This window comes from Notechis scutatus, unplaced genomic scaffold, assembly GCF_049901735.1.
Source record: "Notechis scutatus isolate UNSWTSFEM ecotype Mainland unplaced genomic scaffold, rNotScu1.2 NSCUSCF20, whole genome shotgun sequence".
Classification (NCBI taxonomy): domain Eukaryota; kingdom Metazoa; phylum Chordata; class Lepidosauria; order Squamata; family Elapidae; genus Notechis; species Notechis scutatus.
In genome coordinates, this window is record NW_028263147.1 from 75,649 (window position 1) to 146,333 (window position 70,685).

The 70,685-nt window shown below is 45.8% G+C and overlaps 1 protein-coding gene and 1 long non-coding RNA gene across 4 annotated transcripts; one reads left to right on the forward strand and one right to left on the reverse strand.

The window, feature by feature from the left end:
- Positions 1-17,393: 17,393 nt before the first annotated feature.
- On the forward strand, positions 17,394-45,359 carry LOC148128574 (acidic leucine-rich nuclear phosphoprotein 32 family member D-like). 3 transcript variants are annotated; one of them, XM_087948799.1, is made up of 7 exons: positions 17,394-17,492; positions 37,441-37,590; positions 38,018-38,140; positions 38,850-39,039; positions 39,461-39,561; positions 42,011-42,065; positions 43,801-45,359. In XM_087948799.1, exons 1-7 carry the CDS (start codon positions 17,439-17,441, stop codon positions 43,875-43,877), a joined length of 750 nt encoding a protein of 249 aa, XP_087804925.1. In that variant the 5' UTR covers positions 17,394-17,438; the 3' UTR covers positions 43,878-45,359. The 3 variants fall into 3 exon arrangements, with proteins under 3 accessions (XP_087804925.1, XP_087804926.1, XP_087804927.1); XM_087948800.1 differs by having other exon boundaries at positions 39,464-39,561; XM_087948801.1 differs by lacking the exon at positions 17,394-17,492 and adding an exon at positions 26,630-26,804.
- A 3,332-nt stretch (positions 45,360-48,691) lies between these two features.
- Positions 48,692-52,966, reverse strand: LOC148128575 (uncharacterized). The gene is made up of 2 exons (XR_015746265.1): positions 52,770-52,966; positions 48,692-49,077 (listed from the first exon to the last, which is right to left on the reverse strand). It is a non-coding gene; the product is annotated as an uncharacterized LOC148128575 (long non-coding RNA).
- Between the last annotated feature and the right edge of the window lie 17,719 nt (positions 52,967-70,685).

A 70,685-nucleotide genomic window follows, 5' to 3' on the forward strand; every position in this document is an offset into this window, starting at 1 on the left:
GAGCAGAGGAGAAGAGAAGAGAGACTAGAATATAGAGGAGAGGAGAGGAAGAAGAGCAGAGCAGAGGAGAAGAAAAGAGAGACTAGAATATAGAAGAGAGGAGAGGAAGAAGAGCAGAGCAGAGCAGAGGAGAAGAAAAGAGAGACTAGAATATAGAGGAGAGGAGAGGAAGAAGAGCAGAGCAGAGCAGAGGAGAAGAAAAGAGAGACTAGAATATAGAAGAGAGGAGAGGAAGAAGAGCAGAGCAGAGCAGAAGAGACTAGAATGTAGAAGAGAGGAGAGGACAACAGAGGAGAAAAGAGAGAATAGAATATGCTGGAGAAGAGAGACTAGCATATAGAAGAGAGGAGAGGAGAGGAAGAAGAGGAGAGCAGAGCAGAGGAGAAGAGAAGAGAGACTAGAATATAGAAGAGAAGAGAGAAGAGAGGAGAGAATAGAATATGCTAGAGATGAGAGACTAGAATATAGAAGAGAGGAGAGGAGAGGAAGAAGAGGAGACCAGAGCAGAGGAGAAGAGATACTAGAATATAGAAGAGAGGAGAGGAGAAGAAGAAGAAGAAGAGAAGAGCAGAAGAGAAGAGAGACTAGAATATAGAAGAGAAGAGAGGAGAGGAGAGAATAGAATATGCTAGAGATGAGAGACTAGAATATAGAAGAGAGGAGAGGAAGAAGAGGAGAGCAGAGCAGAAGAGAAGAGAGACTAGAATATAGAAGAGAGGAGGACAAGAGAGGAGAAAAGAGAGAATAGAATATGCTGGAGAAGAGAGACTAGCATATAGAAGAGAGGAGAGGAAGAAGAGCAGAGCAGAGCAGAAGAGAGACTAGAATATAGAAGAGAGGAGAGAAGAGAGGAGAGGAGAGAATAGAATATGCTAGAGATGAGAGACTAGAATATAGAAGAGAGGAGAGGAAGAAGAGGAGAGCAGAGCAGAGGAGAAGAGAGACTAGAATATAGAAGAGAGGAGAGGAGAAGAAGAAGAGCAGAGCAGAGGAGAAGAGAGACTAGAATATAGAAGAGAGGAGAGAAGAGAGGAGAGGAGAGAATAGAATATGCTAGAGATGAGAGACTAGAATATAGAAGAGAGGAGAGGAAGAAGAGGAGAGCAGAGCAGAGGAGAAGAGAGACTAGAATATAGAAGAGAGGAGAGGACAAGAGTGGAGAAAAGAGAGAATAGAATATGCTGGAGAAGAGAGACTAGCATATAGAAGAGAGGAGAGGAAGAAGAGCAGAGCAGAGCAGAGCAGAAGAGAAGAGAGACTAGAATATAGAAGAGAAGAGAGAAGAGAGGAGAGGAGAGAATAGAATATGCTAGAGAAGAGAGACTAGAATATAGAAGAGAGGAGAGGAAGAAGAGCAGAGCAGAGGAGAAGAGAGACTAGAATGTAAAAGAGAGAAGAGGAGGAAGAGAGAGAGAGAGGAGAGGAGAGAGAATTATATGCTAACGAAGAGAGACTAGAATATAGAAGAGAGGAGAACAGAGGAGAGGAGAGAAAGAGGGGGAAAGGGGCTTGTCATCTGTCCCCTGCTTCACTTCCTTTCACCACAACACACACACAAACACACACGCATGCACAGTGTGACTCTCCAACATCAACCTTACTTTTCGGTTTAGCCGGTTTCTTGCATCAGAGGCAGGGAGCCAGCACTCTAAAAAAAGTCGGTGCCAGGGGGAATGCAAAAGGCCAGTGGTCACCATCGCCCGGCAAGTCCTGATTTTAGGCATGGCTGCAGCCGTGCCCCTGAGCATGTGCAGAGATCAGAAAAGAGGGAGGGAAAAACCAACAACCACAACCTTCCAGCCCGAGCAGGAATGTCTCCTTCTTCCTACCTGTCTCGGAGGAGTCTCTGCTTTCTCCCCACCTTGGCGCCTTGTCCCCTGCTGTGCCGGCAGGTGTTCAGGCACCTCTCCTTCCAACCTGTTTTGCCACCTGCGGATGGAAGGAACTGGCCCCGAGGAGGTCAAAGGGGAAACTGAGGCAGCAGAGAGCAGAGCCCTGGCTGTCAATACCAACGCTGGCTGTTTCAGCAGCTGACCGCCTCTTGAAGAAAAGATTTAAATAAATCCGCCTCGGAGTGCGAGGAAAGGGGGGGAGCCAGGTGGCCCTCATCACAGGTGGGGGGGTGGCAGGAGGGCCGCCCACCCCCTGAAACAGCATCTTTCCACCCGCTGAGGTAGCGATTCCTTCAGACGGGACTCCGAGCACCCCGACCCGTTTGGGGAGTTTCATTTCGTCACGCCGACCTGAATCTCCTTGGTTGCCCTGAAGCTACGAAGGGCTACGAAGGGCTGCGTGGCAGCCGGAGCTTTGCAGCAGATGGCAGCTGGCTCACCTTCTTTCAGGCAGAAAGGCAGCCGGTCCTCAACTTACGGCCGTTCGTTTAGGGACCGTTCAAAGGGACCACGGCACCAGTGGTGGTATTCTACTGGTTCGGCCTGGCTCGGCCGAGCCGGTAGTGCCGATGAGCAGCGGAGAACGAACCGATTCTTTCCACTGCTCTGCTGTTGGGCCCACCCGCCCGCCTGGACTCCCGTACTCCCCTTCATCCTCTGCTGTTGAAGCGAGTGCCGTGTGGAAGCTGCTAAAGCGACCGAGAGAGAGTGCAGGCTTGCAGGAGGCGAGTGGGAACGCCTCTGCGCCTGTGCAAAGTGCGCTTTGTTTGCACGCGCATGCACGCAAAGTGCGCCCACCAAGCCACACCCACCAAACTGGTGGTAAAACATTTTGAATCCCAACAGTTATACGGCACACTGGCCCACTGTTGCAGCCTTCCCTGCCCTTGCGGGAATAAAAATCGGGCGCTCGCCAACCCGACTCATATTTATGATGGTCACAGAGTCCCTGGGGAGGGGAGGTCGGTCATGGGGTCCCCGTTTGGTGAGCTCCTGGCAAGCAAGCTCTATGGGGGAAGCCAGATTTGCTTAACGACGGTGTTATTCGCTTAACCGCCATGACGAAAAAAGACGTAATACCGGGGGTGGGGCAAAACTCACCAAACAGCTCTTTGGCTTAAATTTTGGCCTCTGTTTTGGCTGCCTCCCACAGGCCGTTTCTCAACTTACATTCACCGCTGTCAACCATTGGGAAGCAATGGGGGGGGGTGTCGTTGGGCGAGTCGCCCTCCGTTTTACAACTATTTTGCCACAGTCATTAAATGAGTTGCAGGGCTGTTGAAAGGAACCTGATTTGGCTTCTGGGAAGGTCCCCAAGTGAGGATGGCCGTACACCGGAAGGCTTGCCACCGTCGTAACTATGGGCCAAATAAATAAAGCGTACATTCAGGGTGACAATAAAGTTATTTGTAAGTCTTCTATGTATATTGAACAATTAAAACTCAGACCACCACATTTTCTGAACAGTTTTTTTTATCCCAGGACTATAATTGCACTTAACAATGAACTTAAGGACCACCATCAGTGAGCTGTTGGACCGTAGATAACAAATAACAGATAATCAGAGTTGGAAGGGTCTTCGTAGGTCATCTAGTCCAACCCCCCCAGCCACCCAAGCGGGAGACCCTACACCATTTCTAACAAATGGCAGTCCAAGTATTACTTGGTCTGTTGTGTGGATGCTTGGGTGTTTTATGGCAGGGGTCTCCAACCCTGGCAACTTTAAGCCTGGCGGACTTCAACTCCCAGAATTCCCCAGCCAGCTGGCTGGGGAATTCTGGGAGTTGAAGTCCGCCAGGCTTAAAGTTGCTAAGGTTGGAGACCCCTGTTTTAGGGGGAGGGGAATTTTGGTGGGTGGGGTGTGTGTTTGGGGATTGTCATGTGTGTGTGCGTGTTGGGCCTGGTCTCTGGGTGTTATGTGAATTTTGTTGTATGTGTGTACTGTATATACTTACAATGACAATACAGTATTATTATTATTGTTGTTGTTGCTTATTATTATTATTATTATTATTATTATTATTATTATTATTATTATTATTATTATTATTATTATCTTTAGTGAGATTCACAGCCTTTGGGGCTGGTTGGTAGCTCAACACTCGAATCCTAACCAAGGACCTAGGAACTGTTCAGGCAGAGTCGAAGGATATAAGCTGTTCCAAGAAGGGTGGGGTTTTTTTGTAAAATCAGGGTATTCAAGTCTGATAAATTTGGGATTTCCAAATTGCGAGGCAGCCCTTTAGGTGTTGCTCCAAGGGCTCCAATCACAATTGGGATAACACTTTTCCAAAGTCGCTCAACTTCAATTTGTAAGTCCCGATACTTTGCGGCATGTTGTGGGCCAAATGCCTGTTATTTTTATTATTGCATGTCTCTATGGATGTGATGCATTTTTTTTTTAATTTTATTGGTTTTTAAAAACAAACAAAAACAAACAAAACATAAAAACATCAAGTTATCTTCCATAGGTGTACATACAGTGTGCCAATTGGTTTACAAATAGTTTTGTGCTTCCATTTCGTAGTCTTCAATTACAATTACATTGCATATAATCTCATATTGTCAATCAAAAATTAAATACCTTAGTATCATTATTAATCAATCATTTGACTATACTTTTATTCATTCATGTTTTACAAGATAATCATAATTTACTTAGTTTATTTTATAACAGTTCGTATTATCATCCCAAATCTATCCTAAAATCATTTTGTAGATATAATAAGAAAGAAGTACATCTTCGTATATTTATTATTTTCTAAAAGTCTACATATTTCATTACTGTATTTTATTGTCTAACCATTGATAGAAAAGATCCCAACTTTTATAAAATTGTTTATCCTCTTGTTCTCTAATTTAAAATGTCAATCTACTCATTTCAGCACATTCCAATATTTTCTTAATGATTTCCTCCTGTGATGGTATCTTCTCATTTTTCCAGTTTTTAGCAAATACAATCCTAGCCGCTGTTAATACATTTACAATCAGGTATTTCAATTCTTTACTATATATTTCAGGTAAAATTCCCAATAAAAATATCTCTGGTTTCAAATCTATATGCTTTTTTGTCATTTTTTTCCAATTACGTGTGGATTTTAGTCCAATATTTTTTAGCATCCGCACAAGTCCACCACATATGGTAATATGAGCCAGGTGTCTGATGACATTTCCAACATTTTTCAGATTTATTCTTGAACATTCTTGCTATTCTTGTTGGGGGAAAATGCCACCTGTAAAACATCTTATACAAATTTTCTTTATATGCTGTTGACATTGTCATTTTATAATTTGCGACCACAATTTTTGCCATTTCTCTAAATCGATCCCATATCCAAAATTCTTCCCCCAAGCAATCATAGTTTCTTTAACTTGTTCTTCTTCTAGTTTAATTTCTAATAAATATCCATACAATTTTTAATCACCTTTTCATCAGTACCTGTCAAAATCTTATCTAAGTCAGTCACTTTATCATAGAAACCTTCTGTTTTAGAATCTTTATCATACCTTGAATGTATTTGCGCATATGAAAACCAATTCATCTTCATACCTTGTTCCTCTAGTTTTTGCATAGATTTAAGTTCACCCTTTTCATTCAATATTTCACCATATCTAACTGTTTGTTCCTTTTTGTATATTATAGGATACAAAAATGCTTCAATAGTCGATAACCAGGCTGGAATTTTCAAATAACATTGTCTTTTAATATTCTCCCAGTTTAACCACAGAGACTCCCGTATATAATGTCTTCTAAAATACCCGTGTTTTAGTTCCTTTATACCATAAAAAAGCATGCCACCCCAACAACAAATCATGTCTTTCTAATGTCAACAATCTAGTATTTCTTAGTGTTATCCATTCCTTAACCCACATCAGATTTGTAGCTTGGTAGTACAACTCCCAATTAGGCAAACCAAATCCTCCTCTAATTCTAGCATCTTCCAAAAGTTTCATTCTTGCTTTCTTACCTTGCCATATATATTTCAACACAATTTTATTTAAATCTTCAAAATAGTCTTTTCCAAGCCTAATTGGAATTGTTTGAAACAAATATAAAATTCTGGGTAATATATTCATCTTGATTGTTGAAATTCTCCCTATTAGTGACAGCTGTAAATTTTCCCATTTCACCAGATCTAGCGCTATCTGCTGTTTAAGTTTAATATAATTATTCTCTTTTAATGTACTAGATCTTGCTGTCAAATATATCCCCAAGTACTTAATCTTATTCGTGACCTGAATTTTCAATAGGTCTGCCAGTTCTTCCTTTTGTCTTAATAGCATATTCTTTGTCAAAATCTTTGTCTTATCTTTATTTATTTTCAAACCAGCCACCTTTCCATATGTCTCTATCTTTTCTATCAATTTTGATGCTGTTTCTAAAGGGTCTTCTAAGATGAAAACCAGATCATCTGCAAATGCTTGCAGCTTAAATTCTTCCTTTTTGACTTTCATTCCTTTTATATTCTTTTCATCTCTAATATTTCTGTTTAGCACTTCCAAAGTTAACACAAACAACAAAGGTGATAGTGGGCACCCTTGTCTTGTTCCTGTTCTTATATTGATAGAATCTTTCAGTTCTCCCTCTATCATTACCTTTGCCGTTTGCTTATAGTATATAGCTTCTATTGCTTGAATAAATTTTCTAGCAAAACCCATCTGTTCCAACAGTAATGTTATATATTTTTGAGAGCAGACAGCAGAATTTCACTTTTAATGTGTGCCAATGTGCCCATGGGGGGTGGGGGGAAATGACAATAAAGGTTACCTTATCTGATTAAGGTTATTCCTGAAATTATCTGCAGTGGGCAGCGGCCTTCAAAAAAGATTTCCATCTTGATCACAGCCTTTTGCACAATTTGCCTTCATCAATCGATCAACGGAGAGTACAGAGTCCTTGACTTACACTTATTTAGTGACTGTTCGAAGGTATAATGCCACTGAAAAGAAGTGACAAGAGCAATTCTTCACACTTATGACCGCCGTACCATCCCCGTGGTCGTGTGGTCAAGATTCAGATGCTTCACACCTGGTTCATACCTATGACGGTTGTGGAGTCCCAAGGGGGGGTGTCATATGATGAGCTTCGGCGAACTTCTGACAAGCAAAGTTAACCAGATTCACTTAGCAACCGTATCAGTAACTTAACGACTTCAGTGATCCCTTCAACAGTTGTGGCAAGAAAGGTTGTAAAATTAAAACAGGGCAAAACTCAATGAACACCTGTCTCGCTTAGCGATGGAAATGTTGGGTGGGGCTCAGTTGTAGTTGAGTTGTACTGAGTTGTGTTGTGTTGAGTTGTGTTGAGTTGAGTGGTATTGAGTTGTCTTGTTGTGTTGAGTTGAGTTGTATTGAGTTGAGTTGTATTGAGTTGAGTTGTATTATGTTGAGTTGAGTTGTATTGTGTTGAGTTGTATTGAGTAGAGTTGTATTGAGTTGTATTGAATTGAGTTGTGTTGAGCTGTATTGAGTTGAATTGTATTGAGTTGTGTTGAGTTGTATTGAGTAGAGTTGAGTTGTGTTGAGTTGTATTGAGTTGAGTTGTATTGAGTTGTCTTGTTGAGTTGAGTTGAATTGAATTGATTCAAACAGCCCCCAAAGTCTGACTTAGCCTAGGTTTTCATCCCTTCCCTAACACCGACTGGCAAGCAGGTCAAGAGTTAGTTGAAACCCTCTGCCCTCCCAATCCCCCCAGGATTGATGGCTGCTGATCCCACTCCCTCCCAAGAATGGGACCCCTCCCCTTCCAAAGGGAAGGCTCGACAACCTGTCTTTCCCCCTTCCCCCATGGATCCTGAGTCTGAACCCCTCCCTCTCCCTTTGATTTGATTGGAAATGAGGGGGGTGGGCTTGGGCTCAGCACGGAACAAACATCAGAGGGGGCAAACCCAGCCCAGGAGAATAATCTGCCTTTGAACCCACAGCCTTTTGCTGCTTCCTTCCTCCATCCCTGGAGGCAAGGAGTGGGAATTGGGGCTGGCCAGCTGTACAACTGCCCCACCTCTGGATATGGGGTCCCCTAGGGCTTCTTTCAGTTGGGGGCTGGGGGAGAAGATCCAGCACGCTGGCTGGGGGAATGGCGGGAGATTGAAGTCCACACGTTTTAATAATGCTGAGATTGGGGAAATTCTGCCTTTAACCCATCAGTACTTTTTCCCATGATTCAACAGACTTTTCCTCAACTGGGATGCTACATTATCAACCAGGAGTTGATATAATGGACATTCCTACTTGTTGGAACAGTTACTTTAATTATTTTCTTATTTAGAATAGAATAGAATTCTTTCTTGGCCAAGTGTGATTGGACACCCAAGGAATTTGTCTTGGTGCAAATGCTCTCAGTGCACATCAAAGAAAAGAGACATTCATCAAGAATCAAGAATCACCAGGTACAACACTTAATGATAGTCGTAGGGTAAAACAAGCAATCAAATCAGATGATAGAATAGAATAGAATAGAATAGAATAGAATAGAATAGAATAGAATAGAATAGAATAGAATAGAATAGAATAGAATAGTAGAATAGAATAGAATAGAATAGAATAGAATAGAATAGAATAGAATAGAATTCTTTATTGGCCAAGTGTGATTGGACACACAAGGAATTTATCTTGTGCAAATGCTCTCAGTGTACATAAAAGAAAAGATACATTCATCAAGAGTCAAGAATCATCAGGTACAACACTTAATAATGATAGTCATAGGGTACAATCAAATCATACTAAGAAACAGTCCATATAAATCGTAAGGATACAAGCGACAAAGTTAGTCATACAGTCCTAAGTGGGAGGGGATGGGCGATAAGGAGGGATGAGAAGGTTAACAGTAATAGTAGTGCAGACTTTGTAAATAGTTGGACAGCATTGAGGGAATTATTTGTTTAGCGGAGTGATGGCGTTGGGGAAAAAACTTTTTAAAAATTTGATAAAAATTTTTTATCAAGGGATATCCCTGGAAGCTTTCAAGAAGATAGGGGACTGCCATCGGTCAAAAAAAGTGTAGGGTCTGCTTGGCCGGGTGGTGTTGGTGTTGAGCTAGATGACCTCCAAGGGCCCTTCTGACTCTGTTTGTCTGTATCTGTAAGAGGCCGTGGGCAGCCCCCTCGGGAGACAAACCGGCAGGCCAAATTTAAGTGGGGGAGGGGGGGAGGGGAAGGGAAGGTGAGCAGAGCAAGAGGCGCTGCCTCTCCGGCACATCCAGATTAGCCACGGGTGAGAAGTGCCGGCTGTCTGGCAGGCGGTTCCCACTGATCTGCTGCGCAGGCAGCCGTCTGCCAGGGCAAGACACCAGCCCACACTGTGGAAGGAGAATCGCTGGCAGGCAGAAAGGGAAATGAGGCGGATCAGACGTCCGTGGGAAGTGGCTGCTCAGCCATCCTGGCTCCAGAGGGCGGCCTAACCCCCCCTCCCTCACCTGCCAGAGTCTGGTGCCCTCGCAATGGCTGCTGGAAATCCCCCCCCCTCCCCCACCAGTCAATGCCTGGCTGGCAGAAATCTCTGCAGCCCCAACACTACCATGGAGAGAGAGCCAGGTGTTACACCTGGGCAGGAAAAAGCCCAAAGGACAGGTACAGATGACAGCCAGGGGTGCCCAAACTTGGCAACTTTTAAGACTTGTGGAGGAAATGTTGGGTTTTAAATTAGATCATCTACCAGAATGTTTTCTATTAGGAATTATGTCCAAAAAAAAAAAAAAAATACAAGAAGGATGAGCTTTATTTGATTATACACATTATTACTGCAGCAAGGAGAACATTTGCCCAGAACTGGAAAGAGACAGACATACCAAGTGAAGAAGAAGTAAAAAAAACAAAATATTGATAGGCGCTGAAATGGACAAGCTGACTTTAGCAATGAAAAACAAAGAGGGATCGGCTTATTGTGCCTTTTGGGATAGATTCTATCACTGGTGGGAGCAGAGAGGAAGGTGTTAAGTTGGGAAATGGGTTGCTGAAAATGATTGGATGAGATGAAAAGAGGATGAATGATGTTGGAAATGTAACATATGAACAACGAAATGTATATATATATATATATATATATATATATATATATATATATATATATATATATATATGTTTTCTTAAGTTTTGCGGTACTTACATGTATGGTGTTCGGCTTGGTTGGGTATTTTCACGTCATTGTAGTTCTTTTAAAGTTGTAGCAACGTTTCAGCAGAATCTCATCTGCCATCATCAGGCTTCATCATCAGAAGCCTGATGATGGCAGATGAGATTCTGCTGAAACGTTGCTACAACTTTAAAAGAACTACAATGCAAAAACTCCAACTAAGTCACACTACTTATATATATATATATATATATATATATATATATATATATATGTATGTATGTATGTATGTATGTATGTATGTATGTATGTATGTATGTATGTATGTTATTCAGCTTTGTTCGGGTATTTTCCCACGTCATTATAGTTGTGCATTTAACTATAATGACGTGGGAAACCGAACAAAGCTGAATAACTATACATATACACAGACGAACACAATACAGAAGCCTGAAGATGGCAGATGAGATTCTGCCGAAATGTTGCTACAACTTTAAAAGCACAGCTATAATGACGTGGGAAAATACCCAAACAAAGCTGATATATATATATATATTTGAATACTTGTTTGTAGGAAAACCAGTGTACCGGGGCCCCTATGACAACAACTACTCACAGGAATAAAAATGTCGATCGAACCATACATATATTTGCACGTTAGTATTAATTTTAAAAAGTGCAGTAAAATGTAACAAATAGGTTGCTGTATTTACAGATACAGATAATCAGAGTTGGAAGGGACCTTGTAGGTCATCTATTCCAACCCCACACCCACCCAAGCAGGAGAACCTACACTATTTAACAGATTAGCAGCGTTGGGAGCAGAGGTGGGTCTTCAGCAGGTTCTGACCAGTTCTGGAGAACCGGTAGCGGAAGCTTTGAGTAGTTCAGAGAACCGGCAAATGCCACCTCTGGCTGGAGATTTTACAGTATCCTTCTCCTGCCATGCCCACCAAGCCACACCCACAGAACCTGTAGTAAAAAAATTCGAATCCCACCACTGGTTGGGAGGGGTCTTGGGGGTCATCTAGTCCAACCCCCTGCTTAAGCAGGAGACCCTACAGCATTTCTGACAAAGGGCAGTCCAATCTCTTCTTGAAAGTCTCAGGTGATTTATTTATATGATACAAGGTGCATTGAAGGGTTAACGTACACAGAATGGGGCCCCTATGCTCCTTCCTTCCTGCGTCAAGACAGCCCTAGAGCCAGCTGTGTGTGGCAGAAACCAAAAAAGCTAAGACCATCCTGGGTTGTATAAACAGAGGGCATAGAGTCAAGACCACGTGGAGTGTTACTGCCGCTTTGTAAAGCCTTAGTAAGGCCACACCTGGAATAATCCAGCTTTGGACACCATGTCGCAAAAACAAAGATGTTGTGACTTTGGCAAAAGTGCAAAGAAGAGCAATTTAAGATGATCGAAGGCCTGGAGACTAAAACATACAAAGAATGGTCGCAGGATTTGAATTTGGCCAGTCTAGCTAAAAGAAGGACCAGAGGGGGACATGATAGCATTCTTCCAATATTTGAGGGGCTGCCCCAAAGAGGAGGGGGTCAACTTGTTCTCCAAAGCACCAAGAAGGCAAGACAAGAAACAAGGGATGGAAACTCATCCAGGAGAGAAGCAACTTGGAACTCAGGAGAAACTTCCTAACAGTTTGGACAATTAACCAGTGGAACCGCTTGCCACCAGAAGTAATCCAACACTGGAGACTTTTAAGAAGAGACAAATGGACAGTCACTCATCTGAAATGGTAGCCAGTGTCTTCTCTGAGCAGGGGGTTGGACTAGAAGACCTCCAAGGTCCCTTCCAATTCTGTTATTCTGTTTTCGGATGGTTGCTCTTAGAGGTCTTCAGGGACCCTACGCCAGGCCCAAGGCCTCTCCCCATGGATGCAACCTCTTCCAGAGCTCATAGATTTCCTCCCCCCATTTCCACCCAAGGTGCATTCAACTCAAACAATGTCCAGGTCAAGATGGCAGCCACCGGGCTGTGACCGAATCCCCACCCTGATGAGTTGAATGTAAAAAAACAACAGACGAAGGTTGCGTCAAATTCCTGCGGCTGCCATCTTGACTTTTTCGACCCCACCCTGCAGGCCCCATCCCTGCTCTTCCTCATCTTTCCAAGCCCTCCTCCCAAAGCATCTTTTCTTCACCCCCCCATGGTAAAGGGTCTCCTGCTTGAGCCAGGGCTGGGGTGGGCGGGCTGGACTAGAAGACCTCCAAGGTCCCTTCCAGCTCGATTCTGATTCTGATGAACTGGAATGTGCCCTTGGGCCTGGCTGATAGAGGATGGCCATGGTGCCAACAGTCAAGAGACTCAAGGACTACGTTGACCCCGAGGGGTTAACCCTCAGTTGGAAGACCAGACCTTGTTGAAGATGGCTCATGGGTCCTTTTGAAGATAGTTTGGGAAGAGATGCTGGCTTGCTGCCTTTTAATCCCTGGTGTCCTCTCTAAACAAGATGTTTCCTTCTTCTTTCCTTCCTTCTTTGGTGATCTCTTCCCTCATCCCTGATCTATTTTGTTCCTCCTTTCCTTCTTTCCCTCCCCCTATCCCATCTGCACCATGCCTTCTTGCCTCCATCTTTTCTTTTTCCTTCTTCTCCATCTTCTATTCCTTCTTCTTCTCCGTTTTGTCCATCTTCTCCTGCTCCTTGAGCTCCTCCATCTTCTCCATCCACATCATCTTCTCCATCTCCTTTTCCTTTTTCCCCATCTCCACTTTCCTCATCTTTTCCTCCACCTCCTCCTTGATCTTCTCCATCTCCAACTCCTTTACCTTTTTCCTCATCTTCTCCGTCTTTTTAGTCTTCTCATCTCCTCCTCCCTCCATCTCCTTCTTTTACTCCCTCTCCATCTTTTCCTTCTCCTTCTCCTCCATCTCCATCTCCTTCTCCTCCTTCAGAAATGGTCACAAAAGGGATCTCCACATTTTCCTGCATGCAAGGGAATGCTTGGAAAATGCAGATCCAGAGCAATAATTTTGCAAACTTATGTGTAAAAGCAATTAACTTTAATCCTTAGTTATTAATCTTTTCCCCCTGACTCTACACTTTCTAGCTACCACTTGCGATATATGAATATATATATATACATGCATATATGCATCCACTTATGGAGACACCTTCTGTGCATATATTGACAGTGGAAGGGAAAACGTCTGGCATCACTTTTAGCTGGAGAGGGCAAGTGGGAAACTCATGCAATGCTAGGTGTATCTCTGCTTGCAATTGTTTTAATCTACTCTTCCTTTTGCTTAATTTTTCTCCCTCCCCCCTTTTTTTCTTTTTCTCACTCCTTCCTTTTCTTCTGTCATTCTTCCTTCCTGCCTTCCCCCTTTCTGTTCCTTCCAGGTTCCTCCCTCCCTCCTTTCATCCCTCTGTTCCTCCCTTCTTTTTCTGTCCTTCCTTTCACTCTCATTTTTCCCCTCCTTCCTTTCCTTCTCTTATCATATTCCTTGTTTTTCCTTCCTTCCTTCTTCCCTCCCTCCCCGCCTCTTTTCCTCTCTCCCTCCCTTCCTTCCTTTTCCTTGCTTCCTCTCCCTTCTTCCTCCCTCTGTTCTCCCCTTCTTTTTACTCTCAATCCTCCCCTTTACTCTCATTTATTTGTCTATCCTTCCCTTCCTTACCACTTCATCCTTCTTTTCCTTCCCTCCCTCCCTCTCTCTCTTCCTCTCCTTCCCTCCCTCCCTTCTTTTCCTTCCTTGCTTCACCTCCCTCCCTCCGTTTGTACCTCCCTTTTTTCTCTCAATCCTTTCTTTTGCTCTCTCATTTCTTTTTCTCTCTTCTTTCTCTTTTCAAGCCTTCCTTGCTCCCTCCCCCTCCCTCCCCCCCCTTCCTCCCTCCCTTCCCTCTCTCCCCTTCCTTCTTCCCCCCTCCCTCCCTCTCTTCCTCCTCCCTCCCCCACCCTCCTCCCTCCTTCCCCTTCCTTCTTCCCTCCCTCCCCATCCTCCCTCCCCCCACCCTTCCTCCCTCCCCCTCCCCTCCCTCTCTCCTCTTCCTTCTTCTTCTTCCCTCCCTCCCCATCCTCCCTCCCCCATCCTTCCTCCCCCTCCCTCCCTCCCTCCCCTCCCCCCCCTCCTCCCTCCTTCCCCTTCCTTCTTCCCCTCCCTCCCCATCCTCCCTCCCCACCCTTCCTCCCTCCCCTCCCTCTCTCCTCTTCCTTCTTCCCTCCCTCCCCATCCTTCCTCCCCCTCCTCCTTCCCCTCCCTCCCTCCCCACCCTCCTCCCTCCTTCCCCTTCCTTCTTCCCTCCCTCCCCATCCTCCCTCCCCACCCTTCCTCCCTCCCCTCCCTCCCCTCTCCTCCCTCTTCCTTCTTCTCCCCTCCTCCCCATCCTCCCTCCCTCCCTCCCTCCCCAGTCCCCCACATGCCCCATTTCAGCCGGGAAGGCCTCCTGCAGCACCAGAGGCACCATGGGCTGGCCCTTGGCTCTTTTCAGGCAGTCCCCGTGGGCTGATTTAAGCCCACCGCAGGCCCACGAGCCTTGAGTTTGACAGCCCCGCTTTATCGAGTGATTCAAGCACGTGGAAGTGAATCTCTGTTTGTTCAGGGTTACCTGAGTAGCGCTCCTGGTTCCTGTGGTCTGCATTTTTTCCCCCCTCTGGGAATCCATTCCGTTGCCAGCTTTGTCTGCAAGGGGTATGAATCCTTCCTTTCCCCACCATCCAGTCAGAGCTGAAGAAGCTTCTCGGGTGAGAAGCGAAACTTCCTCAAAAGAAAAAAAAACAAGAAAGTCCAGTTTGCCTCCTGGGAAAAAAACAAAGCAGCTTTGGACATTCTGGTTTTTCTTTCGAAGGGGTTTCGCCTCTCCTCCGAGAAGCTTCTTCGCTTCTGAAGTGAAGCTGAATGGCAGAACTGAAGAAGTTTCTTGGATGAGAAGGGAAACATCTTCAGAAGAAAAACCAGAAAGTCCAGTTTGCCTCCTGAAAAGAAAAAAAAGGGGCACCTTTGGGACTTGCCGCCAGATCTTCTGCGCAATCAAATGGGGAAAACCAGCTCCAGGAAGGTGAGGATGAAACTCGGCTGCCTCCCTCTGGCGTCTGGGGGTCTCTGCTGGTGGAATTGATGCCTGCATGGAGCCCAGAAGCTGAGAGGAGGCAGGGAAAAAGGCATCGCCCACAAGTTCTGCCAAACTGGAATGGTCAGATCTGATCAGATAATCAGAGTTGGAAGGGACCTTGTAGGTCATCTAGTCCAACCCCCCTCTGCCCAAGCGGGAGACCCTACACCATTTCTGACCGAGGGCAGTCCAGTCTCTTCTTGAAAGTCTCCAGGGATGAAGCTCCCACAACTTCTGAAGACAACTCCTGTTCCATGGGTTGATTGTTCTCACAGTCAGAAAGTTTCTCCTTATTTCCAGGTTGAATCTCTCCTTGTTCAGTTTCCATCCATTGTTCCTTGTCTGGCCTTCAGATGCCTTGGAAAATAGCTTGACCCCTTCCTCCTCCTCCTCTCTAGGGCAGCCCCTCAAATATTGGAAGGCTGCTCTCCTGTCTCCCCTGGTCCTTCTCTTTCCGAGACTAGCCAGGCCCAGTTTCTGCAACTGTTCTTTGTATGTTTTAGTCTCCAGTCCCCTTTTTAGTAACCTAGGACTATCACTAAGTGTTGTATCTTACGATTCTTGATGAATATATTTTATTTTTCCTTTATGTACACTGAGAGCTTATGCACCAAAGACAAATTCCTTGTCCAATAAGTAATTCACACTTGGCCAATAAGGAATTCTATTCTATATTCTACAGTATATTCTGTATTCTACATTCTACTCTACCCTGCCCTACTCTACTCTACTCTATTCTCCAATATTATTCTCTATTCTATTCTTTATTTTGATATTCTGTTCTGTTCTGTTGTTGCCACCGTCGTTAGGCGAATCGCTGCGGTTGTTAAGTGAACCAGGCTTCCCCCGTGGACTTCCCTTGTCAGAAGGTCGCAAAAGGGGATGGCGTAACTCTGGGGACACTGCGACCGTCGTAAATAGGAGACAGTGTCCCAGCTTGTGAATTTGGAGAGGGATGCTGTATCGGTGGTAAGTGTGAACAATGGTCAAAGGTCCCTTTTTTCAGTGCCGTTGTAACTGCAAACGGTCACTAAATGAACCATCGTAAGTCAGGGACTGTCGGTAAACGAGTTCCAACCACTCTTCAGGAGAAAAACCTGCAGGGAGATCCTTCAGTTTGGGGGTTGCCTCAGTGGAGGTTTAGTGTCAAGGTCACCAGAATCAGAATCAGAATAGAGCTGGAAGGGACCTTGGAGGTCTTCTAGTCCAGCCCCCTACTCAGAGAAGAAACCTGATCCCATTACAGACAAATAGCTGTTCAATCTCTTCTTAAACGCCTCCAGTGATGAAGCCCCCACAACTTCTGGTGGCAAGCAGTTCCCCTGGTGAATTGTCCTCCCTGCTAAGGAAGTTTCTCCTTCGTTCTACTTTGCTTCTCTCCTTGATGAGTTTCCATCCATTGCTCCTTGTCTTGCCTTCTTGGTGCTTCTTGGACAACAAGTCGACCCTTTAGAATAGACTCTGGAAGGGGCCTTGGAGGTCTTCTAGTCCAGCCCGCTGCTCAAGCAGGAGAACCTATACTATTTCAGATAAGTGGCTGTCTAGTCTCTTCTTAAAAACCTCCAGTGATGGAGCACCCATGATTTCTAGTGGCAGGCTGTTCCACTGGTCAATTGTCCTCCCTGTTAGAAAGTTTCTCCTTAATTCCAGGTTGCTTCTCTCCTGGATTAGTTTCCATCAGCTGCTTGTTGTCCTGCCCTCAGGTGTTTTGGGCTGGAATGCTGCTATCATGTCCCCCTTTCTTTTCTCTAGACTAGCCAAGCCCAAATCTTTGCAACCGTTCTTTCTATGTTCTTCATAACCGTTCTTCCTATACCTAGAGGTGCAGCTCCCGCCTCACAATCAGGGGGTGTGAGTTCGATCCTAGGTAGAGGCTAATATTTGGAATAGACTCTCCTGCTCGAGCAGTGGGTTGGACTAGATGACCTCCAAGGTCCCTTCCAATTCTGTTGTTCTATGACAGAGGTCTCCAAACTTGGCAAGTTTAAAGACTCGTGGACTTCAAACTCCCAGAATTCTCCAGCCAGCATAGCTGATTGGCTGAGGATAGCTTGGCGGAGGAATTCTGGGAGTTGAAGTCCACGAGTCTTAAAGTTGCCAAGTTTGGGTACCCCTGTTCTATGTTCTATGACAAGGGTCTTCAGGCTCGGCAACTTTCAGGCTTGGGGACTTCAACTCCCAGGATTCCTGAGCTAACATGACTGGAGGAGGAATTCTGGGAGTTGAAGTCCCCAAGTCTGTCAAGTTGTTTTATCCCCCTCTTCCGGCTCCTCCGCCAGCCCCGCCCCGCCCTTTGCTTCCGGCACTATATAAAGGGCGGCGTCGGCGGCGCCAGGCTCCACTTGACTCCACAGCGGGGTCGAGGCAAGCTGTGGCACGCTTGGCTGGCTGCGGGGGGGAGCGGCGCCGCGCCATGGAGAGGAAGAAGCGGCTGACCCTGGAGCTGCGCAACAAGAAGCCCGCCGAGGTGAGACCCCCCCACCCCCGGCGGCGGGGTATTGGGGGGGGGCGTCGCCTTCTCTTCCCCCCCTCCCCACGCTTGCACACGGACACGTTGGAGGCTCGCGCGGGAAGCCTCCGGGGGCGGGAGATGGGGAGGCTGCCCTCTTCTCCCCCCAGGAGGGTCTCACCCCGGACCCCTCATCCCCCAAAAGACCCCCGGTGAAATGCGCCCGCCTTCCCCGACCGTTTCCTTTCACCACCCTCCCCGCGCAATTGGGGATCGGGCTCCACGTTGGGCCTGGGCGGGGAGGGGGCTTGGGGGTCCCTCCAGGTCCAGAGAGGGGAGGGAGGGAGGGTCAGCTTCCACCCGCTCCATCCCGTTTCGCACGACAGGCGCCCCTCCCAGCTCTCGCCCCCTCCCCCGCGAGAGGGAAGGAAGGGCGCCCTGAAAAAATAAGCCTTAAGGAAAAAAGGCCGGGACGGTTTTCGGGGGGGGGAGAGAAGTTTGGAGAGATCTCGCGGTGGGGAGAAAGGGGGGTGTTGGAAAAGGACCTGGCGGGCTGCGTGTCTCGTGCACGTGGGCCTGTTTTTTGGGGGGGAACAAAATGGAGGGGCGGGGGAAGGGAAAGACATGGGATGCTGTTGGGAAGGGACCATCCGGCTTTGTTCGGGGGGTCGCTGAAGCATGGCATTGGGGAAGGGGGACACACCCCCGCAGAAGGAGTCCGAATTGACGAGCAAACTTAATGCCGCCGCCTGGGTGGGTGGGGTGAGAACGTGGGGGATACGCATGATGGGGTCCGAGTCTTTACAGGTGTCCGGGCGTTTTGCATGAAGCAAATGCCCCTCCCCTTTTTTTTCCCACCTCCCCACCCCCAAAAAAGGGATCTGGGGTTTTGCAAGGGTTCGCCCCTCGCGTGACTTTGGCAGAGGATGTAGTGGATTGGTGAGCGCTGCCTCCTGCTTGAGGCAATCTGCGCCGTGATTGGGTGCTGTGGGTGAGAAGGGGGAGTTTCCCTTTTTTCCCGCCCTTTTGCTTCGGTTTGCTCTGCATGCTGTTGAGATTTACCTCACGTCGTTCCTGACTATCTTGTCTGCTCAGGCATGAGGCAATCTGCGCTGTGATTGGTTGCTGTCTGAGTAAAGGGGGAGTTTTCCTTTTTCCCGCCTTTTTGCTTCTGTTTGCTCCTATCTTGTCTGCTCAGGCATGAGGCAATATGCGCTGTGATTGGTTGCTGTGGTGAAAAGGAGTTTCCCTTTTTCCTGCCTTTTTCTTCTGTGGGCTCTTTCATTTACAATTTGTTAGCAGTAAAGCCCGTTATGTTTTCCCCGAGGTCACATATGTCCCAGGGAAGAGATGTGACTGCTGTGGGCCTTGGGGGTGGGAAAACACCAGACCCCTCCCCCGACACCTCTGAATCAGGGCACTTTCTCCCCTCCACGTTGCAGAAAAGGCTTCTCCACCTGCATGATCTCAACCTCTACAAGTGTGAGGTAATGATGCTGATCAACTACAGCAAGAGCATCTTCACTCTTCTGCCTCAGCTGATCTTTATCGATTGGTTTGACGCCAATGACAAAGAAAGCCCCGACTCGGACCCGGAAGCTGAGGGGCTGGACGATGAGAATGGAGACTGAGTAGTCCGGCCCGGGAGTGGGGCTTCGATTGGTTGCCGTCTCGACTTTTCTCACTTTCCGTCAACTCTCAGAGAGCGGGTTGGAATGTGTTAGAAAATGGTGGACTCCTTCGATGCTTGGAGGTCGATCCAGCAACTATTTTCAAAACCTTTAGACCAGGGGTGTCCAACCTTGGCAACTTTAAGACTTGTGGACTTCAACTCCCAGAATTCCTCAGCCAGCAAAGCTGGCTGAGGAATTCTGGGAGTTGAAGTCCACAAGTCTTAAAGTTGCCAAGGTTGGACACTCTTGCTTTAGACGTCTATGCTGTTGTGGTTATTTGGGGAGGCAGACTCACGGAAAAGACAGATATGTCAGATGAAGGGGAGAGAGATACACGGGGGAGACATAGAGAAGGGTTTTGTGGCTGGGTAGGCATGGCTAGGGGGTCATGTGACTGGGTGGGAGTGAGTGACATCAAGTTGGCCACGCCCAGCCACGTTTTGTGGCTCCTGGTGGTTTTTTTCCTGTGGGGAATAGGTCTAAAAGGTTCCAGATGCCTGGACTAGACATACCCAATTCCTGCAACCGTTCTTCGTATGTTTTTGTCTCTGGGACTTTAATCATCTTAGTTGCTCTTCTCTGCAATTTTTCCAAAGTCCCAACATCTTTTTTTGTTATTGTGGGGACCAAAACTGGATGTAGTTATTCTAGGTGTGGCCTTACTAAAGTTTTATAAACTGGTACTAATATTCATATGATCTTGTCTATGCCTCTATTTAGACAACCCAGGATTGTCTTAGCTTTTTTGACTGCTGTCGCACACGGCTGGTTCATTCAAGTGATGGTCCACTAGGACTCCAAGGTCCCTCTCACTGTGACTATTTTTGGAGGAAAGGGAATGACTTAGTGTTGTGCCCTGTCTGGCGAAGGCCTGAGATTTCATCTGACCTTTGACCTCCAGATTAATTGGGAGTTTAATTCACAGATTCTTCCTGTAGCATAGGAACCTGATTCTAGGAATCGCCTGTGCTCTCAATTCGTGGAGATGTGCCTTCCAACTCTTATTATTCTGTTATTGTTATTCTGACTTATGACCACAATTGAGCCCAAAATGTCTGTGGCTGAAATATTGGTTAAGTGAGTTTTGCCCCATTTTGCGACAGCACCAAGGTTAAATGTCGTCTGAATGTTGACCATGTGACTGGGGAATCCTGCAAGGGTCATGTGAAAAATAGACATTTTACCTTTTTCAGTGGTGTAACTTTGTTGAATTGCTGTTTGTAAGTCAGTGACTGGCCAGGAATTGTGAACCAGTCTCTGATGCCGGGGGTGGTCTTTTCCTTGTAGAAGATGAAGAATTAGATGACAAAGATGACCTGGACGCCGAGGATCAATAGAAAGGGGGTGGTGATGAGGTGAGTTCTAACATCCCATCTTCTGCACAATTGTCTCCATGGTGACAGGTTGCTTTGTACACCAAGATTGTCAGGCCAAGGCAACTGCCAAGATTTGTTCTTTCATAGCAACAAATCTTGCTAAAAACAACTCTGTGAATCTCAGCTGAGTTCTTTTTAACAAGATTTGTTGTGATGAAAGAATCCGTGGTCCAAGAAATACGCCAGGTGAACCACAAGTAATCCTAATTTGTCCCCCCTTCAGGACGAAGATGAGGAAGCTGGTGGGTATATTGTTCTAACTTCCATGGGTGAGAATCACATCTTGGATTGGGTGGGGAGGAGATCCCTTGGAGATCCATCTTCTAGGCCAGCGTTTTTCAACCTTGGCAGGTTCAAGGTGGGTGGACTCTGACTCCTAGAATTCCCCAGCCAACTAATGCTTGCCACCAGGTTGCACTTACCCCTGCTGCCAGGGTAATTCTGGGAAGTGAACTCCACTAGAGCCCCTTCTGGTGGAGACTAACGACTGGAGGAAGGTCTTGCCTTCTTTATATAGAAGAGTTGATCGCTGTCCCTCACCTTATTTCCGTAGGCCTTCCTTTCGGCCCACAGACACGGGGTTTGACACCCCTCAACCCCAGGGGGTGTACGCCCACAGCCAAGACCAACAGATCCAGGTTCAGAGGCAGAAATAGACAATACTTTTTAGGCAAGTGATTATTTCGTGGCACAGGCAGTCGCCTCTTTTGCCGCTCCCAAGTGGAGACAGGTCCAACCCTCCCATTGGAGGTCGCTTAAGCCTATTTGCCAATCAATGGGAAGCAACCACAACGGACACCTGGATCTTGAATACAGTGAGACTAGGTCTCACCCTCGAATTGCTTTCTGCTTCCCTTCCTTCTGTTGATTTGCCTCTAGTATGTCGTCCTCTGTATTACGATCCTGTGTATAATATTGCTTCTGCGTTCCTGATTTTGTATGCTGATTTCTACTGTATGGTATTGTATATAAAGAGGTGTCTCATAGATGAATCCTGCAGAATTGCTTTCTTGTGTGTTAGTTGGATCTGCTGCAGACTGTGACATTTTTGCCCCCTTGCCACCAGATGTCTCTAGAGGTTCTCAGTCCTCCAGGTCATGGTTGTCCCAAAGATGCTTTTTTTCAGGAGGCTGCTGGACTTTTCTTGTGTTTTCTTTTGAAGACGTTTCGCTTTTGGATGCCAGGATTGCATTGGCACAATATTGGAACAACGAGAATGATTATGTAATTTGGAAAATACTAGACTGCAGAGATGGATAGATTGACATTAAAAATAGAGGAAGACACAGAATATTACCTAATATGGAACAGATTTTGCGAGTGGTTAGAGATAAGAGGTAGAAATTAGTTGAAGAAAAAATGTTATGTAAGAATTAAATACAAAGAGTTAAATACAATTATAAATATGTTGATATAATTAGAACTATAAATAAGCTAATACAAAGAAATTCAGTATTTTGTTACACTATCATTAGTATATGTGTTGATATTTCTGTTTGTTTTTTCTCTTTGCTTTCTTGTAAATGGTATGCCCTGACATACACTGTATTCAAAATGTATGAATAAAAATAAAACATATACTAAAAAAAGAAGTTTCTCCTTAATTCCAGGTTGCTTCTCTCCTTGATTAGTTTCCATCCATTTTTCCTTGTTAAAGTTGCCAAGATTGGAGAGCCCTGCTTTAAGGAACACTTAATGTGTAGTCCTTAATGGGACTACATGTACGTGGGAGGGGAATGAGCAGTGGGGTACCACAAGGTTCTGTCATAGGCCCAGGACTCTTCAATATAGAATAGAATAACAGTTGGAAGGGATCTTGGAGGTCTTCTAGTCCAACCCCTTGCCTTGGCAGGACACCACCCTATACCACTTCAGACAAATGGTTATCCAACTCCTTTTTAAAAACTTTCAGTGTTGGAACATTCACAACTTCTGGAAGCAAGTTGTTCCACTGATTAATTGTTCTCACTGTCAGGAAATTCCTCCTTAGTTCTCGGTTGCTTTTCTCGTTGATTAATTTCCATCTGTTGCTTCTTATGCTGCCTATAGGTCAGGGATCCCCAACCTTTTCGACGCCGCGGCCCGGTTCCGACATCAGCTGGGCGCGCGACCCGGTGCCAAGCGTCAACTGGGCGCCATCTTTTTACGAAAAGGCGCTTCCGGTGGCGTCACGAGGCGCTGTTGTCATAAAAGATGGCGGCATCGCGCTTCTGGTGAGCTTTTCGGGTAGAAATGGCTTTCTACCCGGAAAAGCTCATCGGCGCTGGCGCGCCATCTTTATGACGAAACAGCACTCCGTGAGCTTTCTACCCGGAAAAGCTCACCAGAAGCGCTTTTTACCAAAAAAAAGATGGCGGCGCCCAGCAACCAGCGGCCCAGTAAGGGTTGTTCCGCGCCCGGTACCGGTCCGCGGACCGGCGTTGGGGACCCCTGCTATAGGTGCTTTGCAGCATATCCTGACTCCCTTCTTTGGGGCAGCCCCTGAGATACTGGAACACTACCATCATGTCTCCCCTAGTCCTTTTCATTGAACTAAACATACCCAGTTCTTGCAACCGTTCTTTATATGTTTTGGCCTCCAGTCCCCTCATCATCCTGGTTGCTCTTCTCTGCACTCAGAGTCTCAACATTTTTTTTTTTTACATCGTGGCGACCAGAACTGAATGCAGTATTCCAAGTGTGGCCTTATAAAGTGGTATTAACCCTTCATGTGATCTTGATTATATCTCTCTATGCAGCCTAGAACTGTCGGATTTTTTTTTTTTTTTTTTTTGCAGCAGCTGCTGCACATTGCTGGCTCATATTTAAATGGTTGTCCACTAAGACTCTGAGATCCCTCTCACAGTTACTACTTGTGATGACCCAAAGGCAACACAGTCAAATAAGCAACTCTCTTTAATACCTCCAAGTTTGCCCCCAATGTCCTTCGGCTGGAGAAAAACTCCCAGGAACAGCCTTTGACTCCAAAAAATTCAGTCCAAGGTACGTACAGACTAAAAGTCCAAACAAACCAAGCTGCAGTAATTGACAGGACAGGAGAAAGAATTTTAGACTTGAAAGCATGGCAAGACACCAGGAACACAGATAAGCCACAACTATACCAGGTAAGTTCACGATTTGCTCCCAACAATTTGCTGCGTGCAGCTTCCCTTTTTAAACACTTCCCAGCTGCAGCTAATTAAGGGAATCAGGGCCCTTTCCTCCACGTAAGCCATGTAGCAACCCACATTGCTCCCTTCTCCATTCCTCCCTGTGTGCCCTAGGATGAAGAAGTGGGCCTGGGTCTTCCTCTGAATTCGCTCTCCCTTGTTCTACCTCTTCCCTGCTCTGCCCAGCCGGACTTTGCCCTTCCCCAGTTTCTTCCACAGTGTGGCTTCCAGTGGAGCCACATTCCCACTCCCTGTCAGCTGTTCGACCTCCCCCTCCGAATCAGATTCCATCGGGCATGACACTACTATTGAGCAAGGTACCACCTATACTGTACCTGTGCATTTGTTTTTTTTTGCCTAAATGTAGAGCCTTTTTTCACCATTGAATTTCATTTTGTTAGATAGCACCCAATGTTCAAGTGTCAAGGTCCTTCTGGATCTTAAGCTCATCTTCTGGAGTGTTGGCTATTCCTGCCAGCTTGGTGTCATCTGCAAATTGGATGAGTTCCCCATTTATCCCTGTCCAAATCGTTGATGAAGATGTCCTGGGCCTAAAACAGAGCCTTGGGGTACTCCCTGCATACTTCCCTCCATACAGACGCAGTTCCATTGAGAACTACACGTTGAGTGTGGTTGGTCAGCCAGTTATGAATTCATCTGGTGGTGATGCTGTCTAACCCACATTTTTCTACTTAGTTATGGTCCAATTTATCAAATGCCTTACTGAAGTCCAAGTAAGTTATATCAACAGCATTCCTCTGGTCAACCAATTTTGTCACTAAAGAATGCAATAAGATTAGTCTGGCATGACCTGTTTTTAACAAACTCACGTTGGCTTTTTGTTACTACTTTGTTTGCTTCTAGGTGTTGCTTGATTATATTTTCCAGAATCTTGCCTAGTACTGAGGTCAGGCTGATAGTTTCCTGAATCTATTCCCCCCTTTTAAAGATGGAAACTACATCAGCTCTTTTCCAGTACTCTGGCAGTTCCCCAGCTGTGCAGGATCTTTGAAAGGGTGCAGGACAGAAAGGTTCTGTTATCAATTAATTCTCTGTCCCAGCTGTTCAGTTTAAATGTTTATCCAGAAAGTCTGTGAATTTAATGCCAAGTAACTCAGTCCCTTTCTTTGATGGATGCAAACCATCTCTTTTGCAGTTTTTCTTTTTAATTTGTTCCTTTTCACATTTTACAAATCTTAACGCTGTGGTAACATTATAACACAATCTCATACCTACTGTATATACTCGAGTATAAGCCTAGTTTTTCAGCCCATTTTGTGCTGAAAAAATCCCCCGGCTTATACTCGAGGTCAGATTCCCCTCTGAAAAAATGGTGTGGAGTCGCGGCCTCCGGCGGCAGCGACTCCCAACAACCCCAGCCGGGAAGGGAAAGGCAAAAAGCGCTTTGCCTTTCCCTTCCCGAGCGGCGGGACTGGGGCCACGCCGGCGGTAGTGACTCCTGACTCAGGGGCCTCCGAGGGAGGGGAAGAGAGTGACTCCTGCCTCCGCTGTCATCATCATCATCTACTTTTGGGTTAGTGAATCAATTAAACCTTTCATGATAGTGAGATCGTTTCCCAAATTAATTATTTTTATTTTTGAAATTTACCAGTAGCTGCTGCATTTCCCACCTCGGCTTATACTCGAGTCAATAAGTTTTCCCAGTTTTTTGTGTAAAATTAGGTGCCTCGGCTTATATTCGGTCGACTTATAGTCGAGTATATCTGGTATATACCTTTGTATACATTCATACACATTTATAGTTTTCTTATATTTTTTATTTATTTTTTTAATTTATTTTTGTCAATAGCTTACAAGATAATAGGTATAAGTAAAAACATAGGTACGAATACATGGATACATATAAGAAAAATAAAAGAAACAGTAGGACAGGGACGGTAGGCACTACAGACCTCTTAGGAAAGGGGTGAGGTCAATAGTAGACAGTCTAAGGTTAAAGTTTTTGGGGTTTGGGGAAGAAACCACAGTCAGGTAGAGGATTCCAGACACTGAGCAGTCTGTTATTGCTGAAGTCGTATTTCTCTGTTCTTATTTCTATTATTCAACCATTTATACCAAATATCCCAAACTTCATAATACTCTGACTCTTCTTTATCCTTTAATTTTAACGCAAATTTATCCATTTCAGCACAATGTAGAATTTTTTGGATTACTAATTCCTCTGAGGGCATGTTATTTTGCTTCCAGCGTTGACTTTTATAGTTTTTCCTTGGACCAGCTGCAGGCATCATGACTAATAAAAAACCGAGCCTTCCCTTTGACACCACTCCTTTAGCCACACTTTAAAGCTGGCCTTTCCCCCTTTTTTGTTCCTTGTACACTGGTAAAACCTCTGAAAAGATAAAAAGCCTACAACCCACATGCTACTAACTTCACACCCCAAGTTCATACTCCTATCTCTATAAATTACTCAGATGAAAGGCAACTCCTCAAAATCAAGTGGGAGTCTTAGCACCGCTTTGCAAAGCCTTAGTAAGGCTACACCTGGAATGTTGCATCCAGCTTTGGTCACCATATTACAAAAAAAAATGTGATGATGGGACTGGAGGCTAAAACAAAGTTGCAGGAATTACATATATCTAGTCCAGAGGTCCTCAAACGTGGCCCCTGTAAGGCTTGTGGACTTCAACTCCCAGAATTCCTCAGCCACGTTTGGGGATCTCTGATGTAGTCTAAAGAAAAGAAGGGCCACTTAGAGAATGGGGGAAAGGATCTCCTCAGGCGGCGGATCCCGCGCGGGAGATTCCCCCGGCGACGACGAAGCTCCGCCTCCTCAGCTCGAGCCGAGCCACCAGGCCGGGCTCGAGTGAATGGAAGGGTGGGATATTTTCCTCACGGCGACGCCCCGCCTCTTCCGGCGTCGCCATCGACCCGCCGCCGCGACGAGACTCCTCCTCTTCCGGCTCCTCCGCCACCCCCGCCCCGCCCTTTGTTTCCGGCACTATATAAGGGGCGGCGTCGGCGGCGCCGGCCTCCACTTCGCTCCCGAGCAGGGACGCGGTAGGCCGTTGTGCGTTTGGCTGGCTGGCTGCGGGCGCGGGGGGAGCCCGGTAGGAGAGCGTCGCTGAGCCATGGAGGACCCTGGAGCTGCGCAACAAGATGCCCGCCGAGGTGAAGAAGGCCGGCTTTGAGGGATTGGGTGGGGGGGTCGCCTTCTCCTTCCCCCTCCCCACGCTTGCACACACGTGTGCCCGGCAGACATGTTGGAGGCTCGCGCGGGAGGCCTCCCCTCCTGGGGGTTGGGAGATGGAGGGGCTGCCCTAGCCCCTCTTTACACCCAGGAGGGTCTCCCTCCCCCGATCTCCCCAAAGACCCTGGAAGGCCCCCCCCCCGTCCAGACGCCCCCATGGCCAGACCCGGGACCCCGCGCACATGGCTGGTGAAATGCGCCCCCACCCTTCCCCCGATCGTTTCCTTCCACCCCCGCAATAAAGGCGGGGGAGTCGCGCACGTGGGCATCGGGCTCCACGTTGGGCCTGGGGGTCGGGAAGGGGGTGGGTGGGGGTCAATTTCCACCCCCGTCCTTTTTGCACTCGTCCCTCCCCGCGAGAGAGAAGAAAGGGACGACCCCCACCCCGCCAAAAAAAAAGGGAAAAAGGCCGGGAAGGTGGTGTGGGGAAGTTTGGAGAGATCTCGTCGTGGGGAGGGAGAGAAAAGGGGGTGTTGGAAAAGGACCGTGTTGGCTGCGTGTCTCGTCCACGTGGGTGTTTTTTTGGGGGTTTACCAAAATGGAGAGAACAGTGGGGGAAGGCGATATGCATGGTGGGATCCGAGTCTTTGCAGTGCCCCCTCCCCCAAAAAAGGGAATCTGGGGTTTTGCAAAGGTTCGCCCCTCGCGTGGCTTTTGCAGAGGATGCTGCCTGAGGAGGGGATCCCCCTTTGCATTGCACATCCACCCCACTTTGGATTCTGGGGGGCGGCCTCGCTGCAAGGGGAAATCCTCACCTCCTTTCCCCCCACCGGGCCCGGCTTGGGATTCCGCCCGCGGGCGCCTCCTTGCAAGCGGCCTTCTGCCCTGGAAAGCCGGTGGGGGGGGGGGTGGAGAAGGAAGGTTGCATGGGGTGCGGCTTGTGTGTGGGGCTCCCGAGCTCCAGATGAACCTGAAAGGGCTTGTAAAGGAGCCCCGGGCGGGCCTCGCTGCTGCAGAAGCCGCCTAGCCGGGCGGCCATCACCCTCGCTCTCTCTCTCTCTCTCTCCCTCCCGCGAGGAATTCTGGGGCTTGTAGTCTATGGAGGATTCTCAGCCATCCAGGTCCCTTTTCTCCCCCCCTCCCCCGAAAAAAAGGACAAACTGGACTTTTTGTTTTGAAGGCGTTTTGCTTTTCCTCCAAGAAGCTTCTTCAGCTCTGGGTTGAATGGTGAGGAAGGGTTGAGATTCCTTTACTCTTTGCAAGGCTGGGTTGGGAGAAGAAAAATGGGGGGGGGGGCTTCCAGCATGGCCGCATTTGAATGATAATGGGGGGAGGGGGGCGTCCCCAGGGCACCATCAGCGAAGCAGCAGGGGGATGGAATCCAACCTTTTATTTCCGGTGCGTGATGTGAGGCCTTGGTCTCCCTTGGGCAGGAAATCCTATGCTTAACTGCCACAATCGAGGCCAAGATTCCTGTTAAGTGAGGCATTTATTAAATGGGGTCGTCCCTTCCCCCCCCTGTTGTGAGTCACTGCAGTTGATGGGTTAGTAACATCTCTTTAAAGCAGAGGTCCCCAAACCTGGCCACTTTAGGACTTGTGGACTTCAACTCCCAGAATCCTCCAGCCAGCTGGAGTGGCCAGGTTTGGGGACCCCTGTGTTAAACGAATCCCCAGCTTCTCTCTCTCCTCCTCCAACTCTGCAACCGTGGTAACTAGGAACCAATTGTCAAGCCCCTGAATGCAGGTCAACATGACCACAGGGTATTTGGTGGGGGGGGGGGGGGAATATGCTGCCCAAGTACCAAGGGTGGAAAAACTTGTCATAAGTCACTTTTTTTTTTTTTTTTTTTGGAGTCCCGCTGTAATGGTTGGTCACCAAAGAAACTACAGGACTACCTGTGCTTTCAAAGCAGCCGAATAAAAATACCAATAAAAGGGAGAGGTTGTGGGGGGGAGAAAAAGATAACTAAAAGCTTAAATATGGTTTGGCTTTTCCTGAAAGATCCTCTTTGCCAAAGGAGAGAGGGGAGATGAGAAAGAAGGAGATAAGAGAGAGAGAAAGACAAGGAGAGAGAAAGATAGAGAGTGAGATGAGAGAAAGCAGAGAGGAGGGACGGATGGAGGGAGAGAGGAGAGGGAAGGAAAGGGAGAAAGATAGGAGAGGGAAATATTTCAGTACAATTTTGGATCAAAGTAAGATTTGATTCAAGGATTGCTTTTCCCCGGGATAGGTGGAGAATGGAGTCAGTTACCTTTGCAAATTTGGGGGGTGGCAGGGGCTCAGTTCAGAAAACATGCCCCCCTCCCCATCAAGAGCCAGCCGGGGAACGGAGAAAAATGCTGCCAAATTGGGGGAGGGAGGGAAATGAGCCCCCCCTGTGTTTTGCCAAAAGGGTGGCTCTGCTTTCCCACCCAACTTTTGTGTGTGTGTGTATGTATCTATGTGTATGTATATATATATGTGTGTGTGTGTGTAGATATATATATGTGTATGTATGTCATGTGTGTTTTCCCATGTAAGATTAAGAGTATCTTGGCCAGAAAGAGACAAAATCTTACACGGGAAATCTTAGGGTAATCTTATGTATCTCACTGCCGTTCCTGTGTGATGCTTTTTATCCCGTGGTCAGTTAACCCAGAATTTGGGGTGGGGTGGGGGAAGAGAGGAAAGGGGGGTCCTTTTGTCTTTTAGAAAAAGAGCAGGACCCAGCCACCTTATTTCCCCTGGTGGCTTTCTTCCTAAAGGGGCCCAGACAAAGTCTCCCAACTCAGAGGTGGTGACCAAGACCTATTTTTTTTTTTGGGGGGGGGGGGGGCTTAAAGCCAACAAATTGTAAGTTTGGTGCCGCAGGTGTTGACATTCCTTAAAGCAAAAGGATCATCCATTTTGCAGCCCGGTTGGGGACATTTTTGTGTGTGTTGCAAAGTTTTTTCTTCCTTTTGCTTGAACACCATTCTAGTCCACAGTTGACCCTCAACTGTAGCAAATTTCAACGCCCATCTGAGAGTTGTCCCTTTTTTTGCAGAAAAAAACCCAAGGTCCCTTGCTTCGGTACTCTGCAACCGTAGAAATCCAAGTTTGTAGACCTTATGGAACTCCGTTTGGTGGCTTGCACAAAATGTTCGTTTAGGGAAGTTGTTATGTTCAGAAAAGCGCAGGCTAAACGGAGGCTACAGAAGAAATTATTGATCCTTCCATACAGCATTGTACCTGATGAGTGATTTAAGCCTTTGCACTTTGGATTTTGTCTCTAAAAATAAATTGTTTTTAGATCTCTGGGATTTCCCTGTAAAACAGAAGTGGTTTTGCTTGTGCGATATGCTGCACCAAATTGCTGTAAAAGCCCAGATATTTTCAGATTATTATTATTATTATTATTATTATTATTATTATTATTATTATTATTATTATTATTATTATTATTATTATTATTATTATTTTGATAACACGGTATGCCCCTCCCCTTGGGTATATCAGCCCTTTACACCTCTGGGACTCAAGATTCTAGTCCTCTTGATGGGACAACATGTACCCCACCCAGAGTCGTGTTATGAGAAAAACGGGAGGGCTTCAAATCAGAGAGAAAATTGGGCAGAACCAAACTTTTCTCCAAAGTCTTACGTTGCTGAAAATCTGCAAACCTTTCACCACTGGGAAATGTGCTTGAAATTAGTGGAAATGTACCTAGAATGTACTCTAAACAACTCAGTCCTGATATTTGGGTTAGGGTTCCTGGTGTTTATTATTTTGAAGGATTTTGGTGTTGCGAAATCGTCATCCGAGTTGGAAGGGACCTTGGAGGTCTTCTAGTCCAGCCCCCTGCTCAAGCAGCAGACCTTAGACCCACTTCAGACAAGTGACTGCCCAGTCTCTTCTTACAAGCCTCCAGCGATGGAGCACACCCACAACTTCTGGTGGCAGGCAGTTCCACTGGTGAATTATCCTCACTTGTTAGGAAGTTTCTCCAGATTGCTTCTCTCCCTGGATTAGTCTCCATCCATTGTTGTCTTGCCTTCAAATACTGGAATATTTCTATCGTATCACCCCTCGTCCTTCTTTTCTCTAGACAGACCCAAATCCTGCAACCGTTCTTGTATATTTTAGCCTCCAGCTGCCTAATCCTCTTAGTTGCTTTTCTCTGCACTTTTTCCAAAGTTTCAACATCTTTTTTTATAGAGTGTTGACCAAAACTGGATGCCCTATTCCAAACATGCTCTTACCAAGGCCTTACAGAGCTTATTGTTCTGTGTAGGAATTTAGCATCCGATTAAGGAATGGTGTATAAACCAGTACTTTATATCGAGCAGTAAAACGCAGTGAGGTAAAGATGGTGAGAGGTGTAGTATTTGTGTGTCTTTTTTCGTTTGGCGCACCACTGGTGCATGCAAAGGTGGGCCTGTCCAGGCAAGTGGTAAGGCCAGCAGGCTAAGAGGTAGATTATTGGAAGAGCCTCAATTCAACCTGAAGTTTAGAACTTGATTGGAAAGAGGAGAGTTACCTTAGTCTGTGCTAGCAAAAAAAAAGGTGTTTGCTTGCTTTGTAACAACATTTGAGAGTCGGAAAAGGTACCACCAGATGCCTCCTGATTTTTTTTTAACCTAGGCATAGATCAATGATGGCTAACCTTTTCCACGTTGCGTGCCAAAAGTGTGCGCATGTGCGCTCTCTCTGCATGCCTGCACCCATGATGCAATGCATGTGCAACTCCCCGCCCCCATGCACATATGACCCCCCTGCACGCCTCTGTGCATGCAACCCCCACATGCCTCTGCGCATGTGCGTATGTCTCCCATTTGCGTGTCTCCCCCACGCATGCGCGGCAGATAACCAGCAATCAGTTGGCTGGCGGGGGGGGGCGTGCATGCCCAGTGAAGCTCTTCCGGGCGACCTCTCGCATGCCAGCAGAAGTGCCATAAGTTCACCATCAGGTATGGATAGTCCTCGACTTAACCACAGAGCCCAAAATTCCTGTTGCTAAGTGAGATCAGTTGAATTTCACTCCATTTTACTAAACTTCCTTGCCGCAAGTTCTTGAGGGCATCCTGCATGTAGTTTAGTTAGTAAGATGGTTGTTAACGTGAGTCTGGCTTCCCGATTGTCAGGAGTTGGCAAAAAGTGGATTCCGGCACACCACGACCGGCATAAATATGAACTGGTGTTACACCAAGTGGTCTGGATCTTGAATGATGCGACCATGGGGGATACTGCAGAGGTCATAAACGTGAGAAATGGCCATGGGTCACTTTTTCCGGCGCCGTTGTAACTTCGATCACAAAATGAGCTGTTCGTAAGTTGAGGGCTACCTTGAATATGTTCGGCCTGCTGGGATTTTGCTGGGAGTGAAAACGTCGTTTCTGTGCTTCGTGTGGCCCCTCAATGAAGGGTGGATCAAATATTCCCCAGGAATCACATCCACTTGCTTTCCCATCACGAGACCCTTCCCCGTCTGGGGTTGCCCAGCTCTGGGGGGGCAGCCCATCCATCCAGCCCTGCTGGGCACATGCCACAATCCTTCTGCTTGCTGGCATTCATCCATGCATGCCCCCGGAGAGCCTGCCTCGGCCTGCGCAGAGAGAAGAAAAACTGCAGGGTCAGGCATGGCGAAAGAATGCGGTTTGCTGGCCTTGCCGGTTGGGCTGCATTGCTGTTGCGCTGCCAGACGCATGAGATCAGGCTGGGCTTGTGTGCCACGCAGCTGCTCTGAGCCAGCGCCAAGCTCGGGCACTTTCAGGAAGACGGGCCTGCGTGGAGCCAGTCCCGAGGCCTCCAGGTCAGGCAGCTTGAAAAGCCGGTTGTGGCAGGGCGTGGGCGTGTGTGTGTGTAAGCAAGCCTTTTATATATTTCATATATTTTTTTAAAGGCGTATCGCTTTCTCATCCAGGAAGCTTCTTCAGCTCTGACAGAATTGTGGGGATGGAAGGATTTGTACTCCTTGCTGATCGTTTGTGTCCTTTTACGAGCAAGGGGGTTTTAAACTCATGTGGTCATGTGAAGTACCACCACTTTTTTACACACCCCCCTTTGCTAAAGTGGGTGTGGCCAGCGTGTGACACACCCAAGGCCACGAGTTTGCCACCCCTGGTTTAGAGGATTGTCTTCAACAACCCTCTAAAAGGATGCAAATGACCAGATGTCTGCAAGGAATACAAATCCCTTCCCGTGCCATCCAGTCAGAACTGAAGAAGCTTCTTGGATGAGAAGCGAAACTTCTCGAAAGTCCAGCTGCCTCTTGAAAAAAAAAGCACCTTTGGGTCTAGTCCTCATGGTTCCTCCGAATATTGATGAATCAAAGGGATTTCCAAGGGCAGCACTGGAAAAACCCTGCCTTTCTAACTCTGGGGTCCCCTTTGGGACTCAGTCTGCGCACGGTTAGGGGTTTATTCCTGTTTCTCGCTTCGTCCAAGCCCTGGAACTACAAGTACTTCCTGACTTAACTGCCACAATTGAGGAGCCCAGAATTTCTGTTGCTCAGCAGGCTCGTTTTTAAGCGTGTTTTGCCCCATTTTATGACCTTCCTTGCCACAGTTGTTAAATGAGTCACTGCAGTTTTTGAGTCAAGGAAACGGTTGTTCAGTGAAACTGGCTTCCTGCGTTGATTTTGCTTGTCAGAGGGTCACAAAAGAGGATCAGAAGACAATTGCAACTTGTCCATAAATACGAACCAGTGGCCGAGCGTCTGAATTTGGATCATGCGACGGTTGGAGTGCAGCAATGGTCATCAGTGTGAAAAATTGTCACAAGTCACTTATTTCAGGGCTTGCTATAACTTTGAATATGGTCACTACGCTAAATGAACAGTTGGAAGCCGAGAACTATACTTGCGGTCACTAACTTGACAGGAGGGGAAATTTTTAACCATGGTTCAAACTTAGCATGTTGATTGCCAATCTTGCACACTCCAAAATATTTGCTACACGGCTGTAGAAAGAAGGGCTGGTTTTTTTTTTTTTAAAAAAAAAACAACTTTTCATGCTTCCCAGAATGGATGTCTATTTCCTTTGCAAAAGCAGGCGGCTATTTGGAGCCAGTTGCTTGTCTCGGCAAAGGCCTCACAACAAGCTTGCAGAGTAGGCTCCTTTGTAAAAGGCTTATCTGAGGCTACTCAGTGAGGCAGCTCATCTCATCTGGTAAGGCTATTTAATTTACTAGCCAGAACGGTAAAGTGTACAATGGACCAGAACACACCGTTACTACTTGATTAGTTAATGCTGACTCATGCATGAGGCAATCTGCGCTGTGATTGGTTGCTGTGGATGTAAAGTGTTTCCCCCCCTTTTTTTCCTGCTTTTTTCTTCTGTGTGTTCTGTATACTATTTAGATTGACCTCATGATGTTCCTGACTATCTTGTCTGCTCATGCATGAGGCAATCTGTGTTGTGATTGGTTGCTGTGGTGAAAAGTGGGAGTTTCCCTTTTTTCCCGCCTTTTCCTTTTGTGTGTTCTGTATACAGTTTAGATTTACCTCATGATGTTCCTGACTATCTTGTCTGCTCATGCATGAGGCAATCTGTGTTGTGATTGGTTGCTGTGGTGAAAAGGGGGAGTTTCCCTTTTTTCCCGCCTTTTCCTTTTGTGTGTTCTGTATACAGTTTAGATCAGAGGTCTCCAAACTTGGCAACTTTCAGACTTGTGGACTTTCTCCTTCCAGAATTCCTCCTCCAGTCATGTTAGCTCAGGAATTCTGGAGTTGAAGTTTACAAGTCTTAAAGTTGCCAAGTTTGGGGGACCTCTGTTTAGGTTTCCTCATGATGTTCTTGTGTTCCCGACTATCTTGTCTGCTCATGCATGAGGCAATCTGTGCTGTCATTGGTTGCTGTGGGTGAAAAGGGGTAGTTTCCTTCCCCCCCCCCCTTTTCCTTCTGTGTGTTCTGTATACAGTTTAGATTTACCTCATGATGTTCCTGACTATCTTGTCTGCTGTGGATATAGATGTTAAATCTATTCAAAGAAAACTATTAAATTGTATCAGCATCTCTGTCCTCATTTTATTATTTTAATTAGAAACTTTTAATAAAATGATACATTCATATAGTTTTTGCCCAATGCAGGCGGAGGTATTTCCAACTACCATGTCATTCTGTGCATATTGGTACCAGAGGACGCACTGTAAAAGATGGATGGTTGTGTGAATAGTGTCACATTTGTGGTAAATAGTGACACATTTGCGAGTGGGCTAAAGCGAGAGGCTACCTCGTCCTGACTGGATCTTAAAGAATTGGGGGAAGTGGGGCCGGAGAGGTCTCAGGCATTGCCCCTGATTTTGCGACCTTCTTTGCCATGGTTAAGCGAATCACTGCCATTGTTAAGTAGCTCAGGTGGTCATTAAAGTGAACCTGGCTTCCCACATGGACTTGGCTTGTGGAAAGGTTTCAAATGGTGGTCCAGTGACGACTCTGAGGTGCTGAAACTGTTGTAAATATACGCTGATTGTGCCAAGTGCCTGAATTTTCATTGCATGGCCACGGGGGTGCTGCCATAACTACTTTTTTTTTTCAGTGACCCCCCAGCTTAATTTTTACCCATGGAGTGGGTGGAGTCTTAATTAGGGCTTATTTTGTGGATAGGGCTTATATTGGGTGCACGTGTAAAAATCAAGCTAGGACTTACTTTTGGAGTAGGTTGTATTTTCGGGAAACCAGTCCTTAACTTATGACCACAACGGAGCCCAACATTTCTGTTGCAAGACAGTGGTTAAGTGAACTTTGCACCATTTTAATGACCTTTTTTGCCACTGTTAAGTAACTCACTGCAGTTAACACAGTTAATCTGGCTTCCCCCATTGACTTTTAATTGTTGGAAGGTCGCAAAAAGGGATCGCGTGACCTTGAGATACTGCAACCGTCATAAGCGCATGCCAGTCGCTGGAACGCTGACACATCAAACATCTGAATTTTTTTTTAAAAAAAAATTATTTGGGTTTTCACAAAAAAAAAACAATACAAATAAAACATATTTTTTTTGAAAATAACATGGTCCTGGGTTACACTTCTTAATACAGACAAACTCAATTTCATGCTCACTTTTATGTTCTATTCCATATCTTATTGCTGTTTTACATTTTCTACATAATTATTTCTATTTCTAATCTATTTCTCCTCTTAATTTTCTCAATTTTATTTTAATTATCTCATCTTAATTCAAATCATTATATTTATACTTTTGTCCTGTTTCAATTTCATATTTTATTTTCTCATTAAACGAATTTTCTCCTGTAGTTATTAATTGGAGTATGACACTTTTATATATTTTAATTTTATACATTCAACTCTTATTTAAGCTTCAATATACCTTGAGGTTATAACATTCAATATAATAACTTCCAATCGAATTCTGCTTGGTACATTTTTAAAATATGCACTATATTCTTAAAAAGTGATTCTAAATATATGTAATTAAAACACTCATTCCATTCCAATTCAGTTCTATCATTCATATTCATTAGAGTCTTAACAACTTTAACATTTCTTTTCAATTAAATATACTCCTTGAGAACACTTATAAGCTTTCCGTAATTAATTTTTTTTAATTAAAATGTTCCCATCCTTTCCTAATTCAATTCTCTCATTCATTTTATTTCATTTATTAACAAACATTTCACTAGATTACAATAACTATTTTATCCATCATTTTAATCATACCTTGTTTCATATTGTCTAAAATTATTTCTATTTCTAATATAACAATACTATCTTATGTACCTTTGCAGAATCCCTTTTTCAATTAAATTTTCACCCATTATCTCTAAATAGGCCCTGTTTCTCCATATCTTGTTTCTGTCCTTTATAACTTCTTTTCCTTTCCTTCTTCCCTTCCTTCTTCTCCCTCCCCTTTTTACCCCCTTGTCTCTCTACTTCTAATTCTCTCTTCTGTATTCCCCTCTTCTGTTGCTTTATAATATTATACTTATTTTTCAAACTATGCTTCCTTTTCTTGGTTGTTTTTTCAAATCTTAACCTTTGCATTCTCTTTCCCCCCCCCCCTTTCCTTTTTTTCCCCCACATAAAATTACTTGTTCATTCAAGATGGCTTCTTCTTTGTCCCAGTCTTCTTGTTCTGCAGGCATTTCTTGTTGTTTCTCATAGTTCGAGATCTCCATTTCTAAGAATTGAAATACGAAGCCAAAAGAACCTATCCCTTCTTGTGTATCTTCTTTGTACTTTTTAAGTTCCATTTTCAATTCATCCAAAAGTACTGCCATTTTAAAACACTTTTAAACAACCACCCGATTGATTTTAGTCATTCAAATGCAATAACCAAAAATCCAGAGATCACCAAGTAATCCAAATACTCCCGAGCTGTTTCTTCTTGCTTCTTTTTTCCAAAAACATCTGAATTTTTGATCACGTGACCACAGGGGTGCTACAACAGTCATAAGTGATCCTGACTCTTTTCAGTGTTTTTGAACGGTCACTAAACGAACTGTTGTAAGGTCGAGGACGGCCTGTTCTGTTACTTCCAGGAGATTTGAGGGAGCTGCCTGAACCTCCCCACCCCCACCCCCCGCCAAAAAAAAATACATGAGACCACATCCCCCAGAATTCCCTAGCTGTTTGCCCAGTGGAATTCTGGGAGCCAGACTTTAAAGGGCAGCGTGGATGTGTCATTCTTTCCTAGGTGAAGGAGCTGGTGCTGGACAGCTGCTGCTCGGACGATGGCAAGATCAGCGGGCTCTCCTCAGACTTTGAAAACCTCGAATTCCTGAGCATGATCAACGTCCACCTTCACTCCATCTCGAACCTTCCCAAGCTTAACAAACTCCGGAAGGTGAGCACCTGGGGGCAGGGCCGGCAGGAGTGGCTGCGCAAAAATTGTGTGTGTGTGTGTATTTTATTTTATATTAATTTTCCTTTATTATATATCTTTATTGTACATTTTTATTTAGTTCACTATATATTTTTATTTTTGTATCTCATTTTATTTAGTTGTTTTAAAAATGAAGTGTCATTCTTAACAGCCCAGAGCTTGGAATCTGGGAGAGTTGAAGGATTAGCAGAATTGCATAATAGAGTTGTTTTTCTGTTTCTCTAAGAGGAGCCCCCCCCAATTCTGCTTCCAAAGGGTCTTTGTGATGGGGAATATGGCCGCCTTCTGTAACCCACACGGAAGGAGAAGAGGGCTGTTGTCTCTGTTTTTGTTACGGCGTATCTGGAGCCGCTGTTAGATGTTTTGCTTTTTTTTTTTTTTTTGGCAGCTGGAGTTGAGCGACAATCGTATTTCGGGTGGGCTGGAAGTCCTCGCAGAAAAAACACCAAATTTGACGCAGTTGAACCTCAGTGGGAATAAAATCAAAGAGATCAGCACGTTGGAACCTTTGGTGAGTTTGTTGGTCTGGTCACACCGAATGGCGAGCGAGAGATGTGTGTGGCAAGATGCGTGAAATGATTTGAGCTCCAAACAGGTGGGGCGGCGCTTCAAATTTACCAGTAGTTCTCAACTTACAACCTCAATTGAGCCCATAATTTCTGCCGATAAGGGAAACATTTGTTAAGTGAGTTTTTGCTCCCTTTTAGAACCTTTCTTATCCCAGTTGTTAAGTGAGTTTGGTTTTCCCATTGACTTTACTCGTCAGAAGGTTAAAGGATGCTGCAACGGTCGTAAGAGTGAAAAACGGTCCTAAGTTGTTTTTTTTTCAGTGCCGTTGTAACTTGAAACAGGCACTGAATGAACACTACCCCCCCAATCTGTATTTTTCTGAATCCAGTAACCTACAGCAGGGTGTCAAACTCGATTTCATTGAGGGCTGCCTCAAGGTTGTGTTAGACCTTGGGAGGGCGGGGTGGATGTGGCCAGCTTGATGACACCTGTGTCGGGGGCGCTTGTAGCAGCCTAAGCCCTCTGCCAGTGAAAACTCACATGGTCCTGAGCTCCGTTTACGCTGGCAGAGGCACCACAGGCTGGTCTTTCATTGTTTCCATGGCGGCCCCACTGGCCAGATCTAAGCACCCCGTAGTCCAGATCCAGTCCGCAGGCTTTGAGTTTGACATCCCATTCTACATGTAGTCCTCTCCCTTCCCCCGCTGCAGAAAAAGCTGCCCAACCTGCGGAATCTCGACCTCTCCAACTGCGAGGTGACGAAGCTGATCAACTACCGTGAGAGCATCTTCACGCTCTTGCCTCAGCTGATCCATCTTGATGGGTTCGGCTACAAAGAAGCCCCCGACTCGGACCCGGACGCCGATGGGCTGGACGATGAGTACGACGAGAATGGAGACGGTGAGTAGTCCGGCCCGGGAGCGGGGCTTCGATCATGCGACTGCAGTGTCGACTTTTCTGACTTTCTTCCAACTCTCAGACAGCAGGTTGGGATGTGTTAGAAAATTGTTGTCTCTTTCAAGGCCGTAGTAAGCCTGTTTGGAGGTTGATCCAGCTGTTAAGTTCGTAATATGGTTAAGTGTCAGAAGTTCACAAAAGAGGTTCATGGGACACGGCCACCATCATAAACATGAGCCAGTGGCCAATCATCTGAACATTGACCAGGTGACCGTGTGGAATCTTGCAACAATCAAGTGAAAAATGGACATAAGTCACCTTTTTTCAATGCCGTTGTAACTTTGTTGAACTGCTGTTTGTAAGTTGGGGACTGGCTGGAATTGTGTACCAGTCTCTGATGCTGAGGGTGGTCTTTTCCTTGTAGAAGATGAGGAGGAGGAGGAAGAAGAGGAGGAAGAAGATGAAGAATTAGATGACGAAGATGACCTGGACGGCGAGGATGATGAGAACGGGGGTGATGATGAGGTGAGTCGTAACATCCCATCTTCTGTGCAGTTGTCTCCATGGTGACAGGTTGATTTGTACACCCAAGATCATCAGGGCAAGGCAGCTGCCAAGACTTGTTCTTTCATTGCAACCGATCTTGCTAAAAACATTAGCAAGAGTTCTTTTTAACAAGATTTGTTGCGATGGGACTTCCGGTTTGTCGGCTTCGCGAGCGGCAGGGATTTGCGAAGCTGCGCGATCCCTGCCGCGCTAGCCGTTTTTGGGGCTCCGATCCGGACGGATACAGAGCTAGAAGCTGCCCTGCAGGGGCAGCTGAAGGTAAGGGGATCCGGAGAGGGGTTTGGGGTGTTGCAGACCCCTCCCGGCCGGCAGAACCCCTTTTCCCAGGACGGTGCAGCGGCGGTCCATAATGGCCGCCACAAAGAAGCTGGCAGCCGGGTAAGAATGCGCAGGAGGAAGTGGAGAAAGTGCTTGAAAGGAGAAAGTTTTTCTTGGTTCCTAGGACTCTAAGACATATTTAACAAAATTCCTGAAAAGTATGACTTTCTGAATGATACCTTCGAGAAGAGGAAAAAGCGGCAGTTTGATGGTGCTGAAAGGATAGCTTACCCTCTTTTCTACGGAATAAAAGTGAATATTAAGAAACCTATTTTTTTTTAGGTGAAAACTGGCTCTAAGCGATGAGTGGGAAAAGAGAGGACTAAAAAAATATTTGTATGCTAAGACTTTGTTGGAGGAGATGCCTTAAGGATTGAAAGACTAAAATATATTGCAATAAGATTTTAAGAAATAGATTTGGACTTTCTTTTTTTCTGATTGATACTACCCTAGGAGGAGAGAGTGGGAACTCTGTCTTGGTTTGGACTGATTGATAACTTTGGGATTGTTTTACTTTTCCTTTGGAATATTTTGGTTGTTGTAAGAGAAAAGAAAAGAAAAGATTTATAATGGCTCCTTCTATTGAGGAACTGAGAAGGGACTATGAGCAAGCAAAAAAATGGTAAAGCTGGTTTGAAAGAAGCCTGCCTTTTTTGGAAATGGCGCTCATTAACTATCAACAAACATTGCAACAGATGAAGACAGCAGAAGGAGAGGAAGCCATCTTTAATAAATCTCAGAACTCGACCAAGAGGGAAGGAAGAGGGAAAGGAAGAGAAATAAAGGACTTAAGATTTAAAAAAACATTTAAGAAAGGGAAAAATAAGGTGCAAAATCAATATAATGATGGTAAACAAAAGGGAAGAGGAATACAACAGAGAAGGAAGCCAGTAAGGCAGAGGCTAGAAGAAGGGGGTAGAAAGGTTTGTTGGGAGAAGAAAGAAAGGGAAAAGGTGGAGAAAAGCTACAAAGTTTTGAAATTAAATGGGAAAAAGGAATCTTTTTAGGGATAAAGGATAAGTATAATTTTTGCAAAGAGATTTTGCAAGGTACATAAGATGATATTGTAGTATTGTATTACAAATAGAAAACTTAAATGGTTTAAGAGTTGATAAGAGATTAAAATGTTGAAATGTTAATAATGATTGGTTTTAAAATTTAATAATATGAGGGGAGATTTAGAATATTGAGCTTCAATTAAAGAGTTTAACAAGATCACGGAATGGATGTTATTATAAAATTTTTATTATAGTATTTGTTTTTAATATTTAGATTTATTGTTTAACTATGTATTTAATTATTCTGGATGTATTATTCAGTTAGAATGTACCAAGCAAAATCGGATTGGGTATTGGGTGTTATTTTAAAGATTAACTTGATTAATTTAGTGGGGAGATAGAAAGGCATCATACTCTGATTGGTGATTTCAGGAGAAATTTCTTTTTTTTTTTTTATAAAGAATGAGACAAAGGTACAATAAAGAATGGACAAAAGATACAAATATAATGACTCAAATTAAGATGATTAATTAAGATAGAATTAAAAAGAGTGAAATATGGGGAGAAGTTAATATAGAAGACTTAGAATGGTAAATAAAATAAGTAATGATATGTAATATGAGCATGAATATAGTGAAAGTCCATGAAGAAAGAGATACCTGGGTCCAAGTTACTTTCCAAAAGATTTTTTTATGGTTTGTGTGTTGTGTATATATGTTTTTTTTTTTGGGAGAATTAATGAAACCTTGCAGAAATATAGAATGAGAGTAATGGTAACTAAGTCAGAAAGAAATAGATGAAATAATAATAATAAAATGGAATAAGAGTAAAGAGAAATAAAGAGAAAATGGATAAGAGGTTTTTGTATGTTTATATGGAAATGGTTTAAAACAGAATTATAGTTCATCTGACTTGTTAAATTTATAATGGAAAAAGGTTTAAATATGTAATGGATAATGATGACTTGTGTGTTTTGAAAATTAATAAAACTTGTTTAAAAAAAAAAAAAAGATTTGTTGCGATGAAAGAATCCATGGTCCAAGAAATACACCAGGCGAACCACAAGTAATCCTAATTTGTCCCTCCTTCAGGACGAAGATGATGAGGATGACGGAGACGAGGACGAGGATGAGGATGAAGAAGCTGGTGGGTATATTGTTCTAACTTCCATGGCTGAGAATCACGTCTCGGATTGGGTGGGGAGGGGATCCTTTGGAGATCCATCTTCTAGGCCAGCGTTTTTCAACCTTGGCAGGTTCAAGGTGGGTGGACTGCGACTCCCAGAATTCCCAGCCAACTAATGCTTGCCCACCAGGTTGCACTGCTGCCAGGGGAATTCTGGGAAGTGAAGTCCCAAAGGAGCTTTTTCTGGAGGCAACTGGACTTCCTTGTGTTTTTCTTGGAAGACGTTTCACTTCTCATCCAAGAAGCTTCTTCAGCTCTGACCGGACCTTCAGCTCTTACTTGTAAAGCTTCTTTATTAGCCATACCTAAGGGAGTGGTGGGGTGGAACTCTCGCCTCAGGAGGCTGTGAGTTCAATCCTAGGTAGTGGTAGTGGCAGCAGCAGATATTTCTGTCTCTGGGCACCCTGAGAATGTAGCTGCTGAACAAAACTCTGCACTGGTGACAGGAATAGCGTCCGGCTATTAATACACTCAGATTGCACCACGCAAGGAATCACGCAGTCATTAAAAGAGGATTATTATTAGCTAAGCAGTCCTCTGGCGACATCCGACATCCGGTGTCAAAACTATTATTTTAACCAAGATTTGATGGATAACAAAACAAACAGTTGGAAGGGACCTCAGGGATCTGGTCAGTCCCATGCTCAGGCAGGAAACCCTATACCATTTTTCACAAGTGACTATCTAGTCTCTTCTTTAAAAACCCCAGTGATGAAGCACTTGCAACTTCTGGTGGTAAGCAGTTCCACTGGCTAACTGTCCTTCCTGTTAGGAAGTTCCTTCTTAGTTCTAAGTTGTTTCTCTCCTTGGTCAGTTTCCATCCATTGCTTCTTGTCCTGCCGTCCAGTGCTTTGGAGAATAGCTTGACTTGCCTCTTCTTTCTGGCAGCCCCCTTAGACCAACCACGCATTGGTTCAGCCAACATACTCTAAACGGTGGTTTTAAAAAGATTTACATCGGTTAGATTCATTGGACGCTGATCTCAGGCCCACCAAGGACCCTGGAATGCCGGGAAGAGAGAAGGACGCCCTTGGGAGCAGAGTGTCACGTCCTTGTTAGAATTGGACTCTGAGAGAGAGGAGGAACAGCCGACAGGGAGTGGAGGGATGGCTCCGGAGGTTGTGGAGGAGGCTGGGGAAGGGCAGAGGACGGTTGGGGCCCATCCTCTGTTCATCCTAGGGCATGCAAGGAGGAACGGAGAAGGAAACAACTTGGCTTACGAGAGAGGAAGCGGCCATGATCCCCTCATTGGCTGCAGCTGGGAGGAATAGTATATAAGAGAGACGATAGCGTTGCCAGAAGCAAAAGCATGTGTTATTTTGGGCTGAAGTTATCTTGTTTGGTGTCCTTCCAACAGACTCTGCCTTGTTATCTCTTTGAAGTTGGTAAATACTTATCCTGGTCCATTGTGGAATTTCCTTCATTGTAGTTTGTTTTGGTTTTTTATTTTACCTCTATCTGCTCATTAAGTTCGGACTGTATTGCTTTCTTTTGAATATTTTTTGAGTACATTTTATCTCCAACTGAGAATTATTGAACAGTGGGGCCAAGTTGGGGGCATTAAAGAACATTTAGTTACGTTTTAGATTTTGTTACGCTTGGGTTACACTCCGGGTCATCACACAGAGACAGGAGGCCGGTTTTCCACCTCGTCCAACCTCTCTCACACACACCCTTTGGTCTCCTTTTCTTGCAGAGGTCAAGCAGGGCGAGAAGCGGAAACGAGACCCCGAGGAAGAACCGGACGAAGACGAGGATGAAGACGACGACTGAGGCCTCTCGCCCCTCCTCTTCCTCCTCCTCCTCCTCGGCTTCTTTGCAGGCCAATCCGTGTTTTTGGCGGACTCTTGACTTTTCCCAGCCTTCAAAACCGTTGCCCCCCCTTTGTGAGGACTGTGACAAATTCCCTTCTCCACCCCCCACCCCTTCTGCTGACACCCCCCGGCTCTTTTGTATGGCTGCGAACACCCACAGTATATATTTTTTTAAAAGATGTAGAAAAAGGAGAGGTGTTTCAGGAGAGAAAGTTGGGTATTTTTATTTGGTGGTTTTTTTTGGGGGTTAGCTTTCCGTCCCCCTTCCTTCCCCCCAAAGATATGAGGTATTTGCAACCAAAGGCTCCCCAGATACGAGGTTTGATGAACCCGCAAGCGATTTGGGGCTTCTCTTCCCACTCCCGAGCGCCTTGAACTTGGATGCATTCGGACACGGCGACTCCCAGCTGAAGGTTTCAAGTCCGCCGTGGCCCCTCCCGCTGCCCCGGGAACGGGTGTGTGCGTGTGTGTCTGTGTGTAATGAAGATGCACCCGTCTGGAAACGAGGCCGAGCGAGGTGCATGGGTGCAGCTGCGACCCTCAACATGTGAGTTCTGGATGCGAGACCCTCCTTGGCACGGTGGGGTGGGGGGTGTCTCTCCAAAGTGTGTTTAACGCGTGGAATTGTGGGTCGCTTGCTGTCGTGTTTTTATTTTGTCTGCTTCCGCCATGTATTCCTTGCTGATCTGTGTCCGGTCCGCCTACCCCACCCTCCCCCCCGAAGAGCCCAGACAGTTGGGGGTGGGGTGGGGGGGCTCCAAACGGGCGTGTGAGGCCGTGGTCCCCATGGGGCCAGGCCCACCACAGGAAGATGGCACACCGGGCGGGGGGGAAGCCTCACTCGAAGCGAAAGAAGAATTCTGCCATTTTTTTTTACTCAAAATTTTAGTTTTGTGGCACAGCGGCGTACAAACCTGGTTAGGAAAACCCTTTGGGCACAAACCCTTCACAACGCCTCTCGAGTTCAGAGCTGTGATTTTTTTAAAAAGTTTTCCTCTCTCTCCCCCCCCAATTCCTGGCCGATGTGTGTTGTTTTTTTAGCCCCTAGTTTTGCAGAAGTTTTCAGCCCAGAAAACTTTAACACCCCCCCCCCATAAATCATATTGCCCTCCCACCCTCCCCCTTTCAGAATTTTGGGCCCTCTTATTATATATATATAATATATATATAATATCTCCTTTTTGTTAATGGAATTTGGATAAGACTTTTAATAAAAGACATCTTGGTTTTTAAAAAGGAACGAAGCCAATGTGTTAAAATTGGATTGGGTGTGTGTGTGTGCGCGCACTCTGGGGAGGATGAGGGATTTGAAGGGGTCTTGAAGAAAAGACAAGGTTTAGGAAGTGCCTTGCAAGTAGCTAAGCTCGCTTTTCATGGAAGGGGTCCCCTTAAGGCCATCCAGTTCAACCCCCACTCAAGATAAACGATATGACCAACCAGACTCTTTATTATCGATCATTGTTTCCCCTGCGAGCTGCTCTCTTTAATTATGGGGAGGGTGCAGCAGTCCGAATCTGCTTCAAATGGTGGTTTGAAGCAGGGGGGGGGGTCAGCTTGGCCTAACAGATGGGAAAGGAAGGGTCATTTGGGAAATTCCCATTGATAGCGGGCAGGCCCTTCATCCCAAATGGTGTAGTGGGGCAGCGGAGGAAGACCAGGAATGGCAGCCTGTTCTACAAGTTAAACCAGATTAAATCAACCGGGAAACGCTCGTTGTAGTGGCTTTGTTCCTTCCCGCTGCTGGTATTTGGGATCAAGGGTGCCAAATACGGGTTCACTTGGATATATTTCAATGTTTGTTGACCATGGGAGCTTGGAGGGTGGACTTCCAACTCCCAAAATTCCCCAGCCAGCTATTTTTGGGAGTGGAAGTCCAACCCCATCTCCATGAGGCCTAAATTGAACACTGCTATAATCTCTGGTAATATGCCTACAAGGGAGACGTGAACTGGGGATGTTACAAAGCATGTTGTAAGTTGACGACTTCCTGTACTCCGATGCTTGAAAAGGTAGAAGAGAAGAAGAGGACAACCAGCACCCGTCCCATCCCCACACTTGGAAAGAGGGTCTAGGACACAGGGGTGTCAAACAAGGCCTGGGGGCCAGATTTGGCCTGCAAAGAAAACCGCGGTGGGTAACATGGCGTGGAGTTATCCCGCGGGGGAATTATCCGGGGCAAGATGGCCACGGCGAATTGTCTCATTCCGGCTTGGAAGACGGCGGGATCTGATAATGGGGTGGGTGTATGCAGGATGTGAGATAGAAGTGTCCCTTCTGGTGGGATCTGGAGCGGAGCAGGACCTGCCTGGTATCTGCTTTCAGCCCGTGGATGTTCTCTTGGGTTTGGATTTTGCAGCTGGACCTCAAAGCACCACCTCAGGTCAAATCCTGGAGGTCAATTGCCAGCGGTCCCACTCACAGAGGTTGGTATTCAGCCAGTTGTGACTGGTAGTGGAGAACTGGTAGCGGAAATTTTAGTAGTTCGGAGAACCGGCAAATCCCACCTCTGACTGGTCCCACTAACCCCACCTCTTCTGCCTCCTGAGACTCAGCTGATGGGCTTGGTCTCCTTTGGTTGCCCTGCATGGGAGAACGGAACTGGAAAGCAGGTTAAGGGGGGGTGGGGAGGGAAGGGGGATCACAGCTCATGTTCGGAAGGGAGGCCACCAGGAAGTTTTCCAGCTGTAAGAGGGGCTGGGACGGTGCCTCTTTCGATGGCAGAACTCCACAGAACATAGAGTGAGAATAAGGTTGGAAGGGACCTTGGAGGTCTTCTAGACTAATCCCCTGCTAGAGCAGGAAGCCCTGTACCAGGGGTGGCTCCCATGCCAAAAATTTCCGGAAATACCAGTAGTGACAAAACGGGCCCGTTTCTCGGCCTCCAAAGGCTGCAGAGGCTCCCCTCGAGCCCACAGGAGGGTGAAAATGGCCTCCCCCAGGCTCCAGAAGACCCTCTGGAGGCTGAAAACGGGCACTTCCGGTATTTCTGGAAGGCCCGTTTTTCGGCCTCCTGAGGCTGCAGAGATTTCCTTTGAGTCTCAGGGAGGCATGCACAGGGCAGGGAAGTTTGGCTGGAAGTTTGCGCGTGCCCACGCAAATGGCTCCGTGTGCCATCTGTGCCATAGGTTCACCATCACGGCCCTATACCATTTCAAACAAATGGCTGTCCATTTGTCACCCAGATGAAACCTAGCTTCCTAACAAATGATAGCTGTCCATTTACTCGGAGCCAAGCTGCACTAAAAGCCTCCAATACAGGAACACAATGTTGCCAGCCAACCAAGACACACAAAAAAAGCCACAAAACAGACAGAAGATATTCGAAACACCAATCAAGCAGAACACAGCAAACTCCGAGACCGATAAACACAGACCAAGACTCCCAACCAATCAGGATGAAGAAAAAACCATTCCGGCACAGCAGTAGGCGAGCACCAAATTTAAAACAGAAACAGCTGTGAAAGTCTGACTCACAGACAAACACAATACAGAAGCCTGATGATGGCAGATGAGATTCTGCCGAAATGTTGCTACATGCATACATACACACATACATACATACATACATACATACATACATACATATATATATTGTAGCAACAAGAACTGGGCACAAGGGTGGCCTCACTCCGTGCAGCCACAAAGTGGCGCTATCATTTGCCACGGTCCTGATGCTGTCGGCCCCCACTGTTGATGAGCCAGGACTACCTTGGCTGTTTTGGCAGCTGCGTCAGGCTGCTGCTCCGTGCTCTCCTTGCATCCTCTCTCGTTCAGCAGGAGAGGTTCCACATGGCTGGCCAGCTGGGCATTTAAGGGTGGGAAGCCATCTCTTTCCAACCCTCCCGAGTTGAGGAACAAAGGGGAGGGGGGGCTCCTCCTTTGGCCCAGCCTTGGACTGGCTGAGGAAGAACCCCTTGGAGAGAGAGAGAGAGAGAGAGAGGAGCTAATGGCCTTGCCTTCCTCTTTGGAAGCTGGCAATCGAAGCGTCTTCTGAAGTGGGGAGGTGTTTGCAACTTTACAAGCCTCTTAAAAGCATTTCCCTCCTCTGCATTCTCCCCCCCACCCACACACACAATCAAAGCTGTGCCCCTCGACACTGAAACACTCTGATCAATTTTTCATGTTGAGGCTGCCTCTCAAGGATCAAACACTGGCTATTTGTTGCCGATTATTAATTTAAAGGACTGGAAGCTTGGCGGTCTGGGGTGGGAGAGAGCGGGGACACTGAATGCCCACCGAGTGTCCCCCGCCCCCTTTGGGAGCCTTTCGGGGCAAAGGTGGGTGGCTGAGAAGGTTTTGAACTGGTCCAGGAACTCCATCCCCACGCCAAGGAAGACGACTTAAATGGACCACAGAGGTCTTTCTCTGTCGTTGGTTTTCTGTCTCAGGAAAGGGACAACTCGGCACGGCCAACTCACCGCGAGACAACAACTTGTGGGGAAATTTAGCAGTGTCAATTTCATTATCTACATTAATTAAAAATTACTTTGATTTTTGCCATTCGCATTTCATTCTGCTGTCCCTCCTTTCTCAGCCTTCCTTTTCCCGATTCTATTCCATCTTTGATACTAGTGTTAAACGCTTGTCCCGCGGCAAGATGGCCGGGGAGAATTATCATAGGCCCTTCAGTTTCTGAGTTTTGAGGGTTGTGTGAAATGAAACGGAGAGACAAATGTATGCCGGATGGGCAAGTAGACGACTGGTTTCTTCCCAGGAGAATTTCTGCTTCTTTTAAGTTGTCCGGCTAATTTCCACCTCTTTAGCCTGACTTGCTGATTTGTATGCTGCCTTTATTATTTTTACAAATAGCTCAAGATGATGAACACATCCATCCTCCTCCTATTTTCCCCACAACAACCTTGTAAGGTGGATTGGGCTGAGAGAGACACAATCACCCAGCTGGCTTTCATGCCCAAGATGGGACTAGAACTCACTGTCTCCTGGTGATTGGCCCAAAGTCACCCAGCCGACTTTCATGCCTAAGGCGGGACTAGAACACATGGTTTCTTGACAACCGGTTTTTCTGTGGTTGCAGTGTCCTGTAGTCACATGAGACATTCCTTGTGACCTTCCCAACCAGTTTCTGACCAGCCGTAGGGAAACTGGACTCACTTAAGGACCACCTGTTTTCCCTTGACTGCAGTGAGTCGCTTAACAACCTGGAAAAAAACAAAAAGCCGTAATATCGGGTGCGATTCACTTAAGAACCGCCTTTCAATCAACTAGAATGAACTTCTGAAAACGTATCAAAAGGAATCCTTTATTGAGATGAGACAGTTCATGTGGGGGTCAAAAGCAGCATCTAAGGTCACTCAGGCATGCAGAGATAGATAAGGGAGTTTAAAACCCCTCCCCTTATCCTGATGTGTATTTAGTAAAATAAAGAACCGAAATGTTAATTCCCCCACCCACCCCCTTTTTAGAACGATCTTTTACAGAGTTTCCCAGGACACATCTCACTGTGGAATTTTTATGGTCTCATCATCTCCTGGCTGTCTCTCTCAGAGGTAATAGGTTCCGGCCATCTGAGTTTCATCTCTCCATTGTATCATGTGTAGGTTATACAAATTCGATGTAAGATTAAATATTGTATATTCAGGTTACATCAAGGATATCTTTATCAGTCTCTCCCCTTTTTTTTTCTTTTTCTTTCATTGAAGAAATGACAGACTGATCTGACAGGAGCTACAATCCAGGACCTGAGCAACGCTAAACATCCGGAAGCTCACTGGAGGAATCTCTTCCCGAGGGAGGCCATTAAAATGCTGCTTTGCCCAGTCAACCTGGGGCAGAGGGGGGAAGAGAGCTGGGGGAGGGGGGTTCCCAAGAGGATGGGCTTGGGCAGCATTAATGGACATGGGGGTGGGGAGTGGGGAACCAGGCTCTTTGTAGGAATGGAGCGTAAATAATTCAGGGGGGTCAACCCGCAAGAGAATCCTGGGCTTGGCGCAGCTAGATGGGATCCCTCTGTGGGGTGGGGATGAAAGGAGAAGGAACCCCTCCCCCATTGCAATATTCATCCATCTGGGAAGGAGGAGCGGAGGCCAAAGGAGACTGGGGCACAAGCGAGCCGATGGGGAACCTGCCGGTCTCCCCACTTATGACCATTTGTTTAATGACTGTTCAAAGTTACAATGGCACTGAAAAAAGCAACTTCACTCTAATGACCATTTGCAGCATCCCCAGGGACAGGTGATGAAAATCTGGGCACTTGGCAACGGACTCACATGGTTGCAGTGTTCTGGGATCATGTAATCAATCCCCTTTTGCGACCTTCTGACAAGCAAACGCCCTTAGTCTTCCATCAGTCTTTCTCTAAAGGTCCATGCATGGGGTCACTTGTTTTTCCAAGTTGTTTGTTCTTTTATTGCAAGGGTCGCCAACCTTTTGGACTTCAAGGACCACCAAACTCATAATTTTAAATCCCGTGGATTAGAGACCCTGGGAAAATTCCCCAAAAAGTCTGCAGGAAAATCCCCCACCCCGTTTTCCTACTGATCGATCGTTCTTTATTTGGGATTGCAGGATACCGTCTCCAACTCCGTTCTCAGAGAGAGAGAGACTTTTGGCTTCATGCAAGGAAAACAGCAGAAGCAGCAGAAGTCTTTCTTTCTCTCCCCCAAACTCCACCAGAAATGAGTCTTTGCCAGCGCAGTCTCTTGGAGCAGGAGGCCTTGCAGGGTCCCAAAGACTCATTTCTGGCGGAGTTTGGGGGAGAGAAAGACTTGGTGCTTTCCTTGCGTGCAGCCAGAAGCAGAAAGCAGCCCGGTGGCCAGGCCAGGCGCGTGGGGTGAGTCCCCCCCCCCGCCCTTCCCCCCCACTACCTCGTGTTGTTGGCAATGCAAGCTATGCAAGCCTTGTGTTTCTGCAGGCCATGTGGGCGGCGCAGCCTTGTGTTCCTGTGCAATCTGGATTTAATTGCTTTGGGGGGGGGGTAACATTTCTCTGCAGACCCCCAAAATTTTCTTACGGACCACCAGTGGTCCCCAGCCCACTGGTTGGCGACCACTGTTTTATTGTGTTCCATTTGGATATAGTCTTCTTGCTTGCTTTGCTTAACATTTTTCATTTTGTACATTGCATTTCAGAGTGGCTATAGTTGTCTCTAGAATCTTTTTTTTCTTTTTTTCCCCAGTAATTCATTTAGTTTACAAGTGGTACATATGTAATTTGGGTCTTCCATGGGCATAAGCATACACATGGAACATATATTGCAAATCATAAAAATGCCAGTCTCTTTTTCCATGACTTACGTTTTTTGTTTTGCTAATTCATTTACAGATACAAATTTTATGTCTATAAATGTTGCAAATATAAAAAGATTTAATCACGGTTAGAAAAAAGATTTGATTTAAAAATTTGAAATTCTAAAGGTTCCTTTAAAAACTCAAAATTTAAAAATTTATTTAGGTACAGTTAATCTGTCTAGGTATAGTTTGTAAACTGCAGATGTATAAAAATGATAGATGAATATATAAAATTATAGAGGAAAAAAATCTCAGCTTAAAGAAAAAATGGTTTCTTGACTGGGAAAAATATCACGTAGTTGCAAATTATGTTGCAGTATGGTTTTAAAAGAAAATAAGTTGCAGTTTATATTGAAGTTAAAAGTTAATGTAAGGATAAGGCTGCTTTCTCAACAAGGAATGCTTTCTACTCTCTGCATAAAAAATGCATCCATATGCTCGTCTTAATTTGCTCCTTACTTATACTCTATCCTTTCTGCCTTGTTTTTTTGACTGCCTTTCTGTGCTCAGCTAGTCTTTCTTAGCTGCCCTCATCTGTGGCTCCTTTGGAGTTTTGCTCATTCTATGTTGAGCCAGTATTTCTACGCTGAGTAAGTTTACTAGTCGGGTTGTTTTTTTTCCTGCTGAGCCAATCTACTAGTTTGTTTTTCTCTGCTGAGCCAGTTTAATAGCTGGTGTGTCTCTGTGCTGAGCCAGTTTTTTCTGTGTCTACTAGTTGGTTTTTCACTGATTTAATAGATGGTTTTTCTGTGCTCAGTTAGTCTACTAATTAGTTCTTCTCTGCTAAGCCGGTTTAATAGCTGGTTTTTCCATGCTGGGGTGGTCCATTACACTGCGTACACAATTATTAGGCAGGTTATATTTTTGAGGATTAATTTTATTATTGAACAACTACAGCGCTCTCGGTCAACCCTAAATGGTAACGAACCTCAAACCTGAATAAAGGAAAAAGGGAAATTTTCCCGTCTCACTCATTTATTTTCATCTGTTAAAAGTGAAAATAAACCCAAAAAGTACAAATGAACATTTCTGACATTAAAAAAAAGAATCAGTGACCAATATAGCCATCCTTCTTTTTAGTAACAGTCCTAAGTCTTTCATCCACCTAGCCCCATGATGGCGAACCTTTGGCATGCATACCAGAAGTGACACTCAGAGCCATCTCTCCGGGCACGCCAGCCGTCACCCATTGCTCTTCTGGGTTCCGTCCCATGCATGCATGCTGGCCAGCTGGTCTTTGCATACGTAGGAGCGCCAGGAAACTGGAAGCTTCCTGGCGCGCACATGGGCACCAGGGAACTGCTCTTCTGGTTTCTGGTGGTCCCCCCTATGCACGCGCTCCCATTTTGGCACTCGATGCCGAAAAGGTTCGCCAACACTGACCTAGCCTCAACCCTATTGAGAACTTGTGGGCGCTACTTAAAACAGGAGATTTATGGTGAAGGAAAACAGTACACCTCTGAAAAGTGCACAAAAAGTTGATTGTCAACAGATCATAAAACTTGAGTAAGTTTGGGAGTTGATTTTGAGTCCATTTTCAACCTGAGAAGGTCCAACTAGCTCATCTTTAATTACACCAGCCCACACCAATACCCCACCTCTACCTTCCTGGCGTCTGAGTCGAAGTAGAGCTCTGTGCCCGTTACTGATCCAGCCACAGGCCCATCCACCTGGTCCATCCAAAGTCACTATCATCTCAACAGTCCATTAAACCTTTGAAAACTCTGTCTTCAGATATTTATTGGCCCAATCTTGCCCTTTCAACTTCTGTGTTTTCTTCAGTGGTGGTTGAGTTTCAGCCTTCCTTACCTTGGCCATGTCTCTGAGCACTGAACACCTTGTACTTCTGGGCACTCCAGGTAGGTTACAGTTCTGGAATATGGCAGCACTGGAGGATAATGGGTTCCTGGTAGCTTCACGTTGGATTCCTTTCAAATCTTTGGCAGTTAATGTGCGTCTTTTTTTCTCAACCCGTTTCTTGCGACCCTGTTGACTATTTGCAACAAAACGTTTGATGGTTCTGTGATCACGGCTCAATATCTTAGCAATTTCAAGAGTGCTGCATCCCTCTGAAAGACTTTTTACAATTTTTGACTTTTCAGAGTCAGATAAATCTCTTTTTTGGCCCATTTTGCCTGGGGAAAAGAAGTTGCCTAATAAATGTATGCCTTTATATATAGGGTATTGATCTCCTTCTGTTCTGAGCCAGTTTAATAGCCAGTTTTTCCGTGTTGAGCCAGTCTACTAGTCAGTTTTTCTATCCTGAGCCATTTTTTTCTGTGCTAGGATGGTCTACTAGTCGGTTTATCTCTGCTGAGCCAGTTTAATAGCCAATTTTTCTGTGTTGAGTCAGTCTATTAGTCCAGTTTTTCTGTGCTGAGCCAGTGTTTTCTGTGCTACTAATTGATTTATCTCTGCTGAGGGTTTAATAGCCAATCTCTCCAGCAGGTCTACTAGTCAAGTTTTTCCCTGTTGAGCTGGTTTTTTCTGCACTAGATCGATCTACTAGTCGGTTTATTTCTCCTGAGACAGTATACTAGTCAGTTTTTCCATGCCAAGTCATCTATCAATTAGTTGGTCTACTAATTGGTTTTTCTCTGTAGAGTTGGTTTAAATTAATCTCTCTGCGTTGAGCTAGTCTGTTAGTTGGTTTTTCTCGGCTGGGCCATTTTCTTCTGTGCTAGGCCGGTCTACTAGTCGGTTTATTTGTGCTGAGGTGGTTTAATAGCCAGTTTTTCTCTGCTGAGTTATCTATCAATTAGTCGGTTTTTCTGTGCTTAGCCAGTGGTTTTTTTTGTGCTAGGCCTGTCAACTAGTTGATATATCTTTTTTTTTCTGTGTGGGCCCGATTTACTAGTCGTTTTTCTGTGCTGGGACGGTCCCTTAGTCGCCGCTCCGCCTTGATGTCTCCAGCCGTTGCTTCCTCTCAGCCGTTCAGCCAGGCCCTCTGGGGCGGCCGGTCGGGTCCATCGTTGCTGCGCCGCCACCGCGCTGCCTCCGGTCCAGGCCTCACCGGTCCGCTTCCTCCGACTGCCTCTTCCCGACCGCTCGCGCTTCCGGCGCGCCGCGTGGCCTGCTTTGCTACGCCGGTCTCCGGCTTCCTTGGGTCGCTAGGCGGCCGGCCTTTCAGGTAGGCCTCTGTTGGCCTAGAAATCCGCCTTCCAACTCTATTATTCCGTTAAAAACCGTTAATAAACAAGGAGGGGAACTAGAGCGGCCCGAGCGTTCCTACCGCTCTAGGGAATGCATTCGTAGGTAACAGCGGCCGAGGGCGGGACTTCCGGCGCTACGAAAATTAAACCGAAAAGGGCGGGAAGCCTTGGCCACCTCTTGTGTGTATGGAAGGGGTCACTTTAACCGAGTTTCTTAAAATTATTACCGGGAATCGTTTTAATTAATGTTTCATTAGCAGCAGCAGACAGGGTTTCCCCCCCCACCCGGGTAGAAATATCGCTTGTCGCCTCAGCTCCCTTATGCCCGCCCACTGGGGCAAGATGGACGCCCGCCCCAGCCAATGACGACCCGCGGCTGCCGGAAGTGTGTTCCGTGGTGTCACGCGGTGGCGCTGTTGGATGTGGAGAAAGTCTCCTGGTCGCGCGAGAGTTGCAGGGTTTCTCAACCTTGGGCGCTTTAAGATGGGGGAATTCTGGGTGTTGAAGTCCATCCATCTTAAAGGGCCAAGATTGACAAATACACAACCCAGTTGTTAAGTTTGTTTGTGATTCCCAGCATTTGATTATCACCTGTCTTTATAGCTATCTTTATCATCTGTTGACATCCATCCATCCATCCATCTGTTGTTAGAAGTTAAAACCTCTCCTAGGAAAATGAAATATTTTAGGAGAAAGGCAGAATATTTTGCCTAAAAAGAGAAGTAGAAACTCAGAAGCAGAAGCTCACACATGCCCCTCACACCTTTGTTAATGGGTGAACTATTAAGGCCTGGGGCAAGAGTATTCTACATAACAAAGGCCTCTACCCATATTACCACCTGGTAACATCACTCCCCGCCCTGGGGAGTTTGACAGCCAATGGGATACATTTCTTACACAGGAACAGGAAACACTAAGGTGGGGCCCAACAGACGCTATAAAACTAAGGGTCTCTCAGCATCTTGGCTCTTCTTTTTTCCCTCACTCAACATCTTGAAGCATGTGATCGTTCTTCTCACTTTGGAGCTCCAAGCCATGTGGTCCTGACCACCATTAAACCATCTTTCCAAACTGCCTCCATGTTTCCAGTGTCTTTTTCTCCACTTGGAAATGAACCCAGAAGGATATTTCTTCCAACACTATCAATCCATCTATCCATATCACCTATCTTTATAGCTATCTTTATCATCTATTGGCATATCTATCCATCCATCCATCCATATCTATATCATCTGTCTTTATCATCTATTGGCATCTTTATCTATCTATCTATCTATCTATCTATCTATCTATCTATCTATCTATCTATCTATCTATCTATCTATCTATCATCTACTCTATCCATATCTATATCATCTTTTATAGCTATCTTTATATACTATACATCCATCCATCTATCCATGTATCCATATCTATTTCCATATCTATCTAACTTTCAATACCTGTCTGTCTATATCTATTGATCGTCTGTCTGTCTGTCTGTCTATATCCATTCATCCATCCATATTATAATATTCTCCCTTTTTTAATATTTCCTAAAAATCCCACCTTTTACCCTTCAACCTCTATGGAAATCTTGGCTTTCCCATTCTTCAGGGGTCCCTCCACAGGTCTGCGATACAGTCCAGGTAGTCCTCAAATTACGATTTAGGACGCACCTTGAAAAAGAGGACCAGAATTTGAAGTTGCAATGCCCATTTGCAGTGTGTCCGATAACCCCTGTTTACAATGTTTTGGCCGGAAATGGGTGTTTACTTTCAGTTTCCTGCTAAAAACATCTCCCTCAATGAACGATGGGTTTGTTTAATGACCACAGACTTTGCTTTATGACTGTAGTGTTCGCAAAAAAAAAAAATTGCTGGCAAATTGGGAGCGGTCACATGGTGACCCTCTTAACAACAAACACGACTTTCAACAAAAATTGCAGGCTCAATTACGGTCGAGGATTACTTGGGGAGCATATTTCCCCCTATGTGATGCTCCTCTTCGGACAGGTGTTTCCAGGTTCAGGTGGACAGTGCCCAACCCCTAGTCCTCCAGCTTGATGGCCAACAAAGGTGGTGTTTAAGGAAGGCTGTGGACATAGTACACGTCACTTAGGCGTTCAATAAAGTAGACCACAACTTACTTCTTGCTAAGATAGAAAAATGTGAAAGCAAGAACATTTTGGGCAGAAATACAGATAGGGAAACATGTAGATTTTAAACATGAACTGTTTTTAATTGGGCATAATATCAGAAAAACAGTGAGGATTATATTAGCACAATATTGGAAAAATGAAGAAACACCACGAGACGAACAGTTAATTAGGAAGATACTAGATTGTGAAGTAATGGACAGACTTCCATTGAAAATGAAACAGAAAGAAGACACAGAATATTATCAAACATGGAATTTATTTTACCAGTGGTTGGAAAAAAAGGGGTGGAGAATAAGAATATAAGATGTATTGTTAAGCAAATTAAATACCCAGACAACACAATGTTTATTAAGCACTAATAAATGTAAACAATAGAAAATTAATACATTTTTAATATATAAAAGAGATAGAAAAAATGTGAGATAGACAGCATCACCACCAGGTGGATTTGTAACAAGCTCACAAACCGTACTCAACGAATGGTCCTTAATGGGTCTAAATCTACATGGAGGGAAGTAAGCAGTGGGGTACCACAAGGCTCCATCTTAGGCCCAGGACTCTTCAATATGGATGAGGGCAGAGAATTGGAACTCATCAAATTTGCAGGCGACACCAAGCTGGCAGAAGATCCCAGAAGATAGGCGCAAAATCCAGAGGAATCTTGACAGACTTGAACCCTGGGCCCTATCTAACAAAATGAAGAGGAGAGGAGAAGAGAAGAGAAGGGAAGGGAAGGGAAGGGAATTCTTTCTTGGCCAAGTGTGATTGGACACACAAGGAATTTGTCTTGGTGCAAATGCTCTCAGTATTCATAAAAGAAAAGATACATTTGTGAAAGTTAGTGGTGAGAAAAGTAAGGCTTTACACTTAAGCAAAGTGAACTAAGCAGAAACTTCCTAACGGTGAGGACAATTAACCAGTGGAACTACTTGCCACCAGAAGTTGTGGTTGTTCCATCACTGGAGGTGTTTAAGAAGAGACTGAACAGCCCCTTGTTTGAAATTCTAGAGGGTCTTCTGCTTGAGGAAGGGGTTGGACTAGAAGGCCTCCCGAGGTCCCTCTGGCATTCTGTTCTCTGCTCGCTTCCTTGAGCTCTGTTACCTTGGGGAAGATTGAATTAAGCCCTCTTGTTTTCCAGCTGCCTGGGAACGGTGCCCCCAAGGAGGGAGGGAGGGGGCACAAAGAGAAAGGAGGGCTCAGGTGCGTCTCTCAGGTGCACAAGAGAGGCAGCCCAGCTGCCAAGGCCACCGATGAAAAAAGGGAGCCTTTGTTGTCCTTTGTTGTTTCCGTGGCCTTCTCTTCTCCCCCCAAGTCACGTGCCTGGATCTTGCAGTGTCACACTTGGCTCACACCTAGCCCTGAGCTATTGTCTGCTTTGCAACTGGCCTCGCACAACTCTGGAACAGCCTTGGGAGGTGGGGGGGTGGGGGTTTGCTTCGGGGCGGCCTCGGCCCGAGCCCTAAAGAAGGGCGGTTCCGCCTGCAGGCACAGCATGGCATGGGGAGCCCAGTGGTTCGTCTGTGCTACATGGAGTTCACACACACACACACACACACACACACACACACACACACACAGCTCCATGTTGGTTGGCCTGGGCAATCCATGGAGCCTTCCAGGGGAGGCTGGGTGGGTGGGGGGGTCCCAGGAGCCATCACAGCTAGGCCAGGGCGGGGGGGGGGGCTGGAACTCCGCAAGGCCCCGGGTCCTTTGCCTGCTGGTTCCCTGAGAGCCAGGCTGGTCTGGCGTGGCCTACATCCAAGGGCTGGCATAGGACTGGGGTGGGGTGGGGAGCCAGGTTCAAGTCTGGCTCAGCCACAAATTGCTCTCTTTGTGCCCGTCCCTCTTTCTGGCCAGCCTTCCTCACAGGGTTGTGGTTGGGCCAGTTCCAGCTAAGCTTTAGTCACTGGACCTCTCTTTCTCTCTCTTTCATTCTTTCTCCCTCCCTTTCTCTCTCCTTTCTTACTCCCCTCTCCTTCTCTTTCTCTTTCAGTCTCTCTCTGTCTTCCTTTCTCTCTGTGTATTTCTCTTTTCTCTTGTTAAAAGGCTGGAAAATGCCTTTCTTCTGAGGATTCGGTTTGTTTGTTTTTCCAGCTGGGAGAACTCCAATGCAAGGATTCAGACAAACTGCTTGAGAGCTGAGTGTTTTATTTTTTCAGGAAGGCAAGAGACAGCAAAAGTCTGCGTTCCCGGGGCTAGCTAGCTAACTTTGAATGGTGAATTCCTAGTTCTTTATACCTTTTTCCTCCCTTTGTGTGTGAATGTTCGTTTAGTGTTTAATGTTTAGATATTAAAATCCTGTCAGAGTTTAATTTTCGCGGAAGGCATACTTAGCAAGGTGTGGAAAATAACTCTGCGGGCGGCTTGATTGCCTTATCGGTTCTTTCTTAATCAATTTTACCTTTAAAATGGGTTTTTCTATTTGTTTCCTAGCAATCTCCTGTCTGTTTCCTATGTAAATTATTCTGTGTCTTCTGTCTGTTTTGTTTTGCTGATTGGGCCTGTAAGGGTTTTCTTTTCCTTGTTTCCCTAGCTTTCTTAACTACTTGGCTTTTGTCTGGGGGCTCCTTTCAATACTTTTTATTAAATTTCTTTTCCTATGCAAGTTTGTTCTATGGCTGGCCTGATGTTCCCCTCGGGCTTTTCCTGCTTGAGTGTCACCACTGTCCTCGTGAAGTTCCCTTTCCACAATCCTTCCTTTTTTTTTTCTTTTTCTAAGGGGTGGTTTCTGATTGAATGTCTGGGTATACTTGGTATTCATGATCAATCTGTATCATCATCATGGCTGCCTGTCCCTTTTTAATTTTCTCCTTTTAGAGGGGATACAAGCCTTTAGGCAGCTGAGGCAGGGCGGTATGCACCGACAGAGGCAACACATGAGTGCTCCAAAGACACAAATATTGACTGTGGTTGTTATGAGATTTTTAAGCCAATGGAGATCCGGCATCCATGAGAAGAGCCATGAAAAGTCCAGGAATGATTGCTCCTGGCCAATATTTTGAGCTAGCTCTTTCAGGTGGTGGATGTCCCTTCCCTACGAGTTCTGAGGTTTCGTTCAGATTGAAGCAACACATCCCTTTGAATGTTTCGCAGCCATAGTTATGCTCCAAGAGAAGGAAGTCTATTGCTGCCCTATTCTCCAGAGTGGCTTCTCTGACCTCCCTCAGTTCTCTGTTAAGGGCATCCAGGGCATGGGAGGTCGAATTCAAGCTTTTTGCCAGGGTACATGCTAGTCTATTCAAATTTTTAGAATTTCGTACTGCCAATCCAGGTACCCCTACTAAGGATATTGCCAATGAGATGTATTCTGTTTTTGTGGGAAGGGAGACTTTGGAATCACAGTCTGAGTCTAGGGTTTGGAGGGCTCTCCTGTGTCGTCTCTGTAAGGATGGCATAAGCATGGTTAACCTTCCCAAGGTGCAGGGGCCATTTGTGGCATTTGCAGGAAGGTATGAGTAGGCTTTTAAGCCACAAAGGAAAAACCATCCTGGTGGGAGCTTCAGGTAACTATATGAAAATGATATGGTTTCTGTATAGTTGCATTTTAGTTCTGTGTTGCTAAGACTGATGCATTCTGTGACCCTAGGTGAGCTGCACCCGGTGACATTAAAGCATCTCTCAGAGGTGGTTACTGCAGCAATGTGTAAGGTGTACATGGTGTGGTCCTTGGTTTTTGTAGAGTGGCCCCAACTAAAAATGCTTTCGTAGGAGTCAGGAAGGTTTCTAAATGTGGTGTAGTTAATGATGTTATGTGGCCTAGTTGCTACTCCCATTAGGCATGTAGTTAAGATATCCTTGACTGATTTCCCTCCTGCTAGGCAAAAGTTAGTGGTGTTGAGTATTTCTTTTGCTAAATATTCCCATATGTTTCCTTTCTCTGGGATAAGTTTTGGTTCCAGGAGCGCAGTTGCTTGTGTTACAAGTATTACAATTGTTACAGAAAATAATAATACATAGTATACATTGCATTTCATGTTTCCCATTGCTAGATTCCTTTTCTTCCCTCCTCCCCACTTTTTTTTTTTATTTGTACAATGTGAAAAAAATAAAAAATAAAAAAAGGTATAGGTCAAGTATCAAAAATCATAAAAGTCTCTTCTTTGTTAAAAGGGGAAAAAATGGATAAGGTAAAAAAAATAGAGTGTTATAACTCAGCACCTGGGAGTCCAATTTTGTGTAATCCAATGATTGTCCTTGGTTCCTCAGAGTTGTTTGGTTCAATGGTGTTGAAGAATGCTGCAAGCGTCCATTGATCTGTGTCCGGATTTTTCTTGAGTTTGATGGGTGGGATTGGTTGTGGTGGGGTTTGGCTGTGGTCTATGACTGCTGGCTTTGCATGTGTCCAATGTATCCAAGAGTCTCGTTCTGCAATCTTTATGGCAGTGTGAGTAGTCAGTAAAACTTGGTAAGGTCCTTTCCACCTGGGTTGTAGAGGTGAGGTTCTGGTGAAGAACTTGATCCACACCCAATCTCCTGGCTCATATGGATGCAGGGCTTCTTCCAGGGGTAAGGTCTGTGTCAGTGCAGTCTGGGTCCAGATGGTCTGTAGTCTCTTTTGCAGGGCTGTAAGATAAGAAGAGAGAACCATATCCCCCCTATCTAGGCAGAGGGAATGAGGATCGAGACCTTGTAAGGTATCAGGAGGCCGACCAAAAAGTATTTCAAAGTAGTTCTGAGATAAAAGAGGGCAATTGGGAGCACTTGTGGCCAGGAGAGGTGTGTCTCCTGACAAAGTTTTCCCAGTATGGTTTTTATCTCCCTGTTAGCTCTTTCCACGGCCCCTGAGGAAGTGGGAGAATAGGGTACATGGAGGTTTTGAGTAATGCCTAGAGCCTGAAATATATGGGTGAGGACTTGTGCTATAAAATGTTTTCCCCTATCCATGTCCAGAATGGTGGGAACCCCAAACCTAGGCACAACATCCTTAAGGAGATGTCTGGCTGTTTCTAGGGCAGTCGCATGGCGGCATGGGAAGGCCTCTACCCAGTGAGTTAGTTGGTCCTTACAGACAAGAGCATATTGATACCCATTTGCCTTAGGTAGTTGTATATAATCCATTTGGATCTTTTCAAATGGTTTCTGTGCCCAGGGTCTTCCTCCTTCATGAATTGTTTTTCTGGAGGTGGTATTATTTGCTTGGCAGGTTTGGCATGTTGTGGCAATTCTGGTAGCCTCACTATAGGCTCCAGGTGCATACCATACCCTCCTGATGGCATCCACCATAGCTTGTGTGCCACAATGTCCCTTTGTATGTAATCTTTGGCAGATTAGCCTAAGGAGGCGTCGTGGGGCTATAGGTCTGCCATCTGGGACTCTCCAAAATCCTTGGTCAAAAACTGCTGAAAATTTCTTTTCCCATTGTTCAGATTCCCCTTTGTCTAGAAACTGTGTGTATGATATTTCTGGTTTTGTTGTTAAAGCTGGTGTGATAATGGTGTGAGGTAGAGGTTTGGTTGCCACCCATTTGGCTGTTGCATCTGCATATTGATTTCCTTTTGTTATTGTAGAGTCATCTGTTTGGTGGGCTTTACAATGGATGACTACTAGTGCTTGAGGTAATTGGATGGCTTCTAACAGTTTGGCTACCAATGATGCATGTACTATTTGTTGTCCTGCTGAAGTTAAAAAACCCCGTTGTTTCCATAGGGCTCCTGTTGCATGGCAGACTCCAAAAGCATATTTGGAGTCTGTATAGATGTTGGTAGATTGGTTCCTAGCAGTTTCGCAAGCTTTCGTTAAAGCTATAAGCTCAGCGGCTTGGGCGCTGTGGGAGGGAGGAAGGGGAGAAGCCCAGATAATTTCTTGTAGTGAGACTACAGCTGCTCCTGTTACTCTTTTGTTCTGGTGCATATAAGAGGAACCATCTGTGAAAAGTTCAGTGTCGGGGTTTTGTAGTGGGGTATCTGTTAAATCAGAGCTGGGTAGTTCAGCATCATGCACTAAATGGAGGCAATCATGGAGATTGCCTTCTTCCTGTTCTGTGGGGAGCAGGGTAGCTGGGTTTAGAGTATTACATCTTTCAAAGGTAATGTGATCAGAGGTAAAAGTTCAGCTTCATATTGAGCCAAACGCTGCTGAGTGAAGGCTTGTGTCTGGCTCTTTAAGAGAATTGCAAAAACTTCATGGGGACTTTTAGCAATAGTGGATGTCCTAGCACCAAATCCTTAGATCGTTTCACCAGTTCGACTGTAGCTGCCACAGCTCTTAAGCAGGGGACAGCCCCTTGAGCTACTGGATCTAAGGTTACAGAATAATAAGCAACTGGTCGGTGTGCGTGTTCAAAGGCTGTGTTAGAACGCCAGAAGCAACACCTAATTTTTCATGGATGAATAAGGTAAAAGGTTTCCTATAGTCAGGTAGCCGAGTGCTGGGGCTGATGCCAGGGTTTGTTTCATGGTCTGAAGTGTTTTGTCCAGAGATTTGGACCATTCAATGGGGTCAGGCATGTTTTTGCCTGTTAATTGGATAAGTGGTCAGGCTAATTCTCCAAACGAGGGGATCCATGGGCGGCAGAAGCCCAGTACTCCCAGTAAGGCTCTAACTTGTCGTTTGGTCTGGGGTGGTTTCATGGCTAAAATGGTTTCTACTCGATTAGGGCCAGTCTTCTAATTCCTGGTGCAATAATGTAGCCCAGATATGTTATTTCTTGTTTTAAATATTGCAATTTGGAGGGAGAGGCTTTGTGCCCCTCTCTGCCAGGGCTTGAAGTAAGTACAGGGTATCTGTTTTACATGCTAGCTCAGTTTGAGATGCCAGTAATAAATCATCAACATATTGGATTAAGGTAGACTGTTGTGGTAGGGAAATGGAGGAGAGGTCTGCCTTTAATATTTGTGAAAATAGGGTGGGGACTCAGTGTAGCCTTGTGGCAATCGAGTCCAAGTATATTGTTGGTCTTGCCAGGTAAAGGCAAATAGATATTGGGATGCAGGATCCACCGGAATGCTAAAAAGGCAGAGCACAAATCGATGACAGAAAAATAGGTGGCTGAGGCTGGCACTTCAGTAATTATAGTTGATGGATTAGGTACTATGGGGGCTCTTGGTATCACGTGATTATTTATGATCCTCAAATCGTGAACAAATCTAAAGATGGGATTTCCATCTTTATCTACTGTAGATTTCTTCACAGGAAAAATGGGGGTGTTGCGGGGAGAGGTACATTTAATGAGAACTCCCTGCTGTAGGTATGCTTGGATTAATTTCTTTATGGGGAGAATTGCCTCTGCAGGGATTTTGTATTGGGGCACGCATGGAGGTGGTCCTTTTTTACTTGGATAGTAACTGGTGTTGCTCCTTTAAGTAGTCCCACTTCTGATGCGTCCCAGCCCCATAAGGAGGGTGGTAGGCTTTTTAAATCCTCATGAAGCCCCGTGTTGCTGGTTATCAGCATGATTGTTTTGTGCGTGCCCTTTCCTGGGATTTCTAATTGCAGCCCTTGTTTGCCACATGTTATGGTAGCTCCCATTTTACAGAGGAGATCCCTTCCTAATAGGGATAGTGGTGACTGGGGCAAATAGTGAATGCGTGATCTATTGTGAAAGGTCCTAATTCTACTGGTATGTTGTGGGTAAATTCTACAGGGATTATTTTCCCCCCACTCCCATTATGCTATCCCGAGCCCCTTCAGCCACTGAAGCTTTATATGGTGGTTCAGTAATTAATGAGGAGGTGGCTCCAGTATCAACTAAGCAATTGTATTTCTTTCCTCCTATAAGAATAGTAACAATGGGTTCCCCTTCTGGGCCATTTTTAAAGGGATAGCTAGTCCATTAAAGGTAGCCATGAATTCAGTGCTTTCATTATCATGCTCTAGTCAAGAAGGGGGTAAATCTTGTTCTCTCCTTTGCTCCCATTTATGTCTATTGTTATTGTTGATTGGAGGAAAGGGAGCGCTGGGTGGTGTCTGATGACTGAAACTTTGTTGCTCAGTGTAATGAGCTGGATTATTGCTTGGCCTCGTGTTTCTAGGTGGTGGGTGATACCGGTTGCGGGGGGGTGTTGCCTGCATTGCCTGCTGAAATGCCCTTCCTGTCGCACCTATAGCAATGCTGGCATCTGCTTTGTGACCACCCTGCTTTATCGCAATGCCAGCATTTTTTTGAATTATAGGGAGTTCTAACAGACGGTTGTCTGGTATTATGTTGCATTACAGCAAACATTTTCAGGTCTTCCTGTCTTTCTATTCGTCTCTTTCTATCTTTCTCTTCCTCTTTCAACTTGTCTCTTTGGTCATAGACGAAGTTAGCAATCCTGCGCAACTCAGCTATGTCTAAGGTTAGCCAGTTAGAGACAAAACGGTGGAAATGTTCTTTAATATCTAAGGTGGACTGATCCACGAAGGCTGAAGCTAAAATCCTTTGGTCCTTCAGGCAGCTAAGGTCTAGATGGGCATATGTAATGGCTGCTTCTGTCAGGCGGACCCAAAAAGCATCAGGGTTTTCTTTTTCTTTTTGTGTGGTTTTTTGGAATTCAGACCAGTTTAGGGGCTTTTTGCCAATTTCCTCTAAGGCTTCTATTAAGTTATTTTTTTGCTCTTGTGTATTCATCCCAATGATTGGTATCATTGTAGTCCCAGTTAGGGCGATGTACTGGCCATGCGATGCGGGCTGGGGCTGCCTGTCCTGGGATAGTTGGCAGTTTAGCGATTTGGTCTGTTTTCTCAAATAGTTTTAATAATTCATCTTTCGTTAGAAAGACTTGTAGCAGCTGGGTCATGTCATCCCAGGATGGGTTATGGCTGTTTATGATTGATTTCAGGGTTTGAATTACTGTTTGAGGATCAGCCCTGAAGGTTGGGGTATCTTTTTTCCAGATGACTAGGTCAGAGGCAGAGAAGGGAGTGTGGGTAAAAACATATTCTAGTTGTCCCCTATTTCTGCCTGGCACTGGCTTGCTTAAAAGGGAGCCATAATCCGTGCCTCAGTTTTTCCTTCCAGAGAATGGGTTTCATGTTTTTTCTGATCTGTTCCCTCAGTTAGGTCTTTTGTCCTAGCCATTTCAGCCCAGCAGTACCAATAGGGTATTTGGCTGGGTTTAATGCGTGTTCTAAGTGCTTTCAGGGTTTTATAATCTAAGGTACCGCTGTCAGGCCAAATTTGTCTTCCTGTGTCATCTCGCAACAAAGCCCATTTTTGCAAATTCTTTTTGCATCTTTTTTATTCATTCCAGGCAGGACAGGCACTAGCCTTTCGTCCCAAGCCTCAAGTAATTTATCTAAGGGGGTCTCTTGCATTGCCCTCGAGCTACAACTTCCCATTTTCCCTACCTGATGTGGGGATTATTTTGGTTTAGCCGGGCTACGCCGTCAGTTTTCAGACAAAAAGGGTCTGGAAAGGACTCCGGTTTCCCTACACACGGAGTACGGGCCCCTTTCTCTTAGGGAAACTCCGCCGTCAGTTTGAAGACCCCCTAAAAACGGGGATCTTGGAGGACCGTCTGCCCCCTAGCAGCACCGGTACGGGCCCCTCCTCACACTCCGCCGTCAGTTTTCAGATCTCCCTTAAAGGTGGGGATCTGGAAGGACCTGCTCTGCTTTATAAGCTAAACTATTTCCAATTTTGTTTACCAGCAGCCGGTACGGGCCCCTTCTAACTGCACAGGGCTTTGCTTGCGGGATACACTGGGACTATTTATTCTGCTTTCTATTTATTTCCCAACACCAGTTCCTTTCTCAGCCCACTCGGTTTTTCTTACGTCCTTCAGAAGGACTCACACTCCGTGATCACCCCTTGCGTTCCCAAATCCAGCCGGTCACGGCTTGTTGGAGCTAGCAGCTGGCTGGGGTGCGGCTGGCAATCACAGAGGAGGTGAGATCCCACTGTTTCCGCAGAGAAAACCCACAATCACACACCGGGTACACTCACGCTTCCACTCCCCTCCCTAGAAAGAAAATTTGAAGCGGTACTCACCTGCTTTCAAGCAGCTGTTGAGCAAAAAAGCCCAAGGACTCCCTTTACTACCCTTATGCCTTCCGGGCTGGGTCCGTGGATGTTGTCCCTGGACAAAGAAGGTCCACGCCGGCTGGGTTTGGATCCGCGGGCCCGGTCCGGTGGCAGGGTTGGCTGGAAAATCTTCGTGGTCGCCAATTGTTAAAAGGCTGGAAAATGCCTTTCTTCTGAGGATTCGGTTTGTTTGTTTTTCCAGCTGGGAGAACTCCAATGCAAGGATTCAGACAAACTGCTTGAGAGCTGAGTGTTTTATTTTTTCAGGAAGGCAAGAGACAGCAAGAAGTCTGCGTTCCCGGGGCTAGCTAGCTAACTTTGAATGGTGAATTCCTAGTTCTTTATACCTTTTTTCCTCCCTTTGTGTGTGAATGTTCGTTTAGTGTTTAATGTTTAGATATTAAAATCCTGTCAGAGTTTAATTTTCGCCGGAAGGCATACTTAGCAAGGTGTGGAAAATAACTCTGCGGGGCGGCTTGATTGCCTTATCGGTTCTTTCTTAATCAATTTTACCTTTAAAATGGGTTTTTCTATTTGTTTCCTAGCAATCTCCTGTCTGTTTCCTATGTAAATTATTCTGTGTCTTCTGTCTGTTTTGTTTTGCTGATTGGGCCTGTAAGGGTTTTCTTTTCCTTGTTTCCCTAGCTTTCTTAACTACTTGGCTTTTGTCTGGGGGCTCCTTTCAATACTTTTTATTAAATTTCTTTTCCTATGCAAGTTTGTTCTATGGCTGGCCTGATGTTCCCCTCGGGCTTTTCCTGCTTGAGTGTCACCACTGTCCTCGTGAAGTTCCCTTTCCACACTCTCTTTCACACTCTCACTTTTTCTCTCCTTCTCTCTCTCCCCCTATCTCTCTATCTCTCTCTTCTTCTCTTTTTCTGACTGTTTCCCTGTCTATCTCTTTCCCTTTCATTCTTTCTCTCCCCTTCTTTCTCACATTCTCACTCCCCCCTCTTCTTCTCTTTCACTTTCAGTCTCCTCTTGCCTCCCTTTCTCTCTCCCCCACTCTCTCTGCCTCTGTCTCTGTCCTCTCTCCTTTTCTTTCAGTTTCTCTCTGTCTCCCTTTTTCTCTGTGTGTATTTGTCTTTCTCTCTCTTTCACTTTTTCTCTGTTTCTCTCTCCTTCTCTTTCCCCTGCCCCACCTCTCCCCTTCTCTCTTTCTGATTCTTTCTCTCTGTCTCTTTCTCTGCGTATGCGTGTGTGTGTGTATGTCTCTCTCTCGTGCCCCACAGCCTACCTCGCAGGACCGTTGTGGAGTATGCTTTCTATGCAGCCTTAATCTCCTAGAGAGGAAAGGCAGGGTACAAAACTGAGCAAATAAACAACCTTACACGCGCCCAACGATTGCCTTGGCAAAAGCAGACCATGGTCACTGGGCCTCTTCCAAAGTCCCAAGAAAAGGGGGTGGCAGGCACAGTGAGAAGTCAGCAAACAAGGTTCGCCATTTCTCCTCCTCCCCCCGCAAGCGCCCAATCCAGAGAAGCTTTTGACTTCCCTTCCTTTACAGCCTCATCAATGATTAATGTTCCTTTCTCGAGAATGGAGGGTGTCGGCCAAGCAGGACCCCGGCCAAAGAAAATGGGCCAGTGGAAAAAACAAGAGTGAGGTTAGCAAAAACAAGAGAAGGGTGAGTTGACCGAAGGAGAAGGTTTCCGTAAGCCAAACCACCCGGCTTGAACGAAATAGACAAACACAGAAGCGAAACTGAGTTGCAGAATTGGAAAGGCGAAAGAGCTGGAGGTGGCCAGCTGGGCAGGTGGCCGGTTAGCCTTGTGAAAATGCTAAGCAGGGTTTGAAGTAGAACTGGAAGGCCCCTTGGAGGTCTTCTAGTCTACCCACTCTGCTTAGGCAAGAGACCCTACACCATTTCAGACAAATGGCTATCCAATCTCTACGTAAAGACTTCTGGTGTTGGAGCGTTCACAACTTCTGTTCCACTGGTTAATTGTTCTAACGGTCAGAAAATATCTCCTTAGTTCTAAGTTGCTTCTCTCCTTGATTAGTTTCCATCTGTTGCTTCTTGTCCTGCCTTCTTGGTGCTTTGGAGAATAGATTCAGAATAGGTTCTGTTGGAGTTGGATGGGACCTTGGAGGTCATCTAGCCCAACCCCCCCTGCCCAAACAGGAGTCCCTACAGCATTTCTGACCCGATGACAGTCCAGTCTCTTCTTGAAAGCCTCCAGGGATGATGAAGCTCCCACAACTTCCAAAGGCAACTTCTGTTCCATGGGTGGATCGTTCTCACTGTCAGAAAAATTCCTCCCTATTTCCAGGTTGAATCTCTCCTTGTTCAGTTTCCATCCCTTGTTCCTTGTCTGGCCTTCGGGTGCCTCGGAGAATAGCACTAAGACGCCAAGATCCCTCTCCCAGTTCCTGCTCTTGAGCCTGGTTTCACCCAGTCTATATGTGTCCTTTGGGGTTTTCTTGCCTAAGTGGAGGACTTTATTTTTCTCTACACTGAATTTCATTTTGAATAGCTTGACACACACCCCCCACTTCTTTGGGGCAGCCCCACAAATAAACTGGAATATTAATATTATCTCCCCACTAGTCCTTCTTCTCTAGACTGGCCAAACCCCAATTCCTGCAGCCGTTGTTCAGATGTTTTTGTCCTCCAGGCCTTTGATCGTCTTAGTTTTTATCTTTTCTGCACACTTTTTCCTCAATTCACCCCAAAATTTCTATTGCTAAGCCAGACATCGGCCAAGTGAATTTAACCCCGTTTTGACCATCTTCCTTGCCGCCATCGTTAAGTGAATCATCACGGCAGTTCTTAGGGTTGTGGGGGTGAATCTGGCCTCCGCACGGACTTTGTCAGTCACCAAAAAGGGGAGTCACGTGACTCCCCCCCAGGCCGCTGCCACGGTCACAAGTACGAGTCAGTTGCCAAGCTTTCCCAGTTTGGATCACGTGACTGCGGGGAATGCCGTAATGGCTGTTGAGTGTGAAAAACCGTCGTGACTGAGTCCCTCTTTTTGGTGCCGTCGTAACTTTGGATGGTCACTAGATGAACTGTTGTAAGTCAAGGACTACTTGTAGTCACACACACACACACAAACTCACAATGCTCTTCTCCTTGAAACAGTCGCTGTCAGGATTCCAGCAATCACCCAATTAAAATCATGATTCTCGAGCCAAACTTCAAAAAACTTCAAAATATTTATTAGAGGCGACATACTGGCACTGCCCTGTATGAAGCCAACTCTGGCCTACGTCATTCACAGTCCCCTGTGAACCTGTTTCCCCACCTCCCCCCTGGGGGTGTCATAAATCAGATTCTCCAACTGAGCAACTTCACGGGGCTGGGTGTCATCAATCATGTTCTCCAACTAAATATATTCATGGGCAAAACCTCTGGTAGTTTAGTTACAACCTTTTAAAGAGAAGAGTTGGAATGTACTTTCATTTCTAAACTGATGCACTGCTCTTCCAGATTTCCTTCCTTTTCCCCCTCCTTTTTTACGGCAACTGCTAAAACAGGCGTAGGAATGTTTGATGAGTTGACAGCAGCTTTTCTGCACAGCCATCCAAGAGCTGTCCGAGAGGGAGGATAGGATTGTACTTGTTCTGACCCAACCGGGTTCCCAAAGAGCAAACACAGACAAAGGCAGCAGCCCCCACCTTTCAAGGTTTAATAACAAATGCTGTCCCTTTACAGATAAAAGGTTGCTTTCCGCTAATTAGCTCCGACAAGAAAGAGCCTTGCCAAGTTGTTTGTCAAGGCTGCCAAAAACCCAGAGATAAGAACTAATTTACAAGATTCTCCAAACATGAACTAAGATATCCACCAGTTGAGCTTCAGAGCTTCTTTGCTGCCTGCAAAGAAGGCTTTTCCAAACCTGGCTTGAGGGAGGGGCCATTACCTTCCAGCCTTACTCCCGAGTTGCCTGTGCTGTTGCAGCTGTTCTCTTCTACGAATCATCCTGCGCTCATGCACACTTAGCACAGGCTCCTCAGGAACCTCCTCCTCATTGCTGCCAGCCCCCACAATCCCTGAAGGCAGCAGTCCACTCCCTGATGGTCCTGGCCCTTCATCAGAGTCCTCGCTCTCCTTAGCTGTCTGCACCTGCTGCCGGCTAACCACAACAGCGCTCCGAAAAATTAGAATTTCTCTAATAGATCCTCCTTCCCTGCCCTGAAGGTCCCCGAAGTCACGGCCGGGCCCCAGAGGACCCTAGTGCTGATGATCCGTTTGGGAAAAAGCCTCTTGCAAAATTTGCAAGGTTTTGTCCATCGTCGGCGAGCCCGGCTGGCCATGTGTGGCCACCAGCGAAAGCAGGAATGC

What these genes read in the sequence shown, in the direction of transcription:
- LOC148128574 (XM_087948799.1), top strand. Translation starts at nt 17,439, where the DNA reads ATGGAGAGGAAGAAGCGGCTGACCCTGGAGCTGCGCAACAAGAAGCCC. An exon ending in AGAACGGGGGTGATGATGAG is followed by an intron (nt 39,562 to 42,010) that starts GTGAGTCGTAAC and finishes TCCCTCCTTCAG; the next exon opens with GACGAAGATGATGAGGATGA. An exon ending in GGATGAGGATGAAGAAGCTG is followed by an intron (nt 42,066 to 43,800) that starts GTGGGTATATTG and finishes CTTTTCTTGCAG; the next exon opens with AGGTCAAGCAGGGCGAGAAG.